The sequence below is a fragment of the Pelodiscus sinensis genome, chromosome 31 (genome assembly GCF_049634645.1).
Source record: "Pelodiscus sinensis isolate JC-2024 chromosome 31, ASM4963464v1, whole genome shotgun sequence".
NCBI lineage: Eukaryota > Metazoa > Chordata > Testudines > Trionychidae > Pelodiscus > Pelodiscus sinensis.
Genome location: NC_134741.1, coordinates 1,391,768 through 1,460,472, shown reverse-complemented (window position 1 = coordinate 1,460,472; position 68,705 = coordinate 1,391,768). Strand labels below are relative to the sequence as shown.

Here is a 68,705-nt window from a genome sequence, read left to right as displayed (position 1 = left end):
CTATTGGAATGTGTTAATTGGGCTGGTTCAGAGAGGAGAGGTACTCCCTCGTACCTGTCCGCCCTCTTGTTGATAAGGCTTTGTTTTTCCTAGTTTAATTGATTATTTCTGTAATTGGATGCCCTGATGTCAGACTGTTTGGTTAAGGGTATAAAGATACTAGGATTGATTGTATTAAGCAGCTTTACTGGGCCGGACTTTGCTGGGACCACGTTTGGCTCACTTTGCTTTACTGATCAATAAAGCAATCAGTTGTTAGCCGCCTAAACAGAGAGGAGCGTGTTTTTGCTTTGACAATTTGGAGGTTCCACCGAGATTCCTAACGCGCCACTTGCCTGTATGGATGGACCGTCACTCCACTTCCAAACCTCTCAGAGCGCTCAATAGAAGGTAAAGGGGATACCTGTTATGAAATCTCCTGGCGAGGGCTTAGGATTTGGAGTGACAGCCGGCCATTGGGGTAAGGGGAGCTACAGAATTCAATTTTGTGGAGCAGCTAACATTTTTGTCTGTCTGTGTCTGTTTTTGTCTATTAGGCCTGTCTTATGTGTCACAGTTCCAAAAGGACACACCAGTGTCTCTAGTGAGGCAGCCATACGCTGGACCCTCTGTGTTCGGACGCTAAAAGCTGGTGTGGTGCCATTTCTCTCGGCACACGGAACTGTGGGGAAGCTTTGTTGTCTCTCTCTGTTATTTGTGGGCGTAGTATTGACCTCTGAGGCTAACCCCAGGCCATAGTACCCCATTCAGCGAGAGCTGGGGCAGCCGCAGGAGCTGGAGCAGGAGGAGGCAGGAACTGGTTCACCAGGGTCTGGAGGTGGCCTCTGAGGGCACGGCCCTGCTCCTCCAGTGCCTCCAAACTCTGCTGGTGCAGCCGAAAGTCCTCCTGGTTGCAGAGCAGCTGCTCCAGGAACCGGAGGTGCCGCCGCTGGTAGTCCTCCTGGTTCCTGGCATGCCTGCTGGCCTGGGCGCGGGTGGCTGTTGCAGGTGGGGTGGTGTGCCCTGCAGTCCCTGGTGCTACGGCTGTGGTTAAACACTAGTAGCGGTCAATTCTCCCTGGGGACAAGGTGGGTGAAACCCAGCCCCCCTCTGCAAGGCCAAGGCCTCAGCATGACACCCAGCTACTGCTCCATGGTGGGCAAGGCCCAGGCGCATGGTCCCTGGGCTCCCTCTCTCTTCACCCCCCCATACACATAAGGGGAGCATGATGGTACTCACATGTAGAGCCCTCCCCAGCCTCGGATGACACAGGTGATGTGGTCTGAGGGGTTCCTAGGGGGTCCTGGGCAGGCTCCTGGCTCTTGGTGTCCTCCGGCTCCTCCTCCTCGGTGTCAGGGATGGGTCCCTCTGCCCCGGGGTCGATCACCATCCGGGGAGCATGGACGGCGTGAGCCCCCAGGATGCAGTCCAGGGCCTGAAAGTGGGGGCAGGCCTCCGGGTCGGCCCCTGGCTGGCAGGCCCGGGAGTAGGACTGCCGCAGGTCCTTGATTTTACAGCGGACCTGCTCCCGGCTCCGCTGCTGGCCTCTGGTGGCCAGGCTGGCAGCCATGCGGCTGTACAGGGCCACGTTCCTGTGGCTAGTGTGGAGATCGTGGACATTGGAGGCTTCCCCCCAAACCTCGATGAGGTCCACGATCTCCGAACCTGACCAAGCGGGCGCCCGCCTCTTGCGGCCTTGGGCAGGCTCCTGGGAGCTGCCAGCCTGGTCCCGGGAAGAGGAGGAGGGCTGGGTGGCATCGGGTGGCTGGCTCATGTTGTGGCAGGTGCAGGGTCTGCTGGCTGGGTGCTGGCAGGCTTGCAACTGGCACAAACACTGTAGCCAGCCCGTGGCCCTTTAAGGGCTCCGGGGCCGGGAGGGGGCAGAAGAGTTTCCCTGGTGTTGGCCAGAGTGGCCACCAGGGCAAGCTGGGAAGGGCTAACCTCCCACTACTTCGAATTAAGTGGCTACACAGCCCTTTATTCGAACTAGTTAATTCAAACTAGGCGTTAGTCCTCGTAGAACCTCGTAGAGGTTTACCTAGTTCGAATTAAGTTCGAACTAGCGGATCGCTAGTGTAGCGCCTATCAAAGTTAATTTGAACTAACGGCTGTTAGTTTGAATTAACTTTGCAGTATAGACATACCCTGAGGGACAGCAAAGCACTTTCACTTCTTGCTCTGGTTGCCCTGACTCAGGACATCACAGAACTCTCTGCTATGGAGCAGTAGCTGCCTCCCAGAGTTTTTGCTGCAAGTCATGCAACACCTTCTTCAGCTGCCTCCTGGGGTCTGCAGGAACCCAACCCCCAGGGCTTCTTGGAGACCCTCCTCATGTATGTGGGGGAGAAGCTACAAAACCTAGACATGGTGCACAGCACTGGAGGAAGCTCTGTGGCACACATAGCACTAGCCCAGCACACAGGCAGGTTGGCACATTTTTTACTCCACTCCAGAGCCTAAGGAGGTCCACAAAATCCACTACCCAGGTAAGTGTAACTGGCCTATGGGAAGCCCTGAACCTCAGTCCTCCCATCCCTTCCCCTCACCCTGTGAGTGCAAGAAGACTGAGATGTGTGCATAGGGGGCCACATCATTGAGGGTTGGAGGTTTGGGGAGGAGTTTTTTCCTTCTCACTTGTGTGTTCCCCAAATTATTTTTCTATGAGTTAGTGGCCCCCAACCAAAAAAAGGTTTTCCACCCCTGCCATAAAGAAAGAAAACATTGAATTTTTGTGTGTTGGACATAAATATTTTACTTTATTTAAAATGAAGTTTGATAAACATGAGAAAGCTTAATGTGTGAAATAATTTAAATACAACTCCCCAGCTGCAGCCCTAGCGAAATAGCTCAGCTGTAGTTATATAATGAACTGGTGAGTTTCCATTAGCAACAGGTCATCTCTGGAAAGATTTGTACAGGGCAGGGCCTCAAGAAATGGGTGGGGTCTTTGGGAAGGAGTTGGGAAATAGCTGGGGTGCAGAAGCAGACTCGGAGTAGGGTGTCTGTCCAAGTGGTGGGAACAAAGGAAGGAGCAGTGTGTGGCCATGAGAGAGGGTGTGTGACGGCTCGCGTGGGTGCGAACACCCCCTCCTGACGGGGCAGGGGGGGTTCAGCAGACCCGCCATCTAGGGTTCCCCGAGATGGGGCCCGCAGTTCGACTGCAATCACCCGGCCACGAGTCCGGACCGGGGATCAGCGGACTCGTTGTCTCGACTCCCCTCTGGCCGCCCCAGGGTCCTGGGCTGCCCGGGCGCTATGGGCGAGGGGGCGGGGTCGCACCCGGTGGCCTGTCCGGAGGCAAGGTCCTCGCCGGGGCGGGAGAAAGGGGGGCTTTGGCCCCTTAGGGTCCTATGGCCCAGCTTCCGCCCTCTACTGTACCTTGCGTTGTTCACTCCCCCGACGGGGGTACGTGGGTTTGGGGTTTCGCGGTAGAGAGTGGGTTGTGGGGGACCCGGGCCCACCCTCTCCACTGGGTCCCAGCCCGGGGCCCTAAGTGGGGGAACAATGGGGATGTTCCTCCCACGACAGGTGGGGACTATCCCCGTAACACACCTGTCCACGGGCGCCAGAAGGACCCCGCCCCGGGCTCCTTCCACTCCCCGATCCTCTTCACCCCGCCGGGGGGTCCGCCGCGGTCGCTTACCCCGCCCAAAGCATCGGTCCCGTCCTGCTGCCGTCGTGCGGGTTTGGGGGTGGTCCTTCCTTTCCTCCAATGGGGGGGGGGTCTCCCCCTGGCAGTTGGGTCGTCGTCGGCTCTTCCAAGTGCCGCCTTTGCCTGTTCCGCCCGGCCGCTTTTCAAGCGGCCTGGGCGAGGACGCCGGGGATGTCAGTTCTGCCCCCCGGGCGTCCCGACGCACCCGGACGTCAAGGTCGGGGCATGCCGCCCCGACGCTGGCCTTGCGTGTCTCGGTTTGAGCGGCGCGCCGTTTGGGCTCCCCGCCCGCCGGCTGCGGGGCTGGCTGCTCCTTCCCGGGTTGGGTGCCCCCCTGGGTCCGGTCTCCCCTGCCCCTGGGGTTGCCTGTCGGCCCGCCCGGTGTCTTGGGGGGGGCGCTCCCTGCCCCAGCGCAAGTGCGGACCTGCCTGGGTCCGTCACACACCTCCCCCCTTTGGAGGGGCTCCCTCGGGGTGGTCTCGGTTTCTCCTACTCGCGAAAAAAAGTCCGCGTTTTTATGGGTGGCCCCCGGCCAGTGTACCACATCAAAACAGTAGGGTTGCAGCGCTAGATACCAGCGCATGTTGCAGGCATTAGTGTCTTTCATCGTATTCAGCCAAACAAGGGGGGCATGATCCGTTATTAACTTGAATTTATTTCCCCATAAATAATATCTCAGGGCATCGACTGCCCACCTCAACGCCAGGGCCTCCTTCTCTACGGTGGCATAGCTTCTTTCTCGGGGTAGAAGTTTCCTGCTGAGGTACAGGATGGGGTGTTCTTCTCCCTGCCGTTCCTGTGCAAGTACCGCGCCGAGGCCCACCTCTGAGGCATCTGTATACAGGAAGAAAGATCTATTAAAATCAGGTTGGGTCAGTACCGGGGTGTCTGACAGTTTGTCTTTTAACGTCCGGAAGGCCCGGTCCGCCAGCGGGGTCCACCACACCCGCGTTGGCTCCGTGTTCTTTACCATCTCTGTCAGAGGCGCCGCGAGGGTGGCAAATTGCGGCACGAACCGTCTATAATAACCCGCGAACCCCAAAAACTGCCGCACCTGTCTCTTCGTCGTCGGCCTCGGGTAGTCACGGAGTGCTTGGATCTTACTGTAGATCGGTTTCAGTTTCCCCTTCCCGACTGTGTACCCCAAGTAAGATACCTCGCGTTGCACGAAGTGGCACTTTTTCGGGTTGGCCGTGAGGCCAGCCTGGCCAAGGGCTGTGAGTATTTCTTCCAGGTGTTTCAGGTGTTCCTCCCATGTCTGGCTATAGACGACAATGTCATCTATATAGGCGGCGGAGTACTCTTGGTGGGGGGGTCAGTACACGGTCCATTACTCTCTGGAAGGTGGCTGCCGCCCCGTGTAGCCCGAAAGGCATCGTGATAAAGTGGAATAGCCCCACGGGGGTCGAAAAGGCCGTCTTCTCCCTGGCTTCGGGGTCTAGCGGGATCTGCCAGTAACCCTTTGAGAGGTCCAAGGTAGATATGTAAGCGGCTTGGCCTAGCCGTTCGAGGAGCGCGTCCACCCGAAGCATGGGGTAGGCGTCGAAGCGGGATATCGAGTTGACTTTCCTGAAATCAATACAGAACCGCGTCGACCCATCTGGTTTCGGGACCAGGACAATTGGGCTCCGCCATTCACTACTTGACTCTTCTATCACGCCCCACTGCCGCATCCGCTGAATTTCCTTGGCCACGATGTCCCACACCTTCCAGGGTAACGGCCGGAGCGGTTCCCGGATGATCTTACCGCCCTCTGTCACTATTCGATGTGCCCCCAGGGTCGTGTGCCTGGGTCGGGTGGTAAGGGTCCGTTGATGTTGCCGAAGGACGTCTTGTAACTGCCCCCGCTGCTGGGCCGTCAACTCCGCCCCTATTTCACCCTCCCCTTCCAGCTCCTCCTCCCCGCCCCAGGGTCCAAGGTCCTCTCCTTCGGAGGGCGTTGCGATCATCAGGGCCTCGCAGGGTACCCACTTTTTCAGCAAGTTCACGTGGAAAACCTGGGTGCCTCGCCGGCTCCCCGTCAGCTTTATCTCGTAGTCCACCTCTCCTATTTTCCTGACCACCTCAAAGGGCCCCTGCCACTGGGCCAGTAGTTTGGACTCCTTCGTTGGGAGCAGGAGCATCACCCGGTCCCCTGGTCGGAACTCCCTCCGACGGGCCTTGACGTCGTAATACCGGGCTTGGCACCTCTGTGTTTCTTCCAGGTTTAACCAGGTGTATTCCCCGAGCTGGCTCAACCGCTCTCGTAGCAGCGTGATGTACTGGACGGTTCCCCTTCCCGTGGTGGCTTGGCTCTCCCATCCCTCGCGCAGCAGGTCTAGAATCCCCCGGGGGTGGCGTCCGTATAGGAGCTTGAAGGGCGAAAAGCCCGTTGATGACTGGGGGACTTCCTGAATCGCGAACAGGAGGCCGGGGAGCATCTGATCCCATCCTCGGGGGTCGTCCTGCACAAATCGCCTCAACATTCCCTTTAGCGTCTGATTGAATCTTTCAACCAGCCCCTCCGTCTGTGGGTGGTAGACTGAAGTTTGGAGCCGCCTAATCTTCAACAGGCGGCACAGTTCCCGGATGACCTGGGAGGTGACGTTCGGGCCTTGGTCCGTAAGAATTGCCTGGGGGAGGCCTACCCTTGAGAAGATCTTCATCAATTCTCGGGCTAGGGTAGGGGCTTTGGTATTCCTGAGTGGGACCGCCTCGGGGTAGCGGGTCGTGTAGTCTCTTACTACCATGATATACCGGTGCCCCCTCCCCGAGGGTTCGAGGGGCCCTACTAAATCCATCGCCACGCGTTCGAACGGCACCGTGACTATGGGGAGGGGTACCAATGGCGCTTTCGGCACCCGGGCTGGGGCGGTGCGCTGGCACTCGGGGCAGGACTTGCAAAAGTCGCGCACAGCTCGGAACACCCCGGGCCAATAAAACCTCTGTAGTACCCGCGCTAGTGTCTTTTCACGCCCAAGGTGGCCCGACCACGGTTTGGCGTGTCCTAGTTCTAGGACCTCCCATTGGAACCGCGCAAGGACTACTAATTGTTTAAGTTCCCCCCCCCTTTCTCTGGTCACCCGATAAAGGCGGTCGTTCAGTATCTGGAAGCCCGGTCCTTGGGCTGGGGAGTCCAGGTCCCCCTCCGATTCCTCTGGGCCAACCGCCTGCTCTCAGGCATGCTGGAGCGAAGGGTCTTGTCTCTGCTCTACCACAAAGTCCGGGGCCTCCTCCACCTCTAGACACGTCCCTCTCTCGGGGCTTTCAAGTATTCGTCGCTCGGCGATCCGAGTTCCCTAACTCTGCAGTAATCGTCCGAACTCTGGCCAGTCTCGTCTGATTAATACGGGGTAGGGTAGATGTGTGGCCCTCCCCACTCTCCAGGTTCGATCCTGCCCGCCCCCGGCTAGGCGGACCCAGGCGGTGGGGTACGCCTTCATGTCGCCGTGGACACATTTCATCCACACGGGCTCCCTGGTGGGCTGTCCCGGGGGAATCAGGTCCGCCCATACCAACGTTATCGTCGTGCCCAAGTCCACCAGGGCCTTAACGCACCAGCCCTCGACCCTCATGTCGGCGAGAACTCTCTGTTGCCCGGTTTCCCGCCCTCCGGGGGCTTCAGCCCGCTTCTCTTGGGCTAGGGTACAGTCCATGAGCGGGCAGTCCCGTTTAAAGTGCCCCTCTTGCCCGCACTGGAAGCAGGGTCCCTGCGGGCCGGGTCTGAGGTCTCTCGGGGTTGTCTTCCCCCTCCGGTTTCTCCGGGGCCTTAGTAGGCCACACGGGGGCCAGCCGGGGGATATTGTCCCTCCCTCGCCGGTTCCCCGGGGCCTGAGCCCTCTCGGTGGGCTTACCTTGGGGTCGCGAGCCCCCGGTCTTCAGGCCCGGTAGTGTCTCCCGTCAGCTGCCTCCTTCTTCCGCCTCGGCCAAGAGGTGGGCCTCCATCAGGCCCACCGCCTCGTTCACGGTCGTGGGTCGGTTTCTTCGCACCCACAGCTGTCCATCCCGAGGCAGGATGTGGACGAACTGCTCCAGGACTATGAGCTTCAGGACCTGGGTCCCCGTTTTGTGTTCTGGTTCTAACCACAGGGCCGCCCACTCCCGGAGGCATTGGGCCACCGCCCTAGGTCGATCCCCTGCCCTGAAGGACTCCTGCCGGAATCTCTGTCGGCAAGTTTCGGGGGAGTGGCCCAGCTGGTCTAGGATCGCCTCCCGGACCTTGTGATAGTTCAGGGCGTCGTTAACAGACAAGCTCCGGTAGGCCAGCTGGGCAGGCCCTGTCAGGTACGGGGCCAGCAGGGTGGCCCATTGTTCCGGGGCCCAACGGGCTGCGGTCGCCACCCGCTCAAATGTTGTAAGGAAGGCCTCCGGGTCGTCCTGGGGTCCCAACTTCGTAAGCCGGAGGGGTAGGCCGGGTCCTTCCCCGGGTCCTGGGGGGTTGCTCGCCGGCGTTCCTAATCTTTTTTCCACTGTCTGGCGCCATTGGTCCTGCTGCGCTGCCAGTTCCCGTACCAGCTGCCGCTGGTGCTCCTGGAACTGCGCGGCAAGCTGCTGAATCAGCTGCGCCTGCTGTTCCTGCTGGGTCTGCTGCTGTTGCCGTTGTGTCTCCCCGACCCAGTCCAGCAGCTGGCGTGGTTCCATCGTGGGGACCGGGTCGTCGTCGTCTGTTGCCCTCCGAGTTCACCAACTACTCGGGTGCCTAGGTTCTGCGTAATGAGGGGGGCAAGACCGCTAGTGCCCACGTTCTCCACCACTGTGACGGCTCGCGTGGGTGCGAACACCCCCTCCCGACGGGGAAGGGGGGTTCAGCGGACCCGCCGTCTACGGTTCCCCGAGATGGGGCCTGCAGTTCGAGTGCGATCACCCAGCCACGAGTCCGGACCGGGGATCAGCGGACTCGTTGTCCCGACTCCCCTCTGGCCGCCCCGGGGTCCTAGGCTACCCGTGCGCTATGGGCGAGGGGATGGGGTCGCACCCGGCAGCCTGTCCGGAGGCAAGGTCCTCGCCAGGGCGGGAGAAAAGGGGGCTTTGGCCCCTTAGGGTCCTATGGCCCAGCTTCCGCCCTCTATTGTACCTTGGGTTGTTCACTCCCCCGACGGGGGTACGTGGGTTTGGGGTTTCGCGGTAGGGAGTGGGTTGTGGGGGACCCGGGCCTACCCTCTCCACCGGGTCCCAGCCCGGGGCCCTAAGTGGGGGAACAATGGGGACGTTCCTCCCACGACAGGTGGGGACTATCCCTGTAACGCACCTGTCCACGGGCGCCAGAAGAACCCCGCCCCGGGCTCCTTCCACTCCCCGCTCCCCTTCGCCCCGCCGGGGGGTCCGCCGCGGTTGCTTACCCCGCCCAAAGTGTCGGTCCTGTCCCGCTGCCATCGTGCGGGTTTGGGGGTGGTCCTTCCTTTCCTCCAACGGGGGGGTCTCCCCCTGGCAGTTAGGATGGTGGCGGCTCTTCCAAGTGCCGCCTTTGCCTGTTCCGCCCGGCCGCTTTTCAAGCGGCCCGGGCGAGGACGCCAGGGACGTCAGTTCTGCCCCCCGGGTGTCCCGATGCACCCTGACATCAAGGTCGGGGCATGCCACCCCGACGCTGGCCTTGCGCGGCTCGGTTTGAGTGGCGCGCCGTTTGGGCACCCCGCCCGCCGGCTGCGGGACCGGCCACTCCTTCCCGGGTTGGGTGCCCCCCCGGGTCCGGTCTCCCCCGCCCCTGGGGTTGCCTGTCGGCCCGCTTGGCGTCCTGGGGGGGGGGCGCTCCATGCCCCGGCGCAAGTGCGGACCTGCCTGGGTCCGTCACAGAGTGCAAGAACAAGAAAGGGTGTCAGAGCAAGCTGGGGGTGTTGGCAGGGAGGGTAATGAGGGGATTGCAGTCAAGAGGCTGTGGGGATGAGGGGTAACACTACCTGGCTTCGTGCCTCTTTGCAGCAATATCTCCAGTGACACTGCAGCAGCCACACAGTCCAGGGCCGGCCTCAAAAGTCGGAAGCATTTCTGGTGCAGCCACAAGGCCCAGGACAGCCCTAAAGGTGCCTCTGCCACAGCCACGTGGCCCAAGAGGCATGAGATTCTATGGCTGTGGCCATGAGCTGGCCTTGGAAGCCAGGGGTGCAGTGGCAGCAGTGCCTCAACCCCCCAGGGCTAGCCACAGGTCATGTGGTGGAGCCTCAGCCCCAGTGCTGTCTCCTCTCCAGTGGCTGCACAGTGGAAAGGGGTGGGGCTAAGCACCTTCCCTCACAGCACATGTCCATTAGAGGACAGGGCCTAGCACTGCCTCCCTGGCAGGATCAAAGTCCTACATGGGCTGGATTCTGCCCATTGAGAAGCTTTGGCCCACTTCTACTACAGGGTTTCTCCCCTGTGTGGGCTCTCCTATGTCTAACAAGGTGTGACCACCAGTGAAGCTTTTCCCACAGTTAAGACAGCTGAAGGGTTTCTCTTCTGTGTGGGTTCTCCTATGTTCAATGAGGATTGCACTTTCACGGAAGCTTTTCCCACAGGACGAGCAGCTAAAGCAGGGGTGGCTACATGTGGCTTTTCTCCCCCAAAAGTGTGGCTCATGAAACCGCTTTTGTGTCCCCCCAAATAGCCTCTGGCTCCACTGTGGTCACCAGGGCGGTGATCCAAATGGCATCCAAGTCAGCCAAACCTAAGCTTGTTTCTTAAAGGAGCAGCCTTTTTTGCTCAACAAGTCTGGAGCAGTTCTTCGAATTTTTTCTGCAGCTGTTTGGCTTTCTTTGTTAAATGGGTTGACCATCTCTAAGCTCAAGAGTTTCTCCCCTGTGTGAGTTCTCCTATGTCTAACAAGGTGTGACTTCTGATTGAAGCATTTCCCACAGTCAGAGCAGGTGAACGGTTTCTCTTGTGTGTGGGTTCTCCTATGTCTAACAAGGTGTGACCGCTGACTGAAACATTTCCCACAGTCAGAGCAGGTGAAGGGTTTCTCCCCGTGTGGATTCTCCTATGTGTGACAAGCATTGAACTCTCACTGAAGCTTTTCCCACAGTCAGAGCAGCTAAAGGGTTTCTCTCCTGTGTGGGATCTCCTATGGATAACAAAATAGGACCTGTGACCGAAGCATTTCCCACAGTCAGAGCACCTGAAGGGTTTATCCCCTGTGTGATTTCTTTTATGGATACCAAGGTGTGACCTGTCCTTGAAGTTTTTTTGCAGTCAGCGCAGGTGAAGGTTTTTTTCTTTGTGGTTTTTCCAATGTGTGTTAAGGTGTGAGTTGGAACTGAAACTTTTTCTATAGTGAGAGCAGCTAAAATGTTTCTCTCCTGTGTGGGCTCTCCTATGGATAACAAGGTATGACCTCCGCCTGAAGCCTTTCTCACAGTCGGAGCACTTGAAAGGTTTTTTTAATGCATCAGTCTTCCCATGATTAACAAGGTTTGAACTCTGAATAATGGTTTCCCCACAGCCTGAGCAGCTGAAGAATTTCTCCCTTGTGTGGATTCTCTTATGTCCAGGAAGATTTGAGTGCAGACTGAAGCTTTTCCCACAGGTAGAGCATTTGAAGGGTTTCTCTCCTGGGTGGGCTCGTCCATGTTTAATAAAAGTTGCACAGTCATTACTAGCACAGGGCAACTGTTGACAGGGGATTTTCTGTTGAATCATTTCTCTGTTTTCAACCTTCTGCTTCTGCGAATGGATTTACCCAGTCTCTCTCCTGGACAGTTTCTCTGCTGCTTTTGTGGGCTACACTGACTCTCACAGGTCTCTCCTTCTTCCAGACTCTGAGAAATATGCCCTTCAGATCTTCCCAACAAAATCCCACATGGAGCCATTCACTCTAGTCCTTCCTGATGAAGACTGTTCTCATGGTTCTCACTCAGACTGCCTTCACCTGCCGGGACAGAGAATCCAGAGAAATTATTCCCTTTCCTGAGCTGAAAGGAAACTGTAACGATCCCGGCCCCTTCCGCCAGGGTGCAGGGTCAATATCTTTCCCTGTTTTGTCTCTCGGGCGGTTCTCCAGTACCTGACCGGGGTGGAGGGGGACCTGGGCCCACCCTCTCTCCAGGTCCCAGCACAGGACCCTAAGGGAGTGCGTCTGAGATGCGCTGCCCGACCGGGGGGGGCTATGGCCACAATGCACCGGTCCCCGGGGTTCCTACCCTGTCCTGGGCTACTTCCTCCGCCCTCTTAGGTCTGCCGGTCCTGGTCAGGTTCAGTGGGGCCTCGGGGTTAACTCACCCACGCGGGTCCCAGGATGCTCGGTTGGGGTCCGTGCAATGTCCTGCTGTCTGGCGTGAGTCCCCGCGTCCTGCTTGCCGGGGCTCTGTCCCTTTTCTCCGCTCCTCTGGCGCCCAGGCCGCCCGGCTTTTAATCCCGGAGCCCCTGCTCAGGGACGCCGGCACCTGCGCCCTGCGGGAGGGGACGGGCCCGTGCGGGGCCGGCCCCTCCAGGCAAGGACTCCTGCGCCTGCCCGGGCCGTCGTCCCTGGACCGGCACGTAAGAGCCGCTCGGGCTTCCCCGTGGCGCTTTCCCCCGGCGCCCCTGGCATGGGGCTCTGGGTTGGGGCTTGCGGTCCCTGCCACTCTGCCCCCGCCTACGCCGGCGGCTGCCGCCGAACAAGCGGGGCAGAGCCGCTCCGGCGTTTCGGCGCCTGTCTCCCCCGGCGCCCCAGTGTGGGGCACGGGGTTGGGGCTCCCGATCCCCGCCGCCCCGTCACAGAAACCCTACAAGAGAAATAGAGAAGGGGGAATACACCCAAGGAAGAGCTGGAAAAATTGAATAATCATGAGCTGAGTTCATCCTCCTTTTTCATAAGCATTCCCCCACCCAGCACCCTCAGACTCGAGTTGAAGACAGGCTGAAGGATCTATCAGACTTGATGGAAATGCACAAATGAAGTGTGCTATGAGGACACATTAGTTTCTCTATCGGTTTAGCTGATTGCTCACCTGCATGGTTGTCACTGATGATCTCCCCTTCCCCACAGCCCTGGAGACTTGTGATACACAGCTCTTGATCTTGCTCCACCCAAGAGATCACATGAGCTTTGGAGTCTGGAAAGCCTATTTGGGGAGCAATTAAACAAGATTTGATATTGTTCATTAAGGTTTGTGCCATTACTGCTTCCAGAGCCAGGATCTTAGTCACTCACTGAGAGGTTCCTTCCCCACCTTGCAGAGGCTGGGCTCTGGCTGGTACAAGATCCCAGGACACACTCACCTGCAGTAAAGATGCATCCCCTCACCCACATCAGGAATGGTCCAGCTGATTCCCCAGGGGAGCTGAGCACTCTGATGCACTCTCTAGGGTACAACTAAGTCTCCCTTCTGGCCTATTCCATCCCCCTGCCCCAGGGCAGGAACATACTGCTCAGAAGGGGAGCCAGGGAGGGCTGGCAGGGCTCACACTGCAGCTGCCACATGGTAGGTCACTAGAGTTGAGAGGGAAAGGACCCAGGAGAGCTCTAGAGCACAAAGGGCTCTGTCCATAAAGCTCCTGGCTGGGGGGGCCCAGCTCATCCTGCTCTTTGGTTTAGGTGCTCTACTTGAACCAAGAGGCAGGGGAAGTTGCTTGAGCACAAAATTAACCCTTGACTGGCTGTTTCAGGCACTGCCTATACTTGAGACCTCCAATCTCAACTGCCTGAGAGAGCCCTGCCAGCTCCCAATAGCTGTCGCTCCCACGGCCAGCCAGGGCAGTGCTGGGCTGTTCCAGTGGCCAGCAAGGGTGATGGGCTGTGCAGCTTCTCTGCTGGTTTTGGGTGTTGCTGCACCTCAGCTCCCCCTCGGCAGCCTCCATTCTACTCTGGCAGCAGCAGCCTTTGTGTGGTTTCCCAGCGTCCTCTTGTGGCCAAGCAGGCCTGCTATTTGGTCCCCCTCCGGGCTGCACAGAATCTACCAGAGGCAGGAAAGGACTCTGAGTCGGCACCTTTCCTATAGGGACTTAGCACAACAGCACAAGGGGACCCTGCGAGTGCTAACAGCAGCCGCATGCAGCCCCACAGCTTCGGTATCTGCTCCACTGTGCCTTTGCCTCCCCCCGATCCCCAGGCTGGCTCCCCCCATCTCTGGCATTGTTCCCCCATTGCAAGGTGGGAGGGAAATGACTGGTGTCTGTGTCACGCAGTCTCCGCCTCCCACTGCCACAATGAGCCACCCTCCCCACACGCAGCCCGAGATTTGGATCCTAGGGCAAAGCCTCCCCAGCATGCTCCCGCTCAATGGGTGCCACCTCCCCACCTCACCTCCTCGCATCTCAGAACCAGCTGCGCATCAAGTAACGGCCCCAACGGCTTCCTCAGAAACCGCACCTCAGGGACCATGAGAAGTGGCCGCGGGGAAGGGGGGCGGCTGTCTCCCTTGGCTTGCGCGTGGGGTGAGGCCCTGCTGCCAAATCATAGTGGGGTGGGTGGGGCCTGAGAAGGGAGCGACGCGGCGCAGGGGTGGGCTGGCACTGAAAATGAATGGACGGACGGAAGGGGGCGTCAGACGCCGGGCTCAGGCCAGCACTCAGCTCAGATCTGGAGGTGCCTGGCCACGCGCCTGCCCTCCTGCAGCTGGACTCCGGCCTGGCCCTGAACAAACCCACGCACGACCCGAAGCGTGGCCACTTTGTGCTGGGCTGGGCCTTGCAGCAACACGGGGGCTGTTCGGGGAGCAGGCAGATGTACAAAATAAAGAAAACGTGTGGTCAAAAATAGAATCTCTCTTTATTGAGCAAAACTCGGGGAGACTGGGAAAATGAGGTGGGAGAGGGGAAGAGAGGAGGGCAACTAAAATGATCAGAGGTTTGGAATAGGTCCCATATGAAGAGAGGCTAAAGAGACTGGGACTTTCAAGTTTAGAAAAGAGGAGACTGTCTATAAAAGCATGAGTGGGATGGAGAGGGTGCATAAAGAAAAGTTCATCATTAGTTCCCATAATAGAAGGACTAGAGGACACCAAAGGAAAGGAATGGGTAGCAGGCTTCAAACTAGTAAGAGAAAGTTGTTCTTCACAAAGCAAAGAGTCAACCTGTGGAATTCCTTGCTGCAGGAGGCTGTGAAGGCTAGAACTAGAACAGAGTTTAAAGAGAAGTAAGATAAAGTCATGGAGGTTGGGTCCATGGAGTGGTATTAGCCAGGGGGTAGGAGTGGTGTCCCTGCCCAAAGTTTGTGGAAGGCTGGAGAGGGATGGCACGAGACAAATGGCTTGGTCACTGTCTTCGGTCCATCACCTCCAGGGTCCCTAGGGTTGGCCGCTGTCGGCAGACAGGCTACTGGGCTAGATGGACCTTTGGTCTGACCCAGTATGGCCATTGTAAGCTCAGGGTCGGGGGTCTCAGTGTGGACTACCTTGATTTTCATGCACACCTGCTCCTGGGTGGCCAGGCTGGCAGCTCTCCTGCCCTAGACGGCCACTTTTCTGTGCCTAGTGCGGAGGTAGTGGACGAGGTCCACGATGTCCACACTAGACCAGGCAGGTGCCCGCCTCTTGCGGTCCCGGGCAAGCTGCCGGGAGCCGCCATCCTGGTCCCGGGAAGAAGGGGATGGCTGGGGGGATCGGGTGGCTGGCTCGAGCCGTGCCAGGTGCAGGGTCTGCTGGCTGGGTGCTGGCAGGCTTGCACCTGGCACGGGCACCGTAGCCAGCCCGTGCCCCTTTAAGGGGTCTGGGGCCGGGAGGGGGGCAATAGAGTTTCCCTGGTGTTGGCCAGAGTGGCCACCAGGGAAAGCTGGGGAGGGCTAGCCTCCCACTAGTTCAAATTAAGGGGCTACACACCCCTTAATTCGAACTAGTAAGTTCGAACTAGGCTTAGTCCTCGTGGAATGAGGTTTACCTAGTTCGAACTAAGCGTTCCACTAGTTAGAACTAGCGGAGCGCTAGTGTAGCGCCTATCAAAGTTAATTCGAACTAACATCCGTAGTAGACATACCCTTCGGCAGGAAGGATACGATTCAGAAAGTTAGCACCTTCAGTGATAAAGAATCCACCATCCAGTATCTAGATTGAGCCTATTAGCATGTGAATTGAATTTGTATATGTATTGTAATTCCAAGCTTTCCCTGTGGATTTGATTAGAGGAGCTGGCCTGTGACAAGACTGCCTCCTGAAGATCTGTTATGGTTAGGTAAGCAGAAATGTTCTGCCACTGGTTTCTGGGTATTCCCTTTACATATATCCGATTTGTGTCCATTGATTCTGTCTTGCTGGGAACGTCCAGTTTGACCAGTATATATAGCAGAAGGGCACTGTTGGCATTTGATGGCATAGATCAAATTACTAGATAAGCAGTCAAATGACCCTTTGATTTTGTGGCTTATGTTGTTTGCTCCAGTGATGAATTCGTAATGTAGATATGTTGGCATCTTTTTTGGTTGCAGGGCCGGGTTCCTTGAGGTTTATGATGTGATTGTGTGGTAGTTATTAGAAAGATTATGTTCCATTCTGCTGATTATTTTCACAAAGAGCAGCTCCAGCTTAAGAGGGGTTTTTTGTGTAAGAAAGAGTACTGTAGACAGACCTGTTGTGTTTGTGTGTGGTGGTGAAAGCAGCACACCTGGTTGTGTGGTGGCCTATTCTGTCCCTGGTGAGAGCATGGAGGGCAGGCATGGGTTCTTGGTGAAAGGAAGTTACCTTTACCTACCCAGACTGAAGGTGTGTGTTTGTTCTGTCCCCCTCTGTCAGGGGTGCAAGCCCCCACTGTGCCTCAGTGCTCCCTGACTGTCCTCATATAGCCCCTCTCAGGGCAAGTTACAGTCTGTATGGGTTGCTCATCATTGGCATTTGTCGCAATGGCTCTGCTTACCTAGTCGGCCTCCTGATCAGCCCACAAACCAGTCTTTGTCTCCAGCCCCCAGTCAAGGGGAGTCTTGGCTGGCCTACTTCCAGCCTTTGCTGGCTCTCCCCAGCTTGTCTCCCTCCAAGGAGCTCCTGCTTCCTCTGCAGTCAGCCCTCCACTAGCTCCCCCAAGCAAACTGATCCTCCTTTTATAGCTGGCAGCTGGGCTCCCTAAGCCACCCGGGCTTCTCTGAATATCTGGCAGCTGGGCTCTCATTAGCCTAACAGCTGGCTACTACAAGCCAATTGTGCTGCCCTAGATAGTTGCCAGCTGGGCTCTCCCTAGCCCAAACAGCTTCAGCTGTCCTCTGTTTCCAGCCCCGGTTTTGGGCCTGAGTCCTGGTCTTAAAGGGCCAGTGTAGGGCAGGCACCCTGTCACACTCCTTCCCCTTCGGATAGAGCTTCCCTTCTTCGGCCGGCCCCCAGCCAGGCCTCTCCTATACCTTCCCTCGGGCTCTGATTTCTTCCCTTGGCCTTAGCTACCGCCAGGTCTGCCCTGGCTGCCTCTGAGCATGCCTCACAACGTCGGCGGGTTGGCAGGCGTGCTCCCCAGAGGATCACCCCACCGATGTCAGTGTGGTGCAACCATGCCCCATCACTCAACCCCCTTTCCAGGACTCCATCCCCTTCTGCCATTTCGTTGTTAGCTATGGACCTAGAAAAAAAAATCCGCATTGTTATGGGCTCTCCCCGGCCTGTGGCAGACCTCAAATCTATAAGGCTGTAAGACCAAATACCCTCTCATAATCCTAGGGTTGGTCTCCTTCATTGTCTGAAGCCATCGTAATGGCGCATGGTCCGTTATCAGTGTGAATGTCCCCCCTAGCAGGTAATAGCGTAGTGCTTCTATTGCCCACTTAGCTGCCAGGGCCTCCTTCTCGATCGTGGCATACTGTTGCTCCCGCGGTAGTAATTTCTTGTTTAAATACAGGATTGGGTGTACCTCCCCTTCCTGCTCTTGCAAGAGGACAGCTCCTAGACCTCTATCTGATGCAACTGTCTGTACTATAAACGGTTTTGTAAAATCGGGTTGATGGAGAACCGGTGTCTGCGTCAGTTGGTGTTTTAATGTTCTGAACGCATTTTCGCACTGCGGGGTCCACTGGACCCTTTGGGGTCTTGTATTTTGGGTCAGATCTGTCAAGGGCGCTGCAATCGTGGCGAAATTGGGTATGAATCACCGGTCGTAACCGGCTAGATCCAGAAACTGGCAGACTTGCCTTTTTGTGGTGGGAGCTTTATAATTTCACAGGGCTTTCACCTTGTCCACCTGGGGTTTTATCCTTCCCCATCCCACCCAGTATCCTAAATAGGACACCTCTCTTTGTCCAAAATGGCACTTACTTGGGTTAGCCATGAGCTTGGCAGTGGCCAGCGCCCCGAAGACCGCCTTCAAATGCTGCAGATGTTCCATCCAGGTTTCACTAAAAATGACAATGTCATCGATATATGCAGCCGCATATTCACGATGTTCCTGTAGTGCCTTGTCCATTAGCCTCTGGAACGTCGCTGCCGCCCCATTCAATCCAAAAGGCATGGTGGTGAATTGGAACAGGCTAAATGGTGTGGCAAACGCGGTCTTGCTCTCCGAGGCTGGTGTCAGGGGAATCTGCCAATAGCCTTTGGTGAGGTCGAGTGTAGATATGTAGTGGGCCTTGCCCAACCACTCCAGCAGTTCGTTTACTCATGGCATAGGATATGCATCAAATCGCGAGATTGCGTCGATCTTCCGAAAATCTATACAAAATCGTATCGTGCCGTCAGGTTTAGGCACCAAAACAATAGTGCTACGCCACTCGCTTTTAGATTCTCTGATCACCCCCATTTGCAGCATCTGCTGCAACTCCTCCTGAACTGGCCCCCACATTTTCCGTGGGAGGGGTCGTATGTGATTGCAGATCTTCTTACCTGGGGTTGTCGAGATATGGTGACTCATAAGGGAGGTCTTACCCGGTTGTGTGGTCAGGACCTGTTCGAAATCTCGAAGGAGGGAGTTCAGCTCTTTTTGCTGTTCCTCCGTCAACTCTGCCCCAATGTGCGTTGTCCCTTCTGCCTTCAAGTCTCCTCCCCAGGGTCCCAGTTCCGGTTCTGGTGCCTGTAAGGTGATAAGCATACCCTCTCGGGCATTCCACTTCTTTAGTAAATTGACATGATAAATTTGTTTGTCTTTCTGTTTTCCTGCCAATTTGATTTCATAATCCACTGGTCCTACCTGCCGTATGACCTCGAAGGGCCCTTGCCATTTGGCCAATAATTTCGAGTCTGGTGCTGGTAACAGCAGGAGTACCCTGTCACCTGGTTGAAATGTTCTGGATTTGGCCCCTCGATTATAATATTGGGCCTGCCTATTTTGGGCCTGGAGAAGGTTCTCCTTAGCCAGTTCGCCTATGGTCCAGAGTCGCTTTTGTAAGTCCAAAATATACGGTACCGTACCCTTCACCCTGGAATCCTGTTCCTCCCATGTCTCCCGCACTAAGTCCAATATCCCCCTGGGTTGTCGGCCATAGAGCAATTCAAATGGGGCAAATCCCGTTGAGGCCTGGGGCACCTCCCGCACTGCGAATAAGGCCGGTAGTAACCGGTCCCAGTCCTTTGGGTCTAGCTCAATGAAACGCCGCAGCATGCCTTTCAGTGTCTTATTGAAGCGTTCAACAAGTCCATCTGTCTGGGGATGGTAAACTGAGGTACGCAATGACTTAATGTTTAATAGGCGGCAAAGTTCTGCCATCAGTTTAGAGGTCACATTAGTCCCTTGGTCCGTTAATATCTCCCTCGGGATTCCCACCCAGGAGAATACTTGCACCAATTCCTGTGCCAGCGTTGATGCTGTCGTATTCTTGAGGGGGACGGCCTCGGAGTATCGGGTGGCATAGTCAATTATAACAAGTATATATTGATGTCCTCTTCGGGACCTCTCCAGGGGTCCTACTAGGTCTAAAGCCACCCGGTCGAACGGTACCTCTATCATGGGAAGGGGAACTAAAGGGGCTTTTGGCACCCCTCCCTGACCCGTCCTCTGGCACTCAGGGCAGGACTCACAAAAGTCTCGGACCTCCTTATAAATCCCCGGCCAAAAGAATCTTTGTGTTATGCACTGCAGGGTTTTTTTGCACCCCAAATATCCTGCCCAGGGATTAGCATGCGCAAGGTCTAATACCCGCCTTCGGTATCTTGCCGGGACCAACAACTGGGTAACCTCCGTCTGCCCTTCAGCCGTCCACACAACCCGATATAATCCGTCATCTCTTACCTCAAATCGCGGGGTTGGTCGGGCAGCTGTCCCCACATCGGGGTCTCCGATCTCTCCGGCCGCTTGTTCCCAGGCATGGGTTGAGGAGGGGTCTTCTCGCTGGTCTCTTTGGAAGTCCTCTTCCCCACCTACCTCCTCTGAAGTGAGGGTTTTCTCTGGTCCGGGCTCCCCCCCTGGCCCTCGGGATGTGCCCCTTTTCAGGTTCTCCATCCCAGCTGGTGGCGGTTGCCCCTGCGCATCCCAGTCATGCAGGATGCGTCTGAACCCCGGCCAGTCCTGGCCCAGTAGTACCGGGTATACCAGCTTCAGGACTAACACTACCCGGCAGATTGCTTCGTCTACCCCATCTGACAGACGAACCCACCCCGTGGGGTAGGTCCTGACATCTCCATGTATGCATTGCATGGCGATGTTTCCCCTGGCTGCCTCCCACTCTGGGACCAGCTCTGTCCGTACCATTGTCTGGCTGCACCCCTAGTCCACCAGGGTGGTCACTGGCTTTCCCTCTAGCCTTACCTGCAGGGTAATCTTTGTCCTATCCTGTGGTCTCACCCGGAGGTCTGCAGCCATCACCTGGCCATACACACCCTCGGTATGGGCGTCACCAGCTTGCCGGGGTCCTGTTGGTTCCGGCCTGTACAACCTCTGGGAGGGCTTCCAGCCTGAGCTCCCTTGCTCACTGGTTTCACCTGGGTCCAAACCACCTTCTGTTCGCCCTTCGGTTCCCCTTAACGCCAAGGGCTGGTGGTCCCACGGCTTCTTCCAGGGGCTTTGTCTCTTCACCCTTCCCCCCGTGCTAGCTGGGGCTCCCCCAGTCCTCCTCGGGCACGCCCTCTGTAGGTGGCCGGGCTCCCCACAGGCCCAACATGTCCGTGCCTCCCCTGTTGCCTCCCTTTGTCCTTATTAGCTGGGTGGGGTCTCCTGGCTCCCACCCCGTAGGGGCACTCCCTCCTCAGGTGTCCCTTGTGTCCACAGGCAAAACAAGTTTTCAGGCTCAGCCCTTGCCCCCAACTCTTGGAGCCTGGTTTACTATGGAATCCATGGTCACCCCTTTGTCATGGCCAGCTCCCCTTTTCCCATGGCCGAGCCTGTAGGGCCTCCCAGGCCCTCCAATACTTATTCAGTATTATATCTTCCCCCCTCCCCGTTCTAGTCCTGTGGTCTACCGACCACTATTTGGTCACAATAAACCCCCTTTTACCTTAGGGTGGGGTATCAGCGCCCGCATCCTCCACCATCTGTCAGGGGTGCAAGCCCCCCACTGTGCCTCACTGCCCCCTGACTGTCCTCATATAGCCCCTCTCAGGGCAAGTTACAGTCTGTATGGGTTGCTCATCATTGGCATTTGTCGCAATGGCTCTACTTACCTAGTCGGCCTCCTGATCGGCCCGCAAACCAGAGTCTTTGTCTCCAGCCCCTAGTTAAGGGGAGTCTTGGCTGGCCTACTTCCAGCCTTTGCTGGCTCTCCCCAGCTTGTCTCCCTCCAAGGAGCTCCTGCTTCCTCTGCAGTCAGCCCTCCACTAGCTCCCCCAAGCAAACTGATCCTCCTTTTATAGCTGGCAGCTGGGCTCCCTAAGCCACCCGGGCTTCTCTGAATATCTGGCAGCTGGGCTCTCATTAGCCTAACAGCTGGCTTCTACAAGCCAATTGTGCTGCCCTAGATAGTTGCCAGCTGGGCTCTCCCTAATCCAAACAGCTTCAGCTGGCCTCTCTGTTTCCAGCCCCGGCTTCGGGCCTGAATCCTGGTCTTAAAGGGCCAGTGCAGGGCAGGCGCCCTGTCACACCCTCCCTCCCGCCATTATGTGGTTTGGCACAAATAGGGTGCCTAAGGAGGAGGGCTCAGATGTCATCATAGCAGTTGTGATGGGTAGGGGAAGATATGGAAGATCCGGTGTGGCCAGCCAAGGGGCTAGAGTTTTGGTCCAACAAAGTGTCAGAGTCAAGTGTCTGTACTTGATGTTGAGTGGCCGGGATAGGTTGGGGATGCTGCTTGTGTACCACCCACCTTGCTATACGGCAGATGCTCGGCTCAAGCTGGCCAACATGGTCTCGGCTGTGGCATTGAGGATGCTGAGGCTTTTGGTTTTGGGGGACTTTAATATCCACACTAAGGCTGTTCTGTCTGGTCCGGCCTGAGATTTTATGGATACCATGACCATCCTGGGACTATCCCAAGAAATAACTAACCCAACACATGTTGCAGGTCATACACTTGATTTGGTTTTTTGGACTAAAGGTGATAGACTTCTTGGGACAAGGGATGTGGCTACACTCCCTTTGTCATGGACGGATCACTACCTGGTCAAGTTTAGACTATCTGCTGACCTACCGCTCCACAGAAGCAGAGGACCAGTTAAGATGATCCGCCCTCAGACGCTGATGGATCCGGAGGGTTTCCTGAGGTCCCTGAGGGATTGTTCAACCATTATGGTAAATGGTCCTGTAGATGCCCTAGTCGATACATAGAAGATTGTGGTAGCCCAGGCAGTTGATATGATTGGACTGAAGAGGGCACTTAGGAACAGTCGAGTCAAGTTTGCTCCTTGGTTTTCTGGGGAGCTGAGGGCAGCAAAACAGTTCGTGTGACAGCTGAACACCGCTGACGGAGAACTAAAGCTGAGTCCGATTGACTGCGGGTTAGAGCTGGACTGCGAGCTTACTCTGTGGTGGTGCTGACAGCGAAGAAAAGATACTTCTCCACCTGTATTACATGTGCATAATGCTGTCCAGCAGAACTGTTTCGAGTAGTGTGGGGCCTGTTGCAGTCTGGCACTCATGAAGAAATAGAGGAGCCTTTGCTCCACTCCCCCCCCCCCCCCCCCCCGGTGATCTGTTTGCAAAGCATTTTGCAAATAAGATCTCCCGCATCTGGTTGGATTTGGACTCTGGTTGCTGTGTAAGTGGGGCACAGAATGTGTTGAGTGCACCCCCCAGTCTTTTTTCTCTGGATCAATTTCAGCTATTGCAGACTAAGGACGTGGACTAGGTGCTTGGAGGAGTGCGACCGACCACATGCTCACTTGACCCCTGCTCTTCATGGCTTATTAAATTTAGCCAGAAAGGGATGACTGGCTGGATCTAGAGGATTATTAATGCGTCTTTTAGATCAGGTATGGTTCCTGCTGCCTTGAAAGAGGCAGTGATAAAATCGTTACTCAAGAAGACTTCCCTGGACCCACATGCCTTAAATAACTATCACCCAATTGCTAATATTCCCTTTTTGGGCAAGGTACTTGAGCAGGCATTGGCATTGCAACTCCAAGCTTTCTTGGAAGAAAGAGATTGCTTAGATCTAATCCAGTCTGGCTTTAGGCCTGGTTTTGGAACTGAAACATCCTTGGTTGCCCTTGTAGATGTTTTATGCCAGGAGATAGACAGGGGGAGTGCTTCCCTGTTGATTCTCTTAGACCTCTCAGCAGCCTTTCATACCATTGACCATGATATCCTTCTGGGACGCCTGGCGGAGTTGGGTATTAGAGGCACTGTTTTGCAGTGGTTCTGGTCCTACTTGTCGAGACGCTTTTCAGAATCTGCTGCTATTCGACCCCATGGCAATTGTGCTATGGGGTCCTGCAAGGTTTCATCTTATCCCCTATGCTGTTTAATATCTACATGAAGCCCCTGGGAGAGATCATAAGGAGTTTTGAAGGACAGTGCCATCAATATGCAGATGACACCCAGCTCTATTTCCCTGTGACATTAGAACCAGGTGTAGCAGTGACTCATCTAAATCAGTGTCTCAAGGCAATGATGGTTTGGATGAAATCAAATAAGCTGAAGTTGAACCCAGATAAGATTAAGGTCCAGATAAGAGCAGGAGGCCATCTTTTCGGGTATGTGGCATGGCACCTGTTCTAGACGGGGTTACTCTCCCTCTGAAAGAACAGGTACACAGCTTGAAACTCCTCCTGGACCCTTTTTTAACATTTGAAAATCAGATTTCTTTGGTGGCCAGGAGTGACCCTTACTGAACAAGTGTGACTTGGCCACAGTGATCCATGCTCTTGTTACATCCCTACTGGATTACTGTAATGCATTTTATGTGGGGCTGCCTCTAAAGAAACTTAGGAAACTTCAACTGGTCCAGAATGCGGCTGCTCGAGTTTTAACTAACACTAGTTATACGGACTATATTATGCCAGTGCTTCAGCAGCTGCACTGGCTTCCCGTATGTTTCCAGGCACAATTTAAGGTCTTAGTTATAACTTATAAAGCCTTAAATGAGTTGGGACCGGGGTATCTGAAGGACCGTCTTCTCCCATATGAACCTGCCCGGGGATTGAGGTCAGCTGGGGAGGCTTAGCTTCATGTTTCCCCACTTGTGGAGGGAAGATTAACATTACGTGGAACAGGGCCTTCTCAGCTTTTGCTCCCAGGCTGTGGAATTCTCTTCCTCAGGATATTCACATGGCGGCAACGCTAGCGTTGTTTCGGCATCAGGCTAAAGCCACCCTTTTTATTTGTGCTTTTATTAATGTTTGAGTTTGCATGTGTGTGTTCCTCCTCTCTATGGCTATGTCTACATTGGCACCCCTTTCCGGAAATGTAGCACGTTCAGCACCTTTCAAGTAGGAATAAGAAATCCTCCAGAAAAGGCTTTATTTTCCAGAGAATAATGTCTAGACTGGCGCTTTTCTCCGGCTTTTCCCCAAGCCGGAAAAAAGCGGCAGCCATGTTAATGCAAATGCCGTGGGGGATATTTAAATCCCCTGCGGATTTGCCTATTCCAACGTGCTACATTAGCATCCCTTTTCCGGAAGGGATGCCAGTGTAGGTGTAGCCTATATGTTTTTAGCTGGTTATGTCCCTTTGGGGTCTCATATTCTAAATTTTTATATATACTTGTATTGTGGTTTTTGTAAGCCACCTTGAATATTTTAAATAGAAATATTTAAATAAAATAAGTAAAATATTTAAATAAATATTTAACTAACTAAATAAATAATTTAAGTAAAATATTTAAATAATAAATAAATAAATAAATAACCCCTTCTGCAAAAATGGCAGCTCATTAGGTGTGCAAATGAGGCATGGCGATATACATCCCCACGCCTCAGTTGCACATCTTCTTGCGCAACAATGCAATGTAGATTGTTCCAGGTGCAGTAATGTTGAAACTCAAGCCAGATATTGGGAGAAATTAATGTAACTCTGGCATCTAATTTGTGCGTGGTTTTTCTAGAATAGCTAGACTCAGCATTTGCCCACAAGCGCAGAGTCTATCATGTGTGTCACTAGAGCCAGAGTTTGGGGAAACCGAGGGTGTGGAAAAGATTAAAGCCCCTTCTGACATGTCACCAATTTCCCTTCTCCCCCTGCCAGGTTACACGACACTCATGTCTGTCTCCAGCTCAACCCCTGACTCTGCAGGCCAGGACAGGAAATGGCTGTGGCAGAGCCAGTCAGCTTTGAGGAGGTGGCTGTGTATTTCTCTGAGGAGGAATGGGCTCTGCTCGACCCAGGTCACAGAGCCCTCTACTGGGATGTGATGCAGGAGAATTATGAGGCTGTGAGCTGGCTGGGTAAGGGTTCCTGTCCCTTCAGGTGGGCTCTGGTGCAGCTGGGTTGGGTTTGGGTTCAGGATCCCTCATTCTTCCCACCCCCAATGTCAGTAGTATGAGCCCCAGGAATCCTGGCTTCTGTGTGAGAGACTATCCCCTCCATGGCCCCTTCAGGGGAAGGACGTTCAGGGACATAACAGTGGTGCTGCTCTTCCCACATCCCAGGTATCTATGTGCTTCCCACCATCTTGCTCCTGTTGTGCCTTGGCCAGAGCTCTCAGTAGAAAGGCCCAGGCAGGAACGGCAGATACCAGAGCTGTGGGGTTGGGTGTGGCTGCTGTTAGTGCTTGCAGAGTACCGCTTGTGCTGTGGTGCTGAGGCCCTAGAAGGAAGGCGCTGACTTAGAGTCCTTTCCTGCTTCTGGTAGATACTGGGTAGTGCAGAGGGGCACCAAGTGGCAGGCCCGACTGGCCACAAGAAGAAGCTGGGAAACCACACAATGGCTGCTGCTGGCAGAGTAGAATAGAGGCTGCAGAGGGGGAGCTGAGCTGCAGCAACACCCACAAGCAGCAGAGAATCAGCACAGCCCATCTCTGCCCTAGCTGGCCACAGGAACAGCCAGGCACGGCCCTGGTCAGCCACGGGAATGGCAGCTGTTGTGGGCAGGTGGGATCAGGAGAATGGAACATAAGCAGGGCCTGAAGCAACCAGCCAAGGGTTCATTTTTCTGCTCAGACAACTTCCCCTGCCTCCTTCTGGCCCAAGTAGAGCATCTGAGCCAAAAAGCAGGGTGAGCCGAGCCCCCCAGCCAGGAGCTTTGTGGACAGAGCTCTTGGAGAGTTAGAGCTCTGCTGGATCCTTCCTCCCCAAGCCGTTGTGATCCGCCATGTGGCAGCTGCAGTCTGAGCCCTGACTGGGGGCCTCAGTGTCAGACCTGCCAGCCCTCCCTAGAGCTCCCCTTCTGAGCAGTGTGTTCCTCTCCTGCCTTAGGATGGAACAGGTCTTGAGAGAGACCAAGATGTACCCTAGAGCAGTGTTTCTTGACTGTTTTTTTATAAAGTATCTTTTTTTAAGTGCCCCCTTTAAGAAAAATTAAGTGCCCCCAACACCTACAATTTTCAGACACACAACATTTTTGTATCTATTGGAACACATTTGTTTAAACAACTTAATCGTAGCCTGGTGGATGATGATATTTTTGATTGTAAAAAGTAGAAAAATAATAAAGTGCTGTAAAACTTTAAAAAAATCAGTTTTCTCCAAATTTCAGTTGTGTTGACACACTCCGCAGACTTCTCTCAAATACTCTAAGGGTACTCGCACCAATGGTTGAGAAATACCGCCCTAGAGAGTTCAGCAGAGCACTCAGCTCCCCTAAGGAATCAGCTTGGCATTTCCCAAGGTAGGGGGGATTCACCTTTACTGTAGGTGAGTGTGGCCTGGGATCTTGTACCAGCCAGAGCCCAGTCTGTGCAAGGTGAGGAAGGAGCCGCTATGGGTGGGCAACTCAGATCTTGACTCTGGAAGCAGTAATGGCACAGGCTGTAATGAACAAGTTCACCACTTGGTTAATTGTTCCCCAAACAGGATTTCCAGTCTCTAAAGCTCATGTGCTCTCCTGGGTGGAGCGAGGGGAGGAGCTGCGGATCCCAGATCTCCAGGGCTGTGAGGAAGGAGAGGTGTGTGACACCCACACAGGAGAGCGATCAGCTAACTGATTCACAAAACAATTGCTGTGTTCTTCTGGCAGGTGTCACTTGTGCGTTTTCATCTAATCTCACTGAACCTTCAGCCTGTCTTCAACTCCAATTTGAAGGTGGTGGGTGGGCAAAAGAGCTATGGGGAAGGAGGGTGAACTCAGCTCATGATTATTCAATCTTTCCAGCCATTCTTTGGCCGTGTTCCCCCTTTTCTATTTCTCTTTTTAGTGTTTTCTTTCTGTTCAGCACAGGGAATGACTTCTGTCTAGATTCTCTTTCCCAGCAGGTGATGGGATGCTGAGTGAGAACCATGAGAAGAATCTTCAGCAGGAAGGATTGGAGCGAATGGCTCTATGCAAGATGTTATTGGGAAGATCTGAAGGGCATGTTTCTCAAAGTACTGAGGAAGAAGAGGCCTGTGAGAATCAGTGTAGCCCACAAAGGCAGCAGGGAAACCATCCAGTAGAGGTGTAGGGTAAATCCAGTCACCGAAGCAGAGGGAGAAAAACAAACACAGAAACTGTTAAACAGAAAATCCCCCATCAACAGTCACCCTGCACTTGCAGTGACTGTGCAGCTCTTCTTACACATGACACATTCACAGAGAAGAAATCCTTCAGCTGCTCTGACTGTGGGGAAAGCTTCATTTGGAGGACACAGCTTGTTAGACATTGGAGAACGCACACAGGGGAGAAACCAAATACCAGAGGTGGGGAGAACCTTTTAGCAAGCAGAATTGGGCCCACCTAAGGCTTTGATCCTGCCCATGGGGCAGTACCAGGTCCCACGTCTTTATGGGCATGTACTGCAGGGGAAAGAGCTCAACCTACCCTTCTTCCTGCCATGCAAACACTGGAGAGGAGGCAGTGTTGAGACTAGGGCTGGCCTCAGAAACTCAAGGCACCATTGCACCTCTTGCCTCCAAAGCTAGGTCATGGCCACAGCCTTAGACTCTCATGCTTTTGGAGCATGAGGCCATGGCTGCAGTGCCTCTGGGGCTGGCCCTTGGCTGCATGGTTGTAGCAGTGGTGCCTGCAGTCCCATGTGGCTGCAGCAGTGACACTTCTGGCCTCCAGGGCTGATCTTCAGCTGCATGGCTACAGCAGCAGCAGGACCTCCCTCCAGGGCAGGGTGTGGCTGGAGATGTTGCTGCAAGGGGTTACAAAGCCCTCATTCCCAGACCTGTCCCACCCCAACCCCCTCACTTCCCTTCCCCCACCCCCCAGCTTGCTCTGACAATCCCCTTGTTCTTGCACCTTCTCTCCTGTCACACTCTGCCTCTTCCCTTGTTCCTCCTCCCTCCACCTAGCCAGACACACTGCTTCTAGCCTGCTTCTACACCCCAGCTCCCTCCCAAATCCTGCACCCCATCCCTGTCCTATTTGCTGGCAGTCCTGTCTCACACACTGTACCCCACATCAGTGAGCACTGGGAAGGTTTGGAGGGGTGGTTGTGGGGTTTTTTTTTGCTTCTCAGTTGTGTGGTCCCCAACTGATGTTTCGGTGGATCAGCTGTCCTGTGGTCGCTGACCGACAAAAGCAGAAGAGTAGCAATGTTAGCTTGACTTGCTTCTGACGAAGTGGGTCTTTGCCCACGAAAGCTTATGCAATAAATCTCTTAGGGTATGTCTACACTACAAAGTTAATTCGAACTAACGGACGTTAGTTCGCACTAACTTTCATAGGCGCTTCACTAGCGCTCCGTTAGTTCGAATTTAATTCGAACTAACAGAGCGCTTAGTTCGAACTAGGTAAGCCTCATTCCACGAGGATTAAGCCTAGTTTGAACTTACTAGTTCAAATTAAGGGCTGTGTAGCCCCTTAATTCGAACTAGAGGGAGGCTAGCCCTTCCAAGCTTTCCCTGGTGGCCACTCTGGCCAACACCAGGGAAACTCTACTGCCCCCTCCCGGCCCCGGAGCCCTTAAAGGGCCACGGGCTGGCTACGGGGTTTGTGCCAGTTGCAAGGCTGCCAGCACCCGTGCCAGCACACCCAGCAGCTGACACCCCATGAGCCAGCGACCGGATGCCCCCCACCCCTCCCCCTCTTCCCGGGACCAGCCTGGCAGCTCCCAGGAGCCTGCCCAGGGCCACAAGAGGCGGGTGCCCACGTGGTCTAGTGCGGAGATCGTGGACCTCATCGAGGTTTTGGGGGAAGCCTCCAATGTCCACAATCTCCGCACTAGCCACAGGAACGCGGCAGTGCCTGGCCGCCAGGGGCCACCAGCGCAGCCAGGAGCAGGTGCGCTGTAAAATTAAGGACTTGCAGCAGTCCTACTCGGAGGCATGCCCCCACTTCCAGGCTCTGGACCGCATCCTGGGGGCTCATGCCATCCCTGCCCCCCGGGAGGTGATAGACCCCGGGGCAGAGGGACCGCTCCCAGACACAGAGGAGGAGGAGGTCTTCGAGAGCCAGGAGCCTGCTGGCAGCTTGCCCAGGACCCAGGACCCCCGAGGCACCCCACAGAGCCGCTCGCCTGTGTCGTCTGAGACCGGGGAGGCGTCCACATGTGAGTACCATCGTGCTCCCCTTATGTGTACGGGGGACTGGGGCGAGAGGGAGCCCAGGGACCGTGCGCCTGGGCCTTGCCCACCACGGAGCAGCAGCTGGGGATCCTGCAGAGGCCCTGGCCTTGCAGAGGGGGGCTGGGTTTCACACACCTGGGCCCCTGGGGTAATTGACTGCTGTTCTTGTTTCACCCCAGCCGCAGCACCTGGGACTGCAGGGTGCACCACCCCACCTGCAGCAGCCGCCTGCACCCGGGCCAGCAGGAGAGCCAGGAACCAAGAGGACTACCAGAGGCGGCACCTCCGGTTCCTGGTGCACCAGCTCCGCATCCAGGACCACTGGGTCCAGGAGGACCTGAGGCTGCGCCGGAGGAGCTTGGAGGCACTGGAGGAGCAGGGCCATGCCCTGCGAGGCCACCTCCAGAGCCTGCTCGACCGCTTCCCAATTCCTCCTGCTCTGGCTCCTGCTTCCTCCAGACCCCCCGTCCCTCCTGCCCCACCCTCCACAACCATTCCCCACTAACGCCCCCGGACCCGCAGTGTTGCGAGACAGGAGAGGCAGCCGGACCCCCACCTCTGAGCTTTCCTTTCCCTTCCAGCTCCCTCGTCCCAGGTTTCCCCCTCCCCTCTCCTCTCCCATCCTCATTCCTCCCTCCCCCCACCCATTATGTTAAATAAAAAGATGTTTTTGTTTGAAAAACAGGTGTCTTTATTTGACAGTAGGTAGGGAGAGGAAAGGGGAAGGAGGGAAGGGCGGAAGGGGGGAAGAAGGCCCCAGTGGGGCATGCAAGGGAGAGGTCAGTCCTCATCCTCCACATGGAAGCTCTCCCACAGGGCTTCCCGGATCCAGACGGCCCCCCGCTGGGCTTCCCGGATGGCGGCGGTGCGGGATGACCATAGTGGCCAGCCATGCGGTCAGCCTCAGCCATCCAGTTCTCATCCATTCTCTCACATAAATTGTGGAGCACACAACATGCTGCCACCACGGGAGGGATGTTGTGCTCAGCCAGGTCCAGACGGGTGAGGAGGCATTGAAAGCGGGCTTTCAGTCGCCCAAAAGCCCCCTCCACCACGATGCAGGCCCTGGTCAGCCTGGCATTGAAGGCCTAGCGGGAGGGATTGAGGTGCCCCGTGTAGGGCTTCATCAGCCACAGCTGCAGTGAGTAGGCGGCATCCCCTACCAGGCACACGGGCATGTCCACGTCCCCAACCCTGATGTGGCGGTCGGGGAAGAAGGTCCCGGCCTGCAGCCGCTGGCACACGGAGGAGTTGCAGTACACCCGGGCGTCGTGTGCTTTGCCGGACCAGCCCACATTAATATCCGTGAACTGTCCCCGGTGGTCACACACACGGCCTGCAGGAGGATGGAGAAGTACCCTTTGCGGTTCACGTAATGGGATGCCTGGTGTTCCGGGGCACAGATGGGGATGTGCGTCCCGTCGATGGCCCCCCCGCAGTTGGGGAAGCCGAGGGCGCCGAATCCCCGGATGACGGCATCTGGGTCGGCGAGGCGGACCACCCTGCGGAGCAGCACCCGGTTGATGGCCTTGACCACCTGCGGAGAGACACAGCAAAGCGCCAATCAGTGGGGCACCCGGGTGGCTGGGAGCATTCGTGCCCTGGCAGTGCTCCGCGCCCCACTCCCGGAAGCAACTCCCCTGGCGGCGTGTAGTATGGCCGGGACAGACTGACCCCTCCGGTGCGGGGCGCTTTCACCTCCTCCCACCCCCCCTTTGTCCCTGGGGCGGCCCATCCCCTCCTTGCAGCCCCCCTCCCCCCTCCCGGCGCAGTGGCCAACGAGTGCCATACCTCCAAGAGCACCGCACCGACGGTGGATCTCCCCACGCTGAACTGGTTCCCGACAGATCGGTAGCTGTCCGGCGTGGACCGTGGAGCGATGGCCACCCGCTTCTGGAGGGGGATGGTGGGCCTCATGCAAGTGTCCCTTCTGCGCAGAGCAGGGGCGAGCCACTCACAGAGCTCCAGGAAGATGTCCCTCCTCATCCTGAAGTTCTGGGTCCACTGTCGGTCTTCCCAGCACTCCAGGATGATGCGGTCCCACCAGTCGCTGCTGGTGTCCAGACGCCAGATGCGGCGGGGCACGCCGGTGCCGGGGCACCGCCGCGGCTCCTCCACGGCCCCCAGGGCAGCCAGGCAGAGGCAGGGGGCTGACGTGTACCAGGTGGTGCCAGGCAGCCTCAAGCCATTGCTGGCAGACTTGCAGCAGCAAGTCCAGAATGTGCACCAGAAGGTTCAGGGCGAGCTCTGGCTCCATGTTGCCACCTGCAGCGGCGTCCCCGAAGGGAAGCATCAACACAGACGGGCACAGAGACCAACGCTTTGCTGTCCCTCGGCGAGGTTGGCAAGCAAGCAGGAAAAGCTGAGAACCGGCTGTCCGGGGGGGTCCCTTTAAGCACGAGCCTCAGATAGCCTCAGACAGCAGCCACACAATGCAACTACTGACCTGATGCCCTGCCAGAACCGGTTTCAGCTGCCCTTAAATGCCCCCCTGCGTCCAATCAGTGTGGACGCGCTAGTTCGAATTAGCAAAACGCTAATTCGAACTAGTTTTTAGTTCTAGATGCGTTAGTTCAAATTAGCGCTGTAGTGTAGACATACCCTTAGTCTATAAGGTGCCACAGGACGCTTTGTCACTTTGACAGATCCAAGCTAACATGGCTGCTACTCTGCTTCTGTGGATTAGTGACCCCCAACCCAAAAATAGTTCTCCACTACTACTTTAAATAAAGAAAACATTGAAACCTTTTGTGTTGGTCATAATGTTTTACTCTGTTTAAAAAGAAGTTTGACAGAGTAGCAGGAGAAAGTGACAGTACTTATTCTGTTTTATAATGTCAATTAAACTGATCTCCTCATCTGCTGCACTAGCAAAATGGCTCAAATATAATTATATAATTAACTGTGAGTGTTCATTAGGAACTGGTAGTTTGTGGAAATGTTTGCATGGACCCAGGTGGCACATAGGGCATGTAGTGGAGAAAGTGTGGCCAAAACACAGGCCTTGATTCAGCAGGGTTTGCACCTGTGCAGGGAAACCCTATTGAATTTCAATTCCAACACCTTAACCACTTGGCCATCACAGCTGTGAGCTCAGCAGTGCCCCAGGGCCAAGGAAACTGGTAAATAATCCCAGTGCCCACGCCTGATGTCACCTGCCACACAGATTTCACACAGCAAACCTGGCTCCCAGCACACACGGGAAGTTTGGGGTTTCCCCGCACAGGTTCAAATCCTTCTCCCAGTGAGCCCTGTGTTTTGGCCACACCCGTAACGAGGGCAGCAAGCTACACAACCCCTGAGGCACTATTCTCATGCTCCCCATCAATCCCCTTCTGTTCCTGTCAGAGAGATGCCTGGGATGGTGTCTCACACTGGGTCCCTGAGGTTTCAAGCAAACTCTCAGCTCCCGCAGCGCCTGCCCCTCGCCCAGCCTGCCTGTGTATAAAAGCTTGTGGGACTGTTCCTACTGTGAACAAGTATGAGACACTGCTTCGTTCCCAGCCTGCCTAGTTTCTGAGACTTAGATGGTGTTTGTGTTTATTTCTTGGGTGATCTGCTTTGCCCTGTGCGCTCATTGCTCATGTCACTCCAGCCCATATCTCTGGAGTAAGAGAGGTTTCACTGCCTTTCTCCAAACCATGGTGTGTTGCTAAATGTGCTGCAGGAACCTGCACAAGAACAATAGCTGGTGCATTGCCCTCACCATTCTGAGGAGCGGGTGCCCAGGGTAACACACCGGAGCTAGGTCTATACTGTAGGCTTCTTGCTCATGAACTCATGAGCTCTTGCGCAAAAAGGCCTATTCCTCATATAGAGAGGGATAACACTGCCACAAAAAGCCCTGGCTGCATCTATATTGGCAAGTTTTTCTGCAAAAGCAGCTGCTTTTGTGGAAAAACTTGCCAGCTGTCTACACTGGCCGCTTGAATTTCCGCAAGAACACTGATGATCTCATGGAAGATTGTCAGTGTTCTTGCGGAAATACTATGCTGCTCCCATTTGGGCAAAAGCCTTCTTGTGCAAAAGCATTTGTGCAAGAGGGCCAGTGTAGACAACATGGTATTGTTTTGCGCAAAAAAGCCCCGATCACGAAAATAGCGATCGGGGCTTTCTTGCGCAAAACCGCGTCTAGATTGGCACAGACGCTTTTCTGCAAAAAGTGCTTTTGCAGAAAAGTGTCCATGCCAATCTAGATGCTCTTTTCCGCAAATGCTTTTAACGGAAAAGTTTTCTGTTAAAAGCATTTGTGGAAAATCACGCCAGTCTAGACGTAGCCCGTGTTCTTATGACTTATGGTACTTTTCCTTGCACAAGAATGGGCTTGTAGTGTGGATGCTCCACAAGTTTTTGTGCAAAAATGGCACCAAACCATTTTTGCACCAAACCTCTGCAGTGTAGATGTAGCCTTACACTGCTCAGGCTTGTGACTGAGGCAAGACAGGACAGGGCTGTGTAAAGTTTTGTGTGAGGGCAGGGTTGGGGGGATTCCCATCTCATTCCAGCAACACAGAGCAAGAGGGGCCCAGGCTGGGGAAATGCAGGGCTTGGGGGTGTCCCAGTTTCAAGTGGCAAACCAGGGGCCTGTGCACAATAATCAATAAAGTTGTTATAACTTTATAATTATAGTTCATCTCTCCCCACATTCATACTGTCAGTACCAAGCCCTGTGTGCAGCCAAACCTGTCTGTGTAAGGAAATCGCTGAAAGAAAGTGCTTGTTCAGTCTGAGCGCAGGGTTGTTGTGCATGTGTGTGTGATACAGACCCACAAGTGTGGCCCTGGGGTCACTTCCTTTCCTGTTGCTGTATCAATCCCTCCCCACTGCCAAGGGGCGTGGGGCCTTCATCACCTCTGGGGGCCTGGCAGTGAAGGTCAGATGCCTTTCTGGAGTGTGTTGATGCAAAATTCACTGCTGTGCCATGCAGGGGTCTGCTGCTACATGGAGCAGGGGGAGTAGGTAAAAAGGCCGGAAGTATGGCAGATAAAATGATCCATCTCCTCTGGCCGTAAAGTCTGCAGGTGGCACCCTCTGCTGTTCCCTGCTTGAGCCCCAGAACCAGCCCTGAGCGAGTGGGGGAGACACAGGGAGCAGCTCAAACATGCCAAGGGTCTGATCAGGGGCAGGACATGAGCCCTGGCAGGCAGCAGTGACATCACAAGGACCTTTTGCAGCACCTCAGATCATTGGTAGGGGCAGTGACTTCACAGAGGGACCATGGCAACAGCCAGGTGTGGCAGGGGCAATCTCACAGACCCCCATGGCCTGGCTGCTTGGACTCTCCTCTGTGAGGTTTCCTCTTGAGGGCAGACAGGTTTGAGGGTCACATCTCGGAGTGTCTCTGTGGAGATTTCCCCTTTCCCCAGGCTGCAGTGGGATGGGGCAGGGACAGGCAGGGTTACAGAAGGGGCTGGCACTGAACTGAAGAGAACTCTATGAGAAGCAAGACAGAGGGTTGTAAGCACCCTGTGAGAATAGGATTTGAACCCATGTGTGCATAGCACAATAGATTAGCAGCCCATTACTATAAGCACTTGGCTACCTCATCTGAGCTGTTAGGGTACTCAAAGTCAACACTGCTGGAAGCTTTGTGCTACTCGGCTGGCCAGGGACACCCAGAGCAGGAGGGTTTTGGATTTTCATAATGTTCCCTGGGCTGTTGTACAAAGCTCAGTGCTGGTAATAAACCCAAACACCCCCTGGGAGCCCAGACATGGGCTGGCTAGTCACAGCCAGGCTCGGAGCGCTCTCTGCAGTGGGAAGATGCACATGGAGCAGTCACACAGCAGCAGCACACAGCTCTGGTGGGGTGAGGGAAGGCCCAGCATCTGGAGGAGCATTTTCGAGAGGAGACTTTACTGACAGTGTCTGTCTCTGGTCTGATTTCACCATGTAGTGAGACACCGGCACCTACAGCAACATGGATGGCAGGGTAGTCCAGATTGGGAGCCAGGTGTGAGAGTTTAGAACCTGGGTATTGAAGATGCTCAACTGTTCAGTTAACATCCCTGGGAGGTGGGGCGCTCCCTGCAATTCTCTTCAGCCTGGGTTTCCTTGGGCCTTCAGGCACTCCATTAAGGTAAGTCTACCTGTTCAGCTATTTCAGAATACTAGAGGGATCCTAAAATAGCTACCCTGCATTTTATTAAGCTGCCCATTATTTCAAATATTTTTTAAAATAATGGGCAAGCTATTTCAGCATCCTGGCATCCTGGCTAAGGGATGTCTCAAAACAGTGTTTTATTTAGAAAATTGGCATGGTGAGATGAACCACATTTCAAATAATCTATTTTGAAATATAATCGCACCCTTAGGGGGCATTATTAGACGGATCCCACCCCGCCTCATCTCACTTTTAACAGAGAGCCCCAGGAGCAGAAGGCTGAAAATTCAGCATCAAACCAGAACCCTCGTGTGGGGCCTGTAACGGTTGTTGTCCTGGATACAAATAGCAGGATAGCTCTAAATTTGGCACTGGGTACACGCCAAAGCTATTTTGAAATAAGGTCAAAAAGACAATTTGCATAGTTCAAATTGCATCTTATTTTGATCCTCCATGCATTGTAGACGCACCCTGAGGCTATGTCTACACTACGGCTGTGTCTAGATTGGCAAGTTTTTCCACAAAATCAGATGATTTTGCGGAAAAACTTGCCAGCTGTCTACACTGGCCGCTTGAATTTCCGGAAAAGCACTGACGATCTCATATAAGATCGACAGTGCTTTTCCGGAAATACTATGCTGCTCCCGTTTGGGCAAAAGTCTTTTTCCGAAAGACTTTTGCGCAAAAGGGCCAGTGTAAACAGCACAGTAGTGTTTTCCGCAAAAAAGCCCCGATCGCGAAAATGGCAATCGAGGCTTTTTTGCGGAAAGCCGTGTCTAGATTGGCCACGGACGCTTTTCCGCAAAAAGTGCTTTTGTGGAAAAGCATCCTGCCAATCTAGACGTGCTTTTCCGAAAATGCTTTTAACGGAAAACTTTTCCATTAAAAGCATTTTAGGAAAATCATGCCAGTGTAGACGTAGCCTGTATTTCCAGAAGAGGCAATGCAAATGAAGCTCAGATTAGCATTTCCTCATCCTTCATTTGCATAATCTCCTCCAATCCATTTTTACACTAGGGTTTTTTGTGCAAAGACAAGCAGTATGGCTGTGGCCTTTTTTTTTTCTGTGCAAGATTGGTATTTCTCCTTTTTTGAAAAACCCTCTCTATATTGTTTTTTTTTTTAAAAAAAGCAATTGGTAGGAGATATACAAATTCACACCAAATTTGCATATCTTCTTTTCAAAGCTGGGGGCAGTCTAGACACACCACCAGTGGTACCTGGGGGTGAGATGTTGATTTGTTGCAAATCCTTGGCAATCCTGTCCCCTCTTGCCCAATTCTACTTGGTGCATCTTAACTTTCTCACTCTAGGGACTTTGACAAACCCAATTAAACAGCTGCTCCAGTGATGCAATGGGTCAGTACACAGTACCTATAAGACAGTACTCATAGGTGATATGCTGAGGTTGAGAATTCAAACTTCAGCTGCAGCTGTGATTTTTTCAAGCTTTGTAGGGCTTTCCCTTTGCAGTGGGCCCCCCGGGGAGCTGGGATTCAAGTCCACACAAAGGAATCAGTGGAAATCCCCTCTTTGCTTATTATGGCCTCATCAGAGTGAATGCTGGGTGGCCAGGATCCAAGGCCAAGTGGCACAGAGAGGGTGGGACCCTTGACCCTCTCACCACCATTACCCATTTTCATCCCCACCATCAGCAGCCTCTATCCTTTCCGCCACTGGGTCAGCTCAGGAAGGGAGTAAGGAATGTGGCAAAATAGTGAGTCAGGCAGAGGGATGCAGGCAAAGCTCATCTTGCCCTACATGGCCCCTGGCAACAGCTTCTCTCTTGTACATCCCTTACAGAGAAGTGGTGGTCCCAGAGGCTAACCAACAACTGCTGAAGTAGCTCAGTTGGGAGAGCCTTAAACTGAAGATCTAATAGTGCCTGAATCATTTCCAGCCTTTGGCAGAAGCCTTTAGAATTGTAGGGCTGGACGGAACCTCTGGAGTCATTGGCTATGTCTACCTATAAAAGTTATTTTGGGTTACCAGAGGTATCCTCAACTAGCTGCCCTGTGTCTTCACAAACCACCTGCTATTTTGAAATATTTTTCAAAATAAGAGATGTGGTATTTCAGCATCCCAGTAACCTTTGTTCCACAAGGGGTAAGAGATGTCTTGAAACAGAAGTTTATTTCTAAATTTATTTCGAAATAGCCTATTCTGAAATAAACTTGAAAAAGCTACACAATTTGAATAGCACATGTTGCGTATCTTCTTTCAATGTTACAGTGCAGTGTAGACATAGTCATTGAGTCCAACCCCATCCCAAAGCAGAACTAACCTCAACTCAATTGTCCCACCCAGGGGTTTGTCAAGATGGGATTTAAAACTCTCTATGGATGGTGATTCCACCCCCTCCCTGGGAACCGATCCCAGTGCTCCCCCACTCTCCTAGGGAAATAACTTTTCCTAATCTTCAACCTGGACCTCCCCCACTGAAACTTGAGACCATTGTTCCTTGTTCTACCATCTGTCACCATTGAGAGCATCCTCTCTCCACCCTCTTTGGAACCCCCCTTCAGGGAGTTGAAGGCAGGTCTCAAATCCCCCTCCTCCCCCCACTCTGCTCTGCTCCAGACTAAACAAGCCCAAATCCTTCAGCCTTTCCCTCTAGGTTATATGCTCCTGCCCCCTCCTCAGTGTGGTTGCCCCCCACTGGACAATCCTTTGCTCCTAAGGCTGAGCCCATTTGGCTCCTCTGTGGAGAACCCAGCTGTGCTTCTGAGAAAGGCCTTGTCTGCCCTGCTACCCCATCCAGGAGCTAGCCAGCCCAACCCCTCTTCCCTTGCCCTGCCTTAGCCAGGGTAGGGGGAAGGAGCTCTTCTTGGAGCAGCAGCTCTGTCTCCACAACTTCTACCATGGCCAGGCAAAGGGAGGCTGGGGCCCAGAGGCTTTCTGCCCCAAAAGGGCTGGCTTCTTGGGAGAGCAAGTAGGAGGAGGGAGGGGCCATTGGAGGCCTTTAGACCCCTGGCTGGCTGTGCCAAGAGAAATACAGACGCCTCATCACTGGAGAAGGTGAGTATTGATCCCACTGTCTCTTCTATGCTATATAAACACTCTGACACTTGAGCTAGTTTCCCCACCCCAAAAAGAGCTCTCCTGCTCCACACACCTTGTTCCACCACCCACAACAAAGCTGTCCAAGGCTCCTTTCTGAAAGGGCTGCTTATGAGCCCTATTCCTGTGGTTGGTTAGGTCAGTTGGTCAGAGTGTGTTGCTAATGTCACGATTATGAGGGTTAGCCAGCAGCCTGGGGATTAAAGGGTTAACTACACCTAGCCAGGTGGAGTGACCAGTAGGAATGGTCTTTCAAACTGGGACAAAGGAATTTGGGTTTTTTCCTTTCTCCCTTTTGTCTCTCTGGGTGTGTTCTCTGCAGCTACAGAGAGGGACAAGCATGTCTCTCTCTCTCTCTCCAAGACACGATTCTTCATTTTCTGTAAGTAGAGTAAAGTTTAGGTAGTTTTGTTAGGCTTTATTGTTTTAAGGGTTGGGTATGGGATCTGATGTCTGGCACTGTTTAAAAGATGGTTTGGCTTTTCTTTGTAACTAAGTTCTAAGCCCATGGAGTTTCTCCATGGCTGTGTCTACACTGGGCCACTTATTCCAGAAAATCAGCCGCTTTTCTGGAATAAGCTGCGAGCTGTCTACACTGGCCCTTGAATTTCCGGAAAAGCAACGACACTCTACTGTACAAAATCAGCCCCTATTCTGGAAAAGCTACACTGCTCCCGCTCGGGCATAAGTCCTTATTCCGGAACACTGTTCCGGAAAAGGGCCAGTGTAGACAGCACAGTAATCTTTTCCGGAAAAAAGCCCCAATTGCGAAAATGACGATCGGGGCTCTTTTCCGGAAAAGCGCGTCTACATTGGCCACAGATGCTTTTCCGGAAAAAGGGCTTTTCTGGAAAAGCAGCCTGCCAATGTAGACGCTCTCTTTTCCGGAAATACTTATAACGAAAACTATTCTGTTTTAAGCATTTCCGGAAATTCATGCCAGTGTAGACACAGCCCATGAGTATATTTTGTTACCTTCCCATCTAGTCATTATGCTTGCAACAGGAATATTGTTGTAATAATAAAAGTCTTCTCTTTTCTTTTTATTAACCTGACACTGGTTACTTGTGTGTCCTGATTTTTAAAATAGGGGTGAAATTTCCTAAATGATCTTTCCCCTGATTTCTTTATCAGTATTTAGGTGGTGGCAGCAGAAGTTTTATTCCCAAGATCTAGGTTTTTAGGATTTTGGGGGAAGTTTTATACCAAAGCCTGGTAGATAAGGCTTTGGAGTACACTTGCTGGCCCCCACTTCTGCATTTATCATGCCAGAGTGGGGAAGGAGCCATGAAAGCTAATACTGCCAAAGTCATAGGTTCAAGCCCTATTGTGGCCATAGGGACTCTTGGGGTTGTGGTCTGAGGCTCAGAACTGTCATTCGTGCTTAAATTTGACACTTTACAAATGGGCCTTAACAAAGATGCTAATTATCTTACCCATTACCAGCTTCCCCAATTGTCACCCCTAATATAATTATCTCAAACACTAACCTCCAACCCCCCACCCTCCCTGTTCTAAAATCTGATTTGTCAATTTTATATGTTCACTTTTTTAAAAAAATTGTATCCCTTTGGTATATATGGTCATGCCAATTTTCTTCCACAATTTGATCTGAGGAAGTGGGTCTGGCCCACGAAAGCTCATCACGTAATAAACTATCCTGTTAGTCCAGTCCTTGGTGACAGTCTTTTACGTACTTAGATGTTATAAAGAGGAGGGAAAAAATTGTTCTCCTTCAACCTCTGATGATAGAAGCAGCAATGGGCTTAAATTGCTGCAAGGGAGGTTTAGGATGGACATTAGAAAAAGCTTCCTAAGTATCAGGGTGATTAAATACTGGAATAAATTGTCTGCAGCGGTTCTGCAATCTCCATCATTGGAGGTATCTATCAGGGATGATAGATGGTGCTTGGGCCTCCTCTGAAGGCAGGGGAAAAGGTGATGATGTCTCAAGGTCCCTTCCAGTTCTAGTGTTCTATGCTGCTCCTGTGTGGATTGTATCATGACTGTTAAAATGTGAGTGCCAAATCAAGATTTTCCAACAGGAAAAGAGTTTTTCCCGTGTTAATTCTCCAATCTTTAACAAGGCCTCATCTCTCTCTCTGAAACTTTCCCCCGCACAGAACAATCAGGGTTTCTCCCCTGTGTGGATTTTGCTATGTCTAACAAGATGTGAGCTATTACTGAAGCTTTCCCCACAGTTAGAGCAGTTGAAAGGTTTCTCTCCAGTGTGGATTCTCTTATGTATAACAAGATATGAGCTAGTACTGAAGCTTTTCCCGCAGTCAGTACAGCTGAAAGGTTTCTCCCCTGTGTGGATTCTTTTATGTATAACGAGATATGAGCGCCTACAGTAGCTCTTCCCACAATCAGAGCAGCTGAAAGGTTTCTCTCCTGTGTGAATTGTCATATGATTAAGAAGATGCGTGCGTCCACGGAAGCTTTTCCCACAGTCAGAGCAACTGTAGGGTTTTTCTCCTGTGTGGATTCTCCTATGGAGATTAAGATGTGAATTCCAACCGAAGCTTTTCCCACAGTCAGAGCAGATGAAGGATTTCTCCCCTGTGTGGATTCTCCTATGCAGATTAAGATGAGATTTCCATCTGAAGCTTTCCCCACAGTCAGAGCAGATGAAAGGCTTCTCCTCTGTGTGGATTCTCCTGTGTCTAACAAGGTCTGAGCTCTCACTGAAGCTTTTCCCACAATCAGCAGAGTTCAAACGTGGCTCTGCTGTGTGGATTTTCTGATGTCTAGAAAGATTTGAACGCCTGCTAAAGCTTTTCCCACAGTCAGAGCAATAAAAGGTTTGTCCCATTGTGTGGATTCTCTGATGTTCAATAAGAGTAGCACAGTCATTGTACGAGGAGTGTGCTTGGTCAAGGGGGATTTTCTGTTGAATGGTTTCTATGTTTCCTTTCACTCCTCCGCTCCTGTGACTGGATTCACCCTGTTCCTTCTCTGAATGGTTTCCCTGGTGCCTATCTGGGCTACGTTGGCTCTTACAGGTCTCTCCCTGCTCACATATCTGGGAAACATGCCCTTCAGATCCTCCCAGTAACAGTCCATGTGGAGTGATTTGCTCCTGTGCTTCCTGCTGAAGACTCTCCTCATTCTTCTCACTCAGCATCCCATCACCTGCTTGGACAGAGACAGAAACCAGACAGGAGTCATTCCCTGTATTGAGCTGAAAAGAAAACTCTGAACAGGAAATACAGAATCCTTGAAAGTTCAATAATCATGAGTTGAGCCCATCCTCCTTCCACAGAGTCCTTTCCCAAAGGAGACAGACCAACCTTTGCCCTCCACTCTGACTGGAATTGAAGACAAGCTGAAAGCTCAGTGAGACTTGATGAAAGTGCACAAATGACACCTGAGTCAGCTTAGCTGATTGCTCACCTGTGTGGGTGTCACTGATGATCTCCCCTTCCTCACAGCCCTGGAGATCTGGGATCCACATCTCTTCCTCTTGCTCCACCCAGGAGATCGCATGAGCTTTGGACACTGGAAATCCTGCTTGGGGAGCAATTAACCAAGTGCTGATTTTCTTCATTAAAGTCTGTGCCATTATACTTCTAGACCCAGGATCTGACTCACTCACCCACCTTGCGGAGACTGGATGTTACAAGATCCCAGGACAGACTCCTCTGCAGAAAGAGTGCATTACCTCCTGCCTGATGAATGGCCTAGCTTATTCCCTGGGGGAGCTGAGTGCTCTTCTCCACTCTTGAGGGCATATGGAAGCAGTGGGGTAGGGGTTGCGGTGCTTAGGAGTTGTGGGAAGAATGGAGACCCCCCCTCAGATTCTGCATTCCTATCCCCAGACCCCTACTCCCAGCACACCTCTCACCCAAACTATGCTCTCTACACCTATTCTGTCACCACAGGTGGTTGGCTTGAGGTCCACGGAAAATCTGCATTGAGCAATGTGGGCCATGGTCTAAAAAAGTTGAGATCCACAGTTCCAGTGTACAACTAAGTCTCCCTCATGGCCTGTTTCATCCTCTCACCCACTCCAGGGTAGGTCAGGAACATGCTGCTTAAGAGACACAGTCAGGGCTCAGACTACAGTGGCCACATGGCAGGTCACTAGGACTTGGAAAGGACCCAGCAGCTCCCCAGCTGTGGCTCTGCAAGGGCTCTGTCCACAAAGCTCCTGCTCATTGGATTGGATGCTCTACTTGAACCAGGCAGAAGCAGAATAAGTTACCTGAACAGTGAGGGAAATCCTTTGCTGGCTGCTTCAGACCCTGCCTGTGTGCCACACTCCTGACTCCACCTGTGGTTGGGTGGGCCCTGACACTGCCCATAATAGCTACTACTTCCATAGCTGGCCATGGTGGTGTCTGGCTGCGCTTCTTGCAGGGAGGGTGTCTTGGAGCAAAAGCTGCTTTGTTTCTGCAGCTCAGCTCCCCTTCTGCAACCTTGGTTCTACTCTGCCACAACCACTACCACCAGTAGCCTCTTTGTATGGATTCCAGCCTTCCTCCTGACCAGCCTGGCCTCCCATTTGTTGTCTCCCTGGGCTGCACAGAATCAACCATTCACATTTTTGCCACCTCATGGGCGCCTTCCTCACACGGTCAGCCGGACCACTTCTTGGACAATCATTGAGTGCTGGGAAGAGCCCCCTGTGATTTTATAGGATTAAAATGACGATGTAGGTCATAGTGCTACCACAAGTTTTGTTGTAATTGTGCCATGTACAATGCCAATGGGAACGTTCTGATGCGATGATTGTGATTATCACTGTCTGCACGTGGACATCATTGTTGAACCTCAAGTTATGAATAATGACCATTAGCCCATCTTTCAAATATAGGTACTACTGTGGAAATATCTAAAATGTCATTTCCATCCAGCTAGCGCACTGTGAACGGAGCATTCAGAGGGACGGTCCATCCAGAAAACATGCAGGCCATGGAAAGCTCATCCCCAGGGACAGACCTTCCCATGGACTTTCCAGGGAGACAGAGGGAAATGCCACCATGGCTCATCAGAGCAGGCACGGGCATGTGACACTGAACTCCATCCTGTCCCTGTGCGTTTCTACTCACAGTGCTGGGGGCTTTGCTTGGAACAATGAGTCCCTTCAACCTGTGCTCCCTGTGAGCTGTGCACATGTGTGGCTGCCAAGGAGAAAAATCACATCCTGCCCAGCACTATCCTGCACCTGCTCCCAGGAGGGAATCTCCTAACTGCACAGAGTGGGGGGAGGGGAGTGCTATCTCAGGGTGTCCCCAGAGGCTGTACCCAAACTCCATAGAGCATGGCAGAGGGGGGACAGTCTGGCTGCTTCAGGATGTGAATGGTGACAGCCTGACTCTCTTAGAAGCAGTGCTCTGCTTGTGAGAGATCTCAGCAGCCAGCTCACAGTCTGTCTCGCACACAAACTCTCCATCCCCGTTTTTTCAGGAAGAACGGCTCTTGTGCAAGAGGAGGTTTTTGTGCAAAAAGGAGCCATCTACACAGCTCCTTTTGGAATAAAAACAGCTGCTAATTAATTATGCAAATGCAGCATGGCAATATGCTACTCTGTGCTTCATTTGCATAAGCTTTTGTGGAAGAAGGGTGCAGCATAGATATAGTCTCTGTGTCTCACTCACACACTCTGTGACACACAGAGATGGGCGCACACACAATTCTCCTTCCCCTCCTTGTGCACCCCCTCTGTGCCGAGCAGGGGAGGGGGAGACAATAGGGCTTAGGGACAAAGCAGGACAGCTTGCACTGTCTTAAAGAGACAGTACATGGGGCTTCCCAGAAACTTCCCCAGTAGCAGCCAGCACACAAGCAATCTCTGTCCTTCTCTTACACACACAGTCTGTGTCACACACATGGTTGTAAAGTAAACAACTATCTCCCAGAGATACACACTATTTCACACTCAGCTTGTAGCACATCACTATTATTGTCGCCGTTACTGCTTAGCACTACCGGTAATGCACATGTAGGGTCTCTATCATTTTATTCTTTCCAAGTGTGGATGTTAATGATCTGACTGGTCTATGCTTTTTATTTCTCTTACACTTGCATTTAACTTTTTGAGTAATAAGTAGTGAATGAACTAGCCTGTCCTCACTGAATTATCCATGTGGTCACTTTAAAAAAAAATTAGATACTAAATCGAAAAGGGTTTTTGTTTGTTCTGGTGGCACACAAGAGCCCGTGTCAGTTCACAACAACATGCATTCCACACTTGGATGGAAAAAAGAGAGGGAACCCTGCCATCCACATGCCGGAGAGCTATAAAAGGCTAGTGAAACAACTCTAGTTGGCCTTTTCCCAGCTCTGATGGCTGGTCTACGGACATACCCTATTGAAATCATTCTAACCACAGGACAGAGAACTGGCCAATCTTTAAGAAGCAACCAGACACTTACCTAACCAGTGGTTTATTCCATCATTGGCTCAAACCTTATGCAAGAACATTGCAATGTGGGTGTGTGTATTTGATTGCAACCCTAACAGTGACACCCTCCCTACGTAAGCAGCTCAGGCCGGCTTGCTGGTATTGTAAGAATACCCTGTAGAGGGTGATACCTATGCGGAGTCCTTTTGGGAGGTTGGCTCACCTGGCAAGGGTAGAGGTGCAGCTTTCCCATGGCTCAGAGAAGGGGAGGAGCTGTGCTGTCACTCTGTCGTGCTGAGACTACCCCAGGGGACCAGGGTCAGCAATAAGGCCCTGCAGCTACACCTGCCCAGCGCTCCTGCTACTTATGGAGTGGAACAGGCTGCCTGTGACCTGCCCTGCCTGCCTGCGGAAGCCAGGCCAGTTTTTAAGCCCAGCTGCAACAGTGGCTAAGTGCATATGGCCCTGACCTGGCTGCCTTGTTGCCTAATCAAGTCACGGAGGTTGAAAGATACGTGGCTCCCAATCCTGATTGTGTCTGCCTGCTCAGTGAATGCTGGGGGAAATGGGAAGAACTCTGGCTCATGGGTGAACACTGAGCCCATGAGCTTTTGTTTAGTGATGGATCAAAGCCCCTGAAGGGATGTGTTGCTGCTTCTTGTGTGCTTTGGAGAAGAGGAAGAGGGAAAAAATCATGTGTCTCCTAGAAAGGGGCAGCACTGCTCTTATGGCTGCAGGGCAGGTGAGATAAAGGGCGAGAGTTTTCTCCACCAACTGTTTTTCTCCAAACTGACCAATCTCTGAGCGGCCCTGCGGGATGCAGGCCTGGTGGTCAGCATGGGGGCCTGAGACCGCCTAGAGTTTCCTCTCTCTTGTGTATCACACACAGCCCGTCTGCAGGCACCAATGGCTGATTCATACAGCTCTACCAGACGTTCTGGGACGTCCTTGCCCTGGGCATTCTCATGAGCCAGGCAGAGCCACTGGGCTGTGTGTGGCTTCTCCTGTCAGAGGCAGCTGTGTGCACACTGCTGCTGCGGGTTCTCTGTGCCCTGAGGATGTTTATTCGGTTTGTTCACTGGGTGGACTTGCCGGCAGCTTAAATCCTGATCCTCAGCTGGTTATGGCTTCATTGCAACCTCCTCTGCATTTTTAAAAATATTCACCCGCCCCAGGACACTAGGAAGACACGTCTCCACAAAGGCAGCCTAAAGGCTTTACAATTAAAAAACCACCAATACAAGTCAGATCCTGAGTTCTAATCAGGTAGAACCCCTCAGCTCTCTGCACCTCTCTGCTCTGGATCTGTCTCCCTCCCATCAAACGAACCTCTCCCGCCACATGTCTAGCAGCTGTCAGCTGAAACTCACCTTGGCCAAATTCAAGTGCTTCCTCTGTCCCTGCTGATAGGAGGTGACGCACTCGTTGTCCTAGAACTGCAGAGAAATCAGAGCGTGGGGTTTGCTCTATAATTCTAGCAGTGGAACATAGTGGGGGTGCCGCATTTCTCCTCCCCATCACATAATTACAAGGTGTGAGCCATGCCAGGAATAACATCAACAAAGTTAGGATGGAATTAACACCAGCTCCTCACCGCAGCCTCAGGGTTACCTCAACAACAAGAGAAGCTGAGCTTGGACTGACCTCACTTTTGGCACCCCAACCCCTGATGCAGCCTGCTCCCCCCCGCCCAGTCTGAGCATAGGAGAGTGTCCAGGCTCTAGCAAACACCATCAGCTGCATCCCAGCACCAGCCCACCCCCACCTCATCCCACTGATCCTGCCACACCTCCCCCTATTCTCCCAAGCTACCCCACCCACTTCCTATTTCCCCAGCACATGACCATCTTCCACCTCCTCTGTAGGGTCCAAGAGGCATGTTGTTAACAGGCTCTGTGACATTCACTTCCTCATGTGCAGCTGCACAGGCAGGCACCTTAGCACAGTGGTTCCCAACTGCTAGTCCATGGACCAGTGGTGGGTCGTGAACTGCTGGGCCATGACACACTGCCTGAGCATAGGGGCTGGTGTTGCACTAGGACTCAGCAGCAGCCAGCAGGAACCTGTTGCTCAACAGGACCTAGGAGCAGGAGAAAGTGATCTTTGACTCCGGCTGGGAAGCAGGAAATGACACTCAGCCTCTGCTTGCTGAGACCCTGGGCCAGACAAAGGCCAGATCCCTGAGCCCTGAAGGGAGAGAGAGGGGGTGCTGGGGCTGCTGGGCCCCCCCAGCTCAGGCTACAGCCAGGAAGGGGAAATCTCCCACTGGGCCAATGGTATTTAGAAAGCTGTGCCCTGGGAGCTGCTTCCAGGGCAGTGCCCCGCCCCAGCCCAGCCCAGCCCAGCCCAGCCCCTGCCCCAGGGCAGGCAGCGCTTGGGGACAGGTCAGAGACATCCCACTCCTGTCCCTCAAGGAAAAGGGGCCCAGTGCTGCAGGGGCAGAGTTTATCCACAAGATGATCCCACTGGAAGGGTTGCAATCCCTGCCCAGGCCCAGGGAAGCTGCCAACAGCTCTCAAAGTGTGCAGGGTGGGGGGGAAGCTAGCCATGTGGGGACGAATAGGAACGGGCTGATAAGTCAGCTGAGGGGGAACAGGGATGTGAGAGGTGGGGGCAGGAGGGGGACTGGGGGAGCAAGAGCAGTTTGGCTGGGGAAGGGAGGAGAGATACAGGGCAGCACTTGAAAAGAAGAGGGACAGATGCAATGGCAGCTCTCTCACCCCAAGGGGCAGGAGGGGGGAGGGCAGAGGTTATTGCTGGTAGCACTTGGGGACACTTGCTCCTGTGCCCCAACAAAATATCTAAAGTTTCAAAACAGGGTGCTCCAAGTGCCCCCACTGCTGTGGGTACCCCTCTTGTACTCCTCCACCTGCAGGCACCAGTTGCCCCAGGGGAGGGGCTGCCTCACGCAGCAGCCAAAAGGGATTTTTTTTCCTATGATTTCTTTTAATGTCGATATCTGCGAACTCTGATCTGTGCGGGAGTGGTAACTATGCATATTCATTACTTGCATAATGAACATGCCATTACAACGTTACCAGTTTGTGACTGGGTTTGGTGGTTCCCGGTGTGAGAGAGATTGGGAAGCGCTGCCTTAGGGGGAACGCTGGCCAGAAAGAAGACAGCGCTGACGGAACAGCAGCAGCAGAGCAGCCCAGCACAGGAGGGGCTACCTGGAAAAGCAGCGACTGCAACAGCAGCCCACCAGGGTTCCAGGGCTGCCCTCAGCAATGGCTGCTCCCACTAGCAGGAGCCTCAGTGGCAGAGAACCCAACAACCCCCCAGGCTTCTCTCTGTGCCCCACAGAGCAGCAGGGATTTCAGCAGCAGCTTGCTGGGAACTCACCAGCAGGCCCTGGGCTCCCTGCGTTCCCCGGGCTCCCTCTAGCGCCCCACACAGGAGAAGCGGCTAGAGGGGTTGCTAAGAAAAGGGAAAGACATGAGGAACAAATGGGCAGTGGCAGAAAGAAAAGGGGCAAGTCAAGATTAGACCACAAGACTATGAAAGTGGCCCCGGGGGATTCGTCTGCCTCCCCTGCCGTCCAGTTTTCTGATAGAGGGAGCACAGCCAGCTGCTGATGGTGAGACATCTCCTCTGAAATCTGAGAGCTGCAGAGATCTCCTCAACTCCTGAAAGCTGGGCTCTGCCATCACATCTACCCCCATGGTTCGAGGGTGGAGAGCTCCAGCCTGAACTCCTCTTGGGGCACAGGGGGGTGGATGTCCCTTGGGTGCTCCGAGGCTGGTCTTGGCTGGTGACACCAAAGTCACTGATCTCCTGGACAATGGTTGGCAGGACTGAGTGGACTCCAGCATGCTTGCCCAGGATATAACGTTGCTGACAACACATCCTCCAGGAGATAAAGGCTGCTGTCGCCTGCCTCTGTGCCTTTATCACCTGGCTCGCTGGAGCTTAATGTCAGCCCCCTGCCGACTCAGCTCCCACCCATCACTCTGAGCCTCCCATTTCAGCTTCCTCATATTGAGAGGCACCCAACTGTATGAGGTATGGAGGGGTTAATGACTGGGCTGGTACCCTTGTTGGCATAGGACACATCTCATTGTACCTGTGCTCGGGGAGCTGGGACACTAGCATCCTGCTCCTCCGACAATAAACCTGATTGAAAGCCTGAGCCCCTGAACGGAGCCTGTGTCTTTCTACAGCAACAACCTGAGCCATGGAACATGAACAAGACACACACTCTGTCAATGTAGCACAAGGGTACCCCACAGACACTAACAGCAGCCAGACCCAGACCCACCTGCTGATCTTGGCTGGCCCCTTCCACTGACACCTCCAGCCAAGGCACAACATGAGCAAGATAATGGGGAAGCACATTAAGACCTTGGCTGTGAGAAGAGCAGACCCTTTGTTATGTTCTTGAACCTGCTTCCCCTGGGAGGAGGCGTGGAGGGGACAGTCTCTCTCACAGGAGCCAGGATTACTGGGGCTGATACTCCTGACACTGGGGGGCAGAGGACATTGTGGGGCCTCAACCAAACCCAACCCAACTTCTGATACCCGAGGGGACAGGAATCCTTACCCAGCCAGCTCACAGACTCATAATTCTCCTGCATCACATCCCAGTAGAGGGCTCTCTGGCCTGGGTCCAGCAGGGCCCATTCCTTCTCAGAGAAATACACAGCCACCTCCTCGAAGCTCACCGGCTCCGCCACAGCCATTTCCTGTCCCTGGCTCTGCAGGCCAGGGGCTGAGCTGGGGACAGACATGGGTGTTCTGCAGCCTGGCAAGGGGACAAGAGCAATTGGAGACATTTCAGAAGGGGCTTTAATCCCTTCCACACCCCCATTCTGCCCAGACACTGTTCCTAGTGATGCGTGTTATAGACTCTGCCACTATGGGCAAAAGTTTGAGTCTAGATATTCCATAAACAGCACCTTCAAGTTAGATCCCAAATCCATATTAATTTCTCTCAGTACCTGGCTTCAGTTTCAACATTACTGCACCTGTAACAGTGGGATTCAGTTCTCAGCACCCAGTGTTTCTGATAAACCATATATTCACCCACCTGAACATGGACATAGGTTAAATTTAGGCTGCTGTATTGAAAACTCTTAATCTTCATTCATCGATTCGCAGCACAAATTATGGTTCTCTCAGCTGACCCAGAACCAAGATTAAATGAAGTTAATACCATTCAGATCATATAATTAAACACGTGTGCTGAGTGTTTGCAGGATGAGATTTTAAAATTCGTGGGGTCAGAAGATCTCTTTAGCCCTGCAGTCTGACCCCCTCCGTGGCACAAGCCACTGCACTTAGTCCAGTTACCCACACACAAAGCTCTGTTTCCTAGAAAGTTGCCCAGTATTGATTTGAAGACATCAAGAGATGGAGAATCCATCAGTTCTTTGTCCGTTTGTTTCAACAGCTAATCCTCTTGCCTATCAAACAGTTGTGCCTCTTTTCTATCCTGAAATTGTCTGGCTTCAACTTTGAGTTATTGGCTTTCACTGAGCCGTAGCCACTAGACCAGGGGTGGGCAATTCATTTTGATGGGGGCGGGGCGGAGGCACGCCAAGATTTTGGGAAAGTGATTGAGTTGCACTCTTCCATGACACTAATGGAGGAAATGCATTAATTCTGGGATGGGCGTTGGGTGCAGAAGGGAGCTTGGGGTAAGGGGTTGGAATGCAGAAGGGAGAGAAGGGTCTGGGAGGGATTTTGGGTAAAAGAGGCAAGTGTGACCTGGGGCACTGGATTAGCCAACTATTCATCAAATATTTCAAGTAACTTTACAGAAGTAGCTGAGTGGACAAATAAGGGGCTGTGGGTTTCTCACCACTGAGTGCTCTTGCATATATAAGTGCAGGAGGAGGACAGAGTTTGGGTACGTGGAGTGGAGGGCAGAGATTAGGAGGGGAAAGGAGAAGTTGCAGTGCCAAAGGCAAGCTCTAGCCAGGAGACTTACCTGAGTGACTCCTGGCCAGCAGCCAAGCACCTCTCTCAGGCAGGAAGGGAGCCTGCCTGACCCTTCCACAGGCTGCAGAGCCATGTGCGAGTGTAAATAATTATGAGCTGGAGGGGAGGAGGCATGATACTTCATTTCTGGCCAAAATCTGGCCAATGAGATTGTCCTGGGGGTGGACAAAGTGCCTGAAGCCTTCCCCCTCTCCTCTGGGCCAATAGCTGCTTGTGAGTAGCTTACAGATGGGGTGTGGCAAGCACAGGACCAGCCCATGGCTCCCCACCAGCATCCATGGGCTGGATTCGATGGCTTGGTGGCGTTGATCCGGCCCCTGGGCTGGCTGTATTTTGCTCAGGCCTGCACTACAGTGAACAGTTCTTGGGGGATCCAGCGGTTTCTTGCCATGAACAGACCGATACAGAGGAAGCCAGTCAGCTCTCAGCCTATTTATGGTTTGAAACCAACCCCATATTGAAACTGACTGAGCAGTAAAATCTGAGCCTGCAGGTGCTGTCCGTTGTGTGCGTTAGCTTCACCCCTTCAGTATCATATCTCATAGACCAGTGTTTCACCAAGTGTCTACAGTTCCCCAATCCAGTGCCCCTGGGTCTCCTCACTGATCAGTAGATGAGATTTAGGGCTGTGTGCCCTGCGGTTGCTGGGTTTGGTTGGTAACTTCAATGACAATCCCATGAAGATGTTTCCACAGGAATTCTCATCATTTAAAGAATCTCCACCTGCAAACTCACCCTGTCTGAAAGCTCCCAGGCATTTTCCTCTTGATCTCTCCAGTGCAGAGGGCAGAGTGTCTAGAGGGGGAAGGGATAGGAGAGGTGAGATTCCAGGCTCTCCTATAACACTGTCCCCACTCCCTCCCACTTGGTTTTTCATTCACTTACTGCCTCCTATCATAACCTGGAGCTGTGATGGCGGAACACGTGGCCATCACAGTAACTTTAGCCATTTTGATCTCTGAATGGGAGCTTCAGAGTTTGCAAACCCCTGGCTCTATCTGCAAGCAGTTGGGTCTGTTCACTCAGTGTCTGTAAGGAGAGCCGAGCCATGGGGCCATCATTCTCCATGTGGGAATTGAGGCAGGGGAAGGTTGGCGTCAGAGGCCAGATTCAATAGTCTCAGATACTTGAACCACTTTCCCCTCCTCCATTATCTCTAGGTACCTTTGAACTCCCTCAGGGTCTCCGACAGCGCAATTGTTTTCTGGGAGAAACCACTGATTTGTTCTTCTAGTTCAGGGGTAATCTCCTCTGGCAGCTGGAATTGCCCCGTCTCACACCTGGACAGAAACAATTTCACGTGATTGTATTTCATTTACTGATGAAGTTCTGGCTAGTAAGTCTCAGCTTTAACAGGTCTGGAGTTAGAATTCCTTCAATTCTCCCAGCCTGAGAGCTGGGGCAACACAGTCCATGGGCACGCAGCCTTCCCCTGAAAGGTCCCATTGCTGTTCTTCACCTCTGGCCTGGCGAGACCAGCTGGGGGACAAAAGGGGAATTGAGTCTCCATAGCCAACTCACTCCTTGGCTTCCAGGAACTTAGGGACAAGAGGTTCCCAGGTGAAGGGCTGAAGCAATCTGCCCACTAGGGACTAGACTGATGTGGATAAATCCCTGTAATATTATCACTCATATAACTTTGTATTAAGATCTTGTCCTTTTAGATATATCTTTGTTAAGTGTTCTGATAGAATCTCTGTAACATTTCTCCTATAACTTTGTATTAAGAAAAAAAAATGTCTTTTGAGCTCTCCCCTTTCCTTGATTGTCCTGTTGAAATGAATGAGGTGTGAATGGAGAATGAAAGGTGAGCACCTCCAGCAGCAATTACAAGGGTGGAGAAGGTCTGGGAGCCAGATCCAAGACAATACCTGTAAAGTGAGCTCATTAAGAAGACTGGACATGCAGCTTGACTCCCAAGGCCTCTAAGTGCCTGCCCTTAGAAGGACTCTCTTAGAAGCAGCATTAAGAAAGGCAAGGTGATGACTAATTGGCTGCATGAGAGGAATAAATGAGGCATCTTGCAGAGGGACCCCGGGTTTTCGTCTTGTCAACATGGGAGCATCGATCCGGATCGGCAGAAACCCGGCTCCACCTCTCCCCCATCTAACTCACTTGGCCAGTGCAGTTAGGGGGAGCAACTTTTGGTAACAAGACAGACTGTGCTTGTGTGTGTGAGTGCGCATGAGTGTAATGTATCCTATGCATATGACAAATATTGATCGATTTATATATGTTCAATAAGTGTGGCGTGTTGCCTTATCTCCCTGAAAAAGATACCGGGTGCTTCTTTTAAGCACAACACAGACTCCAGCTCCCCCATCCCCAGCTCCTTCCACACCAGTCTCCAAACAGCCCTTGGATGGGACAGACTCTTGATCCCTGCTGCCCTGGGTTGAATGTGCCTAGTGCCCAGCAGTGACAGGCCCATGTTCCAGTCCCACAATCCTGAGGCAGACAGTTCCCAGGGAGACAGCTCTAGGAAATATTTCACGTCAGAATGTGCCCTACATGGAGAATTCCAGAGTCTGTGGTACAAGGGTGAGACCCTCAGAATTAAATGAGTCAGAGACATTTGTATCCAACATCTGGCTGTAGAGCCCTGGGGAGATGTGGTGCTAACATTAGCTCCAAGCCCTACGCTGTGCAGTGAGAGAGGAGTGAGAACCACCTACCTGGTCAAGGTGTTTCTGACGCCCTAGAGGAGACAGACAGAAAAGAATCTCAGCCTCATTGGACACATATAGGGGACCGCAGGGAAGGGATTTTGTAAACATGGGAAGAGAGGTCCTGCCCTGGCCCCAAGATCCCCTGAACAAATGGGGCTTTGCCATCTCTAATAGCGCTGTGCCTGTAACTCTGCAAAGCACAACAGTCAGCACTGCACACAGAGTTACACCGAGATTGGATGGCTGGATCCCAGCACATGTAATTCAGGAGCCTCCCTTCCCTATGTGGGGAGCTGGGACATTTCTCTCTCAGTCTCACCTGCAGGAATTCACTCGCTGGCTTCTGACACATCACCTCCAGCTCACCGATCCACTCACTGAGATGGGAAATCTGTGCAGAGAGTCTCCTAACAGTGTCAGTCTGGAGCCTCCTAGCCTCCTCATCCAGCTTCTGCAGCTGGGCCAGCAGGAGTTGCTCTTGTTCCTTCAGGAACTGTTGCAGCTGCTGAAACTCAGCCACAATCATCTGCCTCTCGGCTTGGGTCCATTTCTGTATGAAAACAGGGAAAGGGGCTGGTCAGGGACATGGATAGAGCCCGGCACCCTTTCAAGTTGAGCGGAGTACACAGCAGGGATAACTTGTTAGAAAACCCTAAAATTCGTGCTATTTGACTCTGCCCTTTGGGTACTAGGCAGAGGTGTGTCTCTCAGGATCTTCTTTGGCCCTGTTTCCCTCTGAAAGGGATGTCCCCAGGGCTGTCATGGGCAGCAAGTTGTGTTATTCATGGGCGCTTGGAATTTCAGACCCAAAAAGCAGATACCCAGGAAGGAAAAAGAAGCAAACATATTAATGCACTAAGTGAGCAGTCAGCGCATTCAGTTCCCTTGGGGAAGATTTCTGGGAAAGCCACAAGAGCTGGAGATTAACTCATCCACTGACATGGAACCTCAGGGCTTGTCTACACATAGATCTAACCCAGCAATCCATGATCCAGGAGAGAGACAAACAAGCCCAACCTCACCAGGCCACACAGGAGTCTATCGCCGAACACAGCCCTCCCCTGCCAGTTCATTACCACAGACACCTACCAGATACTCCTGGTTTTTCCCCTCTGCTGTCGTTTTCCTTCCCAGCAGCTTTTCTCTCTCTTCCCTCAGAGTCTTCAAATGGGCCTTCAATTTTTCCTGAAGAAACGGAAATAAACACCAGGGTAAATCCATGAAATGTTGGGAGCCCATTTATCTGCCTCTAAGATAGTTCCAGTATTGTGGCGCTCTGTCCCTGTCCGGCAGGGACTCGGCCCTGGACATGGCTTTGTCCATTGAAAAAGGGTCAGGAGTAGACTGCGGATGTAGCAGGACACCTGTGAGGGTGGGGAACGGATCAGTGGTGGCCCCTTCATAAAGAATGTTGCAGGTGGGGATTAAGGAAGTAAAAAGGGTTAAAAATACTAAGTAACTGATTACAATTTAATCAGTTACAGTTTTTTTAAAATCAGCTGACAAACAAAATCAGTAGTAGACGTGGGCTCTTCTGGGGGCAGGGCTCTCTCATGGGGTCTGCCGGGGGTGGCAACCAAGACTGCTGGCAGGTGGGCACTCCCAGCAGCTTGACTGACATTCGTTGCTGGGGCAAGCAGGCACTGCCAGATACAGTGGGGAGTGTAACCAGTAACTGGCACCAATACGCATTTGCTCGTCAGTTAACCTGTTTGAACTCTTGCTACAACCCAGTCAAATTTCAGTGGTGCCTCGCATGGCTCTACACTGCCCGGAGCCCTGCTATGGGTGGACTCAAGGTGCTCGGGGCCCCACAGCATCCTGCCCAGTGACCTCCTCTAGTGCTGGCTGCCGCATCTAACTGTAACCCCTCATACAGTAGCCCAGGAGTTCAGCATCTCAGTGGGAAACCTCCTCCCTGCTGGGCCTGAGGCCTGTAGCAAGGCGCCTTTTCCACACTTCATCACTGTTCAGTGATGCGGAGAGGCATGAGGAAGTGTAGCTTAGTGTTTAGTGTCACCTCGGACTGAGCCTGGAGAGATCGGGGTTATGGGCTAAACTCTATCACTGATGTGATTGGTGACCATAAGGAAACTTGCTGCCCCATTTTCCCTTCCCACCATTTGTCTAACTAGACTGTGACCTGCTCAGGCGAGGGACTGTCCCTTGCTGGGCATTGTGCAGGGCCCTGATTCCATTGTGGTTCTAGAAGGCAAATGACTGATTACTACTGCTTCTCAGCCAATCAGTACCAGCTTGTAACCTCCTTTTCTCCAGTCCTAAGGTAGCTCACTCCCAGAGACTCGCCTGCAGTTCCTGTGAGCTAAACCAGTGATTCCCAACCTTCCCCCCCCCCAAAATAAACTACCCCTTCCTCAAAAAAAGGTAGCCGCAGTACCTACAGTTTTCAGACAATTTTTTTCTACCATTGCAACACATTTGTTTAAACAACTTAATTGTAGCAGGGCAGGTGATGACATTTTTGGGTGTAAGAATTACAAAAATAATAAAGCGATGTAAAACTTAAAACAGAACAAAAAAATCAGCTCTCTCCAAATTTCAGTTGTGTTGATGTACCCCCCAGATTTCTCTCAAGCACTCCCCTAAGGATACTCATACCACTGGTGGAGAAATACCGATCGAAACATCTCTGATGGTTAACACTTTCTCTTATGTTAAAACTCCTCCTATCACCAGTCAGAGCTGGGTTTCAGGATTCACAGCCTCAGATAAACATTTCCCACACCGGGTATCTGCAGAAACTTGATGCAAGTTTCCACAAAGCCAAAGTATTTACTTTTTACAGCATCTCTTGTGCCACAAAGAAGACTTTAAAGAGTCATGCCAGGTAACAGTCAGTGAAGTTAGCCTTCAGTTAAAACCCAATGTTATTTCCCATTACACTGGACAGCAATTCTGTACCTTGTACTCCTGGGCAGCTTCCTGTATGGGCACCATCCTGTGACCCCAGGGTCTGTCAAACCCCACAGAGATGGGAGTTTCAGCCTCTGCACAGAACAGCTTCAGAGCTTCCTGATGCTCCCCATGCACCCTGTCCCATCTTGATCTCTTTGCTGCCTGGAAACTCAGAGGCTTGGTTAGTGCCACAGGCTGGAGGGGTCCCTGCTGCTCAGTGTCTCTGCACTGAGGGCTATGGGGGGCTTGGCAGAAATTGTGCCCACACTCCAGAGTGACAGGGGCTGTGAAATCCTCCAGAGAGACAGGACGTGGAGCTTCCTCCCAGAGAGTTTCCAGGGAGCTCTCTGCAGCCATGGCTGTCTCCGAGCTGAGGAACAGGTGCTGTGTCATTTTCCTGAGCTGAGCAATGGAGGGGCAGGTCCGGCACTAAGGATAGAAAAAACAGAATTAAAAAAAAAACAAAAAAGCCCCCAAAGCCCTGTTCACCCCCTGCCCCCGCTAGGCCCCTCAGCCACCTGCCCCAGCCAGACCCCCCGTCTCTGCGCCCCTCAGGCCAGGGCCCCTCCTCACCCTGCGTCCAAATCCCCCCTCCCCGCCGCACACTCTGCAGCCCCCTTACAGCGGCCGCCCCACCCGTTCCCCTTCCCCCCCCCCGCGCGGCAGTTGGAGCCGTTGACCCCAGGCCGGTGTCAGGAAGCCCCTCAGCGATTTAACTGCCCAGCCCCACCTCGCTCTGCTCCCCCACCCCCTCGCTTCGCGGCGCTTCCCGGAAGCGGAAGTAGCAGCGCGTTGAGTAATGCCACTCCCCCCCCCCTCAGGATGCAGTCGGGCTCGCGACGGGGTGGGCGGGGCCTGAATAGGGGCAGGGAGGAACGTGGGGGCGGGCGAGGAAAAACCGGCAAAGGGGGGGAGGGGAGAGAATCAAACTGCCCCGAGCCGCGCACGCCAGCGTTCCACTCCCCGCGCCCCCGTTTGCGCCTGCGCGTAGAGTGAGGGCAGCTGTCTCAGCTGCGGCTAATACGCATGCTCCAAGAAGGCAAGTCCTAAGGCGCGTACTTTGAGACTAGCTGCTGGGGCCGCCGCAGCCTGGTGCGTGCGGGCCGGGGCGGGGGGAGCGGAAGTGACGGGGACCCTTGTGCGGTGTTTGCAAACCGGCCGTGAGATCTCGGGGTCTGACGGGCACCAGGTCCTGGTGGGGGCGGGACGCGGCGAAACGTTTTAGCTGCAGCCCCTGGAAACGCGCCGCGGCCCGGCCTGGCTCTAGGGCCGGAGACTCCCTGTTCGGCGTCTGCTCCGAGCGGCCTGGCTCCCGCTGTTAGGCAGGGGCCGGGAACCCGCGGCCTAGGGGTCGGACATGGCCCCACCCTGCCTGGAACTGGCCTCTGAAGCTCAGGGAACCCTCCAGTATTGGGGAGCCTGCCCTGGCTTTCTGGACACCCCGTCCCCGCCACTGTCTGCACCACACACAATCTACTTGGTTGGACCGCCCTGCTCTGTGGTGAATGTGGAGAGTCGGGCCACATCAGTGAGGTTTTTTGGGGTTTGTTCAGTTTTGCTTCTCACTTGAATGACCCTGCCCACATAAGGTCCCCCGCCCAATTTTTTTTTTATAGGGGAGGCAAAGTCTGTGCAGGGACCAAGCTGACTGAGTGGGTAGGGAGATCCCACAACTGGCTGCAAGGCCAAGGGAGAAGCCAAAGGGTAAAATTGGGGCAGGCAGCAGAGTTAAGAATAGGATCCGAAAAACCAGAAAAACATCCCTGAGGGTGGGGAGCATTTGCAGTGGTTGTAAAAATACAGGAGGGGACAGCACCCCCTTCCCAGCTCTGAGTGGGTGGCTAGTGCCCGGAGAAGATGCCCGTTTCCTACTTGAGAAGTGGACACTGCCTAAGGAGGTGAGATTCAGCAGCTGGGGTTTGCCTGTGAGAGCTGTTGTTTTGCCTCCTTCCTAGCACTCTATTTAGTAAGAAGATGTCCTGGGTTAAAGGCCTGGTGCAGGGTCCTGGCTTGTTCTTCAAAACGGATAAATTGTCCCATATTTTCTGTCTCCCTCCCCATCAGAGCTGGTGAGTCCTGCTGCTGCCCGATCCCTGCTCCCAGCTCCCTGCCCACAGGTAGGGAGTGGAGTCCAGTGGCTGCCCTAGAGAGTGTCCCCCCTCTTTGCCAGACTGGCTCAGAGGAGAGCACCAGATTCAGTTCTGGTGTTGTAATAGTCTAGTCTGTTAACCAATTAAGCAAAAACGTATAGGTTAATGCTATAGACAACATACTCCTCCTCCTCCCCCCCCCCCCCCACACACTTGACAGTAAATTTTTTAGCAGGCCGGCGGGTCCTGGCTTGAAATGGATCTGAGACCTACCCCTGCTGTGTGTCTGCGTTTAAAGTGTGTTAGGAAACGGGCTGCTGTCACCCCGTGCTACTTTAACAGAGGTAGCAGCACAGGGTGACAGGCAGCTGGTCCACGAGGAGAGCTGCTTTTTAAGTTGGCTCCCCTCTCAGATCAGGTCCTGCCTGGCACCCTGCACTGCTGCCTCTGATTCTAACGCCCCCACTGCCTCTCGCGGGGATGGGGGGGTCGTCTTGCTCCACTGTCTCACTCCTCAATAGTCCCCCGGTAACCGACCGGGGTGGAGGGGGACCTGGGCCCGCCCCCTCTCCAGGTCCCAGTCCAGGACCCTAAGGGAGCGCGTCCGAGACGCACTGCCCGACCGGGGGGGCTACAGCCGCAACACACCGGTCCCCGGGGTTTCCGACCCCGTCCTGGGCTGCTTCCTCCGACCCTTTCGGGTCCGTATGGCTCAGTCTGGTTCAGCGGGGCACCAAGGGTGACTTACCCACTTGGGCCACAGGGCCCTCGGTTTCCCGTCCTGGGTCCACCGTCGGTCCTTCCACCGTGCTGCTGTCCGTGGGGGTTGTCTGTTCGCCGTCTTGCCGGAGCTCGCTCTCTCTTTTGGTGTCCCGGCCGCCTGGCTTTTAAACCCGGCACCCTTGCTCAGGGACGCGTGGGTGGCCCGTCAGGGAGTTGCCTGCGCCGACAGCCGCTGCTGGGCCGGCGCGTTAGAGCCGTCCGGATGGCAGTTTCTCGCGGCACCCCCGGTGTGGGGTGCGGGGTCGGGGCTTGAGCTCCCTGCTGCCCTGCTCCCGCCTACGCTGGCCGCCGCCGCCGAACAAGCGTGGCAAAGCCACTCAGGCATCTCGGCGCCTGTCTCCCGCGGCGCCCCAGTGCGGGGTTGGGGCTCGCGATCCCCGCCGCCCCGTCACACTGATATATAGGAGTGGCAGCAGTGTGGAGTCCCAGGGGGCTCCTCAGGAGTGAGGCTAGAACACACTGGCTGCTGGCCCCACACCCAGGGACTAGAGAATAGTCGAGTGACTCATAAGAATTCTAGAGGTTACTTGACTATTCAATTAACCAATATTTAACATCACATGTGAGCTTTGTCAGACACCCAAGCATGTGTGTGTGAGGGTGTCCCCCTTCCCTTTTGAATCCTAAAGCCTTAAAGATAAGAAGGCTCCAGCTACGCAGTCATTATGCTTCACAGGGATTTGATGTTAATTTGAACCTTTGTGCTGCTAAGTTCTGATGGGTTGCTGCTGAGCTCACTTGAATATTACTAAACTGTTACTAGTTAATATTATTAAACTGTTCCAAGATAGTCAAGACAGAAGCAGACTGTGAAGAAGTTCAAAAAGATCTCACAAAACTAAGTGATTGGGCAACAAAATGGCAAATTAAGTTTAATGTGGATAAGTGTAAAGTAATGCATGTTGGAAAAAATAACCCCAACTGTATATATAGTATAATGGGAGCTAATTTGGCTATGAGAAATCAGGAAAGAGATCTTGGAGTTATCATGGATAGTTTTCTGAAAACATCTATATAGTGTGCTGAGGTGGTCAAAAAGGCAAATAGAATGTTAGGAATTATTAAGAAAGGGATAGAAAATAAGACACACTGGCAGCTTCTTACGCAAGAACTCTTTTGCAGAAGAGTTCTTCTGCAAAAACTCTTTCAGAAGAGAGCATCTACACTGGCATGTGCTTTTGCACAAGACATGTGCTTTGGCGCAAGAGCATCCATGCCAGTGTAGATGCTCTCTTGCACAAGAAAGCTCTGATGGCCATTTTAACCACAGGGCTTTCTTGCGCAAGAAATTCATGTTGCCTGTCTACACTGGCCTCTTGTGCAAGAAGCCCTGATTTTATACAGTAGAACGTCAGTTTACTTGCTCAAGAACACATGGCCAGCATAGACAGGCAGCAAATTTTTGTGCAAGAGCGGCCGCTTTGGCGCAAGATCACGCCAGTGTGTAGACAGCCAGAATATCTTACTCACCCTGTATAAAACTATGGTGTGCCCACATCTTGAGAACTATGTACAGATGTGGTCTCCACCTCAAAAAAGATATTTTGGCCTTGGAAAGGGTTCCGAAAAGGGCAACTAAAATGATTAGGGGTTTAGAATAGGTCCCATATGAAGAGAGGCTAAAGCAACTGGGACTTTTCAATTTGGAAAAGAGGAGACTGAGGGGGGATATGATAGAGGTATATAAAAACATAAGTGGTGTGGAGAGGGTGAACAAAGAAGAGTTATTCATTTGTTCCCATAATTTAAGGACAAGAGGACACCAAATGAAATTAATGGGTAGCAGTTTTAAAACTAATGAAAGGAAGTTCTTCTTCACACAGCACATAGTCAACCTGTGGAACTACTTGCCAGAAGAGGCTATGAAGGCTAGAACTATAACAGAGTTTAAAGAGAATCTAGATAAATTCATGGAGGTTAGGTCCATAAAAGGCTATTAGCCAGGGGGTAGGAATGGTATCCCTGGCCTCTGTTTGTCAGAGGCTGGAGATGGATGGCATTAGACAAAATTGCTTGATCATTGTCTTCGGTCCACCCCCTCCAGGGCACTTGGTGCTGGCCACTGTTGACAGACAGCCTACTGGGCTAGATGGACCTTTGGTCTGAGCCAGTACTGCCATTCTTATGTTCTAATATCAGTCATTTTACCAGGTGTCCAGTATCCAACTTAGGGAAATATGGTAATCCTCAGCCTGCTTCTTTCTCACATTGCTGGCCACTTGGGTAGATTTTGCTTCTTGAATGTTCACTACAGGCCAGGGTTTAAATGTGAAAGCTCCAAGATACTTTAGAAAATAATTTTGTTACTTACAAACTTATTATCAAAATCAGTATTTCCATAAGTAATTCCCCATCCTGCAGCCACCAAAGTACCCACTTTACTTTTCTCTTACTTTATTGTATATACAAATATTTTTTATTTTACTTGTGTATTTGTACTTCTACTCACATAATTTGGTCCCATATTCCCTGTGTGCTTCATCTAATGTTACAATACATTCCAATCAGGCTCTTCTCCTGCCAGGCTGCAGAACACCCATGTCTTCCCCCAGCTCAGCCCCTGGCCTGCAGAACCAGGGACAGGAAATGGCTGTGGCGGAGCCAGTGAGGTTCGAGGAAGTGGCTGTGTATTTCTCTGAGGAGGAATGGGCTCTGCTGGACCCGGGCCAGAGAACCCTCTACTGGGATGTGATGCAGGAGAATTATGAGTCTGTGAGCTGGCTGGGTAAGGATTCCTGTCCCCTCGGGTATCAGAAGTTGGGTTGGGTTTGGTTGAGGCCCCACAATGTCCTCTGCCCCACAATGTCCTCTGCCCCCCAGTGTCAGGAGTATCAGCCCCAGTAATCCTGGCTCCCACTTTCAGGAGAAGCAGGTTTGGGGACACAACAATAGTGCTGCTTTTCCCACAACCAAGGTCTCCATGTGCTTCCCACCATCTTGCCCTTGTTGTGCTTTGGCCGGAGGTGTGAGTAGAAGGGCTCAGGCAGGAATGGCAGGTACCAGAGTTCTGGGTCTGGCTGCTGTTAGTGCTGGCGGGGTCCCCTTGTGGCAGTGGGCTGAGCCTCTGGAAGGAGGGTGCAGTTCCCAGAGTCCTTCCCTGCCTGTTGCTAATCTCTGACATGCTGGTTTTTGCCAGTGGGAGGGGCTGGGTGCTGAAGCTGAGGGACAATGGATGAGGTAGTTCACGCTCTGTGGGTACGTCTACACTAGCCCCCTAGATCGATCTAGGGAAGCTAATGAGGGTGACCGGAATTGCAAATCAAGCCCGAGATTTAAATATCCCGCGCTTGATTTGCATGTTCCCGGCCAGTTGCCATTTTAGAAATTGACTAGCCCGAAGTAACTGCCCATGTCTACACGCGGCAGTGAAACGGGCTTCAGATTTAAAGTCCTAAATCGAATTAGGTGGTATTCCTCCTGCAATGAGGTTTGCCACCTAATTCGATTTAGGGGCTTTAAATCAGAAGCCCATTTCAGTGCCACATGTAGACATGGGCAGTTACTTCGGGCTAGTCAATTTCTTAAATGGCGACCGGCCAGGGACATGCAAATCAAGCCTGGGATATTTAAATCCTGGGCTTGATTTGCAATTCCGGTCACCCTCATTAGCCTCCCTAGATCGATCTAGGGGTCTAATGTAGACATACTCTGTGAGTGTTTTCTCAGGGGTAGCTCTGTAGTAGAGAAATGTGAGCAGAGCTGTCCTTGCATTTCAGGCACAGGCTGGGTTTCCTTAAAAGGTCAGCTTCATTCTCTCTGGGACTCACTTGCCTCTGTGTGCAATGGAGATAATCACATCATCAGTCTTGTTTTTTTAGAGTGAAATATCTTTGGGTAGGGACTTTTTCTTCCTGTGGGAATGTTTAGCTTCATGCTCAGGAGACCTATGTTCAGTTCTCTGCCCTTGTCACAGACTTTCTGTGTAACCTTGATCAAGTTCCTTAGACTTTGTGTGCAGTCTTCTCTCTCTGCAGTAACTATTATAGTGTGTCTCCATTTCATAGAGTGGGGGAAGGATACCTACACTAAAGAAGGGAGATGTTTAGCTCCATATGAGCACCCCGATAGCACAGTGGGGTCTTGATTCACACCAGAGTTCCCAGGTGCTGCTGTGATTGATAATTTTGCTTCCCATAGCAACTGCGGTGCCATATGAATTGCTGCTAGCAGCACAGAATCTCGTTACGGCTGTTCAGGGGCACCCTTTTCTGGAGCTCTGATGCCAGTGGCACTGGCAGAGTGTGCGGCTTGCCCATGTAGCACACCTCAGGGTTGTCACTAAAGAAAGACCCAGACTCCATTTGGAGGCTACGGTGCTCAGTTGTTTATTGTGAAAGGAGCAGGATGCTAGTGTCCCAGCTCCTCAGGCACAGGTATAGTGAGACTTCTCCCAATGCAATAAAGGTAGCAGCTCAGCCAGCATCAACATGCCCCTTCTGTGCCTTCTCCTGTCATACATTGACACAAACAAGATGCATGTTGTTCCATGTGTTGCTACCCTCTTGGCCTTCTGTCTGTTTGATAATCCCCCATATCCCGTTCATGTGCACAAGGGTCAGTCTCTTTCTGAGCTATCTATTAGGACTGAATGTTTGCAGTTACTGCAGAGATCAGAGTGTTGATTGTCCTCCTCGCCGCTCAGGAATGTGCTTGCCTGATTAGTTGGTACCTAGTGCCCCACCATTCTGCCAAACCCTGGCCTCCTCTAGTTCAGAAATAATGGATATTAACAATATAATCATAGTCATAGTCATCACATCAGAACATTCCCATTGACACGGGACCCAACACACTTTGCACAAGGTTCCTTGCAGTTGTGTAACAGTGGTAGCACAATGATCTCCATGGTCATGTCACAGGTGGATCTTCCCAACACTAAATGAAGATCTAAGAAGGGGTGGGGCCGAAGCTGAGGGAAACGCACTCACAAGGTGTAAAGGTGATAGCTTCTGTGCAACCCTGGAGGGGCACCAAATCAAAGGCCAGGCTCACCACAAGTGGCAGACTGGGAAACCACACAAAGGCTGCTGCTGGCAGAGTAGAACCGAGGCTGCAGAGGAGGAGCTGAGCACCAGCCACAAGCACCAGAGAAGCATCACAGCCCAGCTCTGTCCTGGTTGGCCCCAGGAGAAGACCAGCACCACCTTGGCCAGCTATGACAATGGCAGCTGTTGTGGGTAGCTGACAGGGCCCACCCAGGCACTGACGACTGTGATCAGGAGAATGGAGCATAGGCAAGGACCTGAAGCAACCAGCCAAGGGTTCATTTTGCTGTTTAGCAACTTCCTCTACCTCCTTCTGGCTTAAGTACAGCATCTGAGCCAAAGAGCAGGAAGTGCTCAGCCAGGAGCTTTGTGGACAGAGCTTTGGGGAGCTAGAGCTCTGCTAGGTCCTTGCTCTCCAAGACCTAGAGATCTGCTATGTGGCCTCTACAGTCTGAGCCCTGTCTGGGAACCTTTGTGTAAGACTTGCCAGCCCTCACTAGAGCTCCCCTTCTGAACAGTGTGTTCGTGTTCTGGATGCCAGGGGGTTGGAACAGGCCATGAGGGAGACTGATTTGTACCCTAGAGAGTGCAGCAGAGTGCTCAGCACCCCTGGGGAATGAGCTGGGCCATTCCCAAGGTGGGGGGGATGCACCTTTACTGCAGGTGAGTGTGGCCTGGGCTCTTGTACCACCCAGATCCCAGTTCCTGCAAGGTGAGGAAGGAGCCTCTCTGGGGGTGACTCAGATCCTGGCTCTGGAAGCAGTAAAGGCCTTAATGAACAAGATCAGTACTTAGTTATTTGCTTTCCAAACAGGATTTCCATTTTCTAACGCTCATGTGATCTCCAGAGTGGAGTTACAGGTCCCAGATTCCCAGAGCTGTGAGGAAGGGGAAATTATCAGCAACACCCACAGAGGTAAACAATCAGTTAAACTGCCTCAGAAACCAGTTTATAGCCGGTGTAACTTGTGTGTTTTCATGAAGTCTGTCTGACTCTTCAGTTTGTCTTCAGTTCTAGTCAGAGCATGGTGGGTGGGGAAAGGCTGGGTTCTCTCATTTGTGGAAGGGTTGTGAAGAAGAATTAACTCAGCTCATGATAATTCAATCATTATTTGAGTGTTTATCCCCTTTTTCTATTCCTCTTTCAGAGTTTTCTTTCAGCTCATCATGGACAATAACTCCTGTCTGGATTATTTCTCTATCCCAACAGGTGATGGAATGCTAACTGAGAACCACGAGAAGAGTCTTTAGCAGGAAGGACTGGAACAAGTGACTCCATGTGGGATGTTATTGGGAAGACCTGAAGGGCATGTTTCCCAGATATGTGAGCAAGGAGAGACCTGTCAGAGTCAGCATAGCCCAGAAAGGCAGCATGGAAACCATCCAGGAGAGGGACAGGGTAAATCCAATCACAGGAGCAGAGAGGAGAAAAGAAATATAGAAACTGTTGAACAGAAAATCCCCCATCAACAGTCACCCTGCACTTGTAGTGACTGTGAAACTCTTGAACATCAAAGAGCCCACACAGGAGAGAAACCCTTCAAGTGCTTTGACGCTGGGAAAAGCTTCAGTGAGCACTCACGCTTTACGAACCATCAGAAAATATATATAAAAGAGAGACCCATAACTGCTCTGACAGTGGGAAAAACTTCAGTAGAAGTGATCACCTTGTTAGATATAGGAGGACCGACACAGGAGAGAAACCTTTCAATTGCTCTGACTGCGGGGAAAAACTACAGCTGCAGGTCTAACCTTGTTACCCATAGGAGGACCCACACAGGGGAGAAACCTTTCAATTGCTCTGACTGCGGGAAAAGCTACAGCTGCAAGTCAAACCTTGTTACCCATAGGAGGACCCACACAGGGGAGAAACCCTTTAGCTGCTCTGATTGTGGGAAAAGCTTCAGTACGAGTTCAGAGCTTGTTACCCATAGGAGGACCCACACAGGGGAGAAACCTTTCAATTGCTCTGACTGCGGAAAAAGCTTCAGCTGCAAGTCAAATCTTGTTATCCATAGGAAGATCCACACAGGGGAGAAACCCTTTAGCTGCTCTGATTGTGGGAAAAGCTTCAGGAAGAGCTCAGACCTTATTACCCATAGGAGGAGACACACCGGAGGGAAACCTTTTAATTGCTTTGACTGTGGGAAAAGCTTCAGTCAGAAGTCGCACCTTGTTAAACATAGGAGAACCCACACATGAGAGAGACCATTCACCTGCTCTGGCTGCAGGAAAAGTTTCAGTCAGTGCTCCTGCCTTACTAGCCAACAAATAATACATACAAGAGAGTCACCTCATAACAGTTCTGATTGCAGAAATGGCTTCAAACAGAGGTCAGACATAGGTCAGGTTCAAATCCTGCTGCCAGCGAGGCCTGTGTTTTGGCTACACCCTTTGCAAGGGCAACAAGCTACCCAAGCCCTGAGTCCCCTGGCCCAGAGTAGAATGCTCCCGTCCTATCTGAAGGGACACCTGGGAAAGGGAAAAGAGGCTACAAGAAGCAAGTGGGAAACAGATAACAGGGCCCTGCCTAACTGATAGGACAAGCAGTTGGGCTTTCAGCAGAGCCACCTCCCCGTGGACATAGCCAGGGGGGCCAAGTGCCTCCCGTGGCCCCTCCCACTCTCTACTTCCTCTCCCAAAAAGCCAGCCCTGGTTGGGCAGAAAGGTGCTGAGCCCCAGCGGCCTCCATTTGCCTGGCAGTGGCAGAAGTGATGGAGGCAGCCCCCGGGGTTGCTGAGTTGTTCACTTGGGGAAGTGGCTGCAGGGAGCCAGACAGCTGGGAGGGAGCCAGAGCCAGAAAGGATCAGGGGATGGGAAAAGGGCGAGGCAGAGAACAGAAACAGGGCAGCAGAAAAGAACATCCATAAATGTCAGTGAGAGGCAGAGGTGGCAAAGTGGCAGCAGCATTTCATCTCATAACGCTTCTGGAAAGGGGCAGCCCCAGGAGGTAGCTGGACTTTCTTTTGCTCCTCCCCAGTTTTCACTTTCTTGTATGATAGAGGGTACAAGGGTATGTCCCTGTACCTTTCCACAGTGCCCCTCTCTCACAGCCCAGAGCCATGGTTCCCTCTGTCAGGCCTGGACAATATAGGCCAGCAGATCCAGAGCACCAAGCTTACCTGATTTGGCCTACTAAATGCAGAGAGAAGTCTCAGGCACATTCCCTACTTGCCCCACCCCTGCACACGGCTGAGTTGCTGGGCTTTTTGTGGTTCATTCCAGTGGGTGAGGGGCTTCATGTGCTGTCCCTGCTCCTAGCATGTTTCTGGCCAATGGGAGCTGCCTGCTTAAAGCCCTCCCACCTCCACTCAGGCTTTTATTTACCCATGCACGTGACCTCTGCGGCCTGTGCAGGAAAGGAGATGCCTGAGAAACTTGCCTGGCTGCTGGCCAGGAGTTAGCCACGTAAGTCTCACCCTCCCTTCCCCTACCCACTGGCACTTCCCATGATGAAAGAGAAAAGTGTTGGCAGTTTTAATGAGCATGGATGGGGCTGTTCAGTGAAAGTGCTGAATCCTAGCCACTAGACCACCAGGGAGACAAAAACCTGAAATGTTTGCTCAGCTCCAATAGTGTTTCATAGGCCATTTTCTGTCTCCTTCAGGATGTGGGTCCATTCCCCATTGCCCAGAGGGGAAAAGAACAGACAGCAAACAACATCAGAACAGCTGGACTGGGTTATGCCAATAGTCCATCTAGGCTAGGATCCTGTCTCACGACAGCAGCCAATTCCGTTGCCCCGTGTCATGAACATGAGGGTTAGCCAGAAGCCTGGGAACTAAGGAGTTAACCTTACCTAGCCAGGTGGAGTGGCCAATAGGAATGTAGGTAGGAATTTCAAACTGGGGCAAAGGAATGTTTGGTTTCTCCCGCCTCTGTTCTGGGAGTTCTTCCAGCTACTGAAGGAGACAGACATTTCTCTCTCTCCAAGAAATGATTCTTCACTTTCTGTAAGTAGGATAAAGTTTAGATAAATCCGTTAGGTTTTTTTATTTTATAGTTTGGGAAATGGGATCTGATGTTTTGGCTTTCCTTTGTAACTCAGTTATAGGCCCATGGTGGAGTTTCTCCATGGGTATATTATTTGTTATTTTTTCCAGCTAGTCATTATGCTTGCAACAGGAATATTGTGGTGATAATAAAAGTTTTTTCTTTTCTGTTTATTAACCTGGTATTGGTTAATAGTTGTGTCCTGGTTTGTACTTTTGGGGCTGAGATTTCCCAAGTAGTCTCTCCCTGATTTCTTTATTGATATTTGGGTGGTGGCAGCGGAGATTTTATTCCCAAAATCTAGGATGTTAAGATTTGGGGGGGGGGGGAGTTTTATACCAAAGTCTGGTAGAAAAGGTTTTGGGATCCTTTTGCTGGCCCTGACTTCTGCATTTATAGTGCCAGAGTGGGGAAGGAGCCATGACACCCTGAGAGAATCACCAGAACAGACAATTATCAAGTGGT

At 52.8% G+C, this 68,705-nt stretch overlaps 3 protein-coding genes and 1 pseudogene across 10 annotated transcripts; 2 read left to right on the top strand and 2 right to left on the bottom strand.

The window, feature by feature from the left end:
• Positions 1-30,044: 30,044 nt before the first annotated feature.
• On the bottom strand, positions 30,045-33,407 carry LOC142821572 (uncharacterized). The gene is made up of 2 exons (XM_075912935.1): positions 31,141-33,407; positions 30,045-30,886 (listed from the first exon to the last, which is right to left on the bottom strand). Exons 1-2 carry the CDS (start codon positions 31,333-31,335, stop codon positions 30,509-30,511), a joined length of 573 nt encoding a protein of 190 aa, XP_075769050.1. The 5' UTR covers positions 31,336-33,407; the 3' UTR covers positions 30,045-30,508.
• A 2,796-nt stretch (positions 33,408-36,203) lies between these two features.
• Positions 36,204-57,246, bottom strand: LOC102451106 (uncharacterized). Of its 6 annotated transcripts, none has more exons than XM_075912827.1 (12): positions 57,120-57,246; positions 56,396-56,818; positions 54,563-54,658; positions 53,793-54,023; positions 53,480-53,502; positions 51,969-52,084; positions 51,540-51,599; positions 49,405-49,605; positions 48,207-48,281; positions 46,232-46,297; positions 41,909-42,025; positions 36,204-41,650 (listed from the first exon to the last, which is right to left on the bottom strand). In XM_075912827.1, exons 2-12 carry the CDS (start codon positions 56,780-56,782, stop codon positions 40,641-40,643), a joined length of 2,382 nt encoding a protein of 793 aa, XP_075768942.1. In that variant the 5' UTR covers positions 56,783-56,818; positions 57,120-57,246; the 3' UTR covers positions 36,204-40,640. The 6 variants fall into 6 exon arrangements, with proteins under 6 accessions (XP_075768942.1, XP_075768944.1, XP_075768947.1 ...); XM_075912829.1 differs by having other exon boundaries at positions 36,205-41,650; positions 41,909-42,022; XM_075912828.1 differs by having other exon boundaries at positions 36,263-41,647.
• Positions 57,247-57,424: 178 nt separating this feature from the next.
• On the top strand, positions 57,425-68,422 carry LOC106732722 (zinc finger protein 688-like). Of its 3 annotated transcripts, none has more exons than XM_075912936.1 (4): positions 57,425-57,481; positions 61,771-61,987; positions 65,062-65,163; positions 65,458-68,422. In XM_075912936.1, the coding sequence occupies exons 2-4, from the start codon at positions 61,801-61,803 to the stop codon at positions 65,496-65,498; spliced, it is 330 nt and encodes a 109-aa protein (XP_075769051.1). In that variant the 5' UTR covers positions 57,425-57,481; positions 61,771-61,800; the 3' UTR covers positions 65,499-68,422. The 3 variants fall into 3 exon arrangements, with proteins under 3 accessions (XP_075769051.1, XP_075769052.1, XP_025045734.1); XM_075912937.1 differs by lacking the exon at positions 57,425-57,481 and adding an exon at positions 57,494-58,287 and having other exon boundaries at positions 61,787-61,987; XM_025189949.2 differs by lacking the exon at positions 57,425-57,481 and adding an exon at positions 57,494-58,287.
• LOC142821468 (uncharacterized) lies at positions 65,532-68,422 on the top strand (annotated as a pseudogene).
• Positions 68,423-68,705: the final 283 nt, after the last annotated feature.

Bases quoted from the DNA above. Each gene is read 5' to 3' on its own strand.
- LOC142821572 (XM_075912935.1), bottom strand. From the start codon at position 31,335: ATGAGGAGGGACATCTTCCTGGAGCTCTGTGAGTGGCTCGCCCCTGCT. The intron at 30,887-31,140 runs GTATGGCACTCG...GTCTCTCCGCAG, and splicing joins TCGGTGCGGTGCTCTTGGAG to GTGGTCAAGGCCATCAACCG.
- LOC102451106 (XM_075912827.1), bottom strand. From the start codon at position 56,782: ATGACACAGCACCTGTTCCTCAGCTCGGAGACAGCCATGGCTGCAGAG. The intron at 54,659-56,395 runs GTACAGAATTGC...CCGTTTCTTCAG, and splicing joins AAGCTGCCCAGGAGTACAAG to GAAAAATTGAAGGCCCATTT. The intron at 54,024-54,562 runs GTAGGTGTCTGT...GTTTTCATACAG, and splicing joins GGAAAAACCAGGAGTATCTG to AAATGGACCCAAGCCGAGAG.
- LOC106732722 (XM_075912936.1), top strand. From the start codon at position 61,801: ATGTCTTCCCCCAGCTCAGCCCCTGGCCTGCAGAACCAGGGACAGGAA. The intron at 61,988-65,061 runs GTAAGGATTCCT...CTTTCCAAACAG, and splicing joins TGAGTCTGTGAGCTGGCTGG to GATTTCCATTTTCTAACGCT. The intron at 65,164-65,457 runs GTAAACAATCAG...CTATCCCAACAG, and splicing joins TATCAGCAACACCCACAGAG to GTGATGGAATGCTAACTGAG.